Source organism: Ursus maritimus, unplaced genomic scaffold (genome assembly GCF_017311325.1).
Source record: "Ursus maritimus isolate PB19 unplaced genomic scaffold, ASM1731132v1 scaffold_20, whole genome shotgun sequence".
Classification (NCBI taxonomy): Eukaryota; Metazoa; Chordata; class Mammalia; order Carnivora; family Ursidae; genus Ursus; species Ursus maritimus.
In genome coordinates this window covers 1,642,964-1,715,052 of record NW_024424453.1, presented here as the reverse complement: position 1 = coordinate 1,715,052, position 72,089 = coordinate 1,642,964, and the positions used below count along the sequence as shown (strand labels likewise).

At 36.5% G+C, this 72,089-nt stretch overlaps 1 protein-coding gene and 1 pseudogene across 1 annotated transcript; one reads left to right on the top strand and one right to left on the bottom strand.

The window, feature by feature from the left end:
• Positions 1-23,476: 23,476 nt before the first annotated feature.
• SLITRK3 (SLIT and NTRK like family member 3) lies at positions 23,477-26,570 on the bottom strand. Its single transcript, XM_008692303.1, has one exon. It carries the CDS (start codon positions 26,568-26,570, stop codon positions 23,628-23,630), a length of 2,943 nt encoding a protein of 980 aa, XP_008690525.1. The 3' UTR covers positions 23,477-23,627.
• A 14,201-nt stretch (positions 26,571-40,771) lies between these two features.
• LOC103664427 lies at positions 40,772-41,437 on the top strand (annotated as a pseudogene).
• Positions 41,438-72,089: the final 30,652 nt, after the last annotated feature.

Sequence of the window (72,089 nt, the reverse complement as noted above, 5' to 3'; positions counted from 1 at the left end):
AGAACCTTCCAAACCTTAGTCTAGTCTATCCAAATTGGTGGAATCTTACTAACTGAAACAAACATGTCAGTATTCCCAGCTTATTTCAGAATCTACTATTTCCTCAGCCTTTGCCCTCCCTCCTTGCCCAGCATCATTTCTTAGGTCTTTTCCAGTTATTCAGACTCTTCCCAGAATCATTTACTTGGTAAATAGATGGGTCCTAAAATTGAGAGACCTGCAACTATTGGAACAATGGCCACTTAGTACAGTATCAGTATCAACAGAAGCAACAGGTAAAGGCCTTCAGGTTTCTACTACAGAACTCTTGCTTATCCATCAGGGGTCAGGAATGGCTTGAGTAAATTTACAAAACCTATTAGAGACATTAAACTACCCCTGTGAGCATTAACTTCTCACCAGGTGTCGCTAGACTCGTGAAAGTTATACTCAAGAAAGCTACCAACACCAGCCAGGTATTTATATATGATCACATGATTGGTCATGTGTATATCCTTTTAGAGTACTTTTTTAGGGGTCATTACAGCACCAACGTTTCTTCAAAGCTTCTTCATAGCTTTTCTTATGTCTACATCCTCAACATATACCTACAAGGAAACAGAATTTATGATAAAGTTCACATGTGTCCAACCTTTCATGTGACCCTAAAAAACAAACTGATTTTATAATCCTACAGTCTCATATTCTTTGTGGTTGTGAAGGTGCCATACATTTTACAGCCAATGGAGGTAAATTATCCCACCAAAATGTAAATTTCCCAGGAATATTATTCGTCTATAATTTTTTTACTTTATCCCTACCTATGTAAGCTCTGAAAGTTACAAGAATACATTGACAAAAATCAAGAAAGAGACAGACAGACTTCTTTTAAAAAAATTAGGGAAAAATTTGGCCTGTTAAGACTGATACATACAAACTTGAACAGCCTAATAACTTTTTAAAATCTTTCCTGGTCTCTCTTCTCATTACTGAGGTCAGGCTCAAGCAGGAATCATTGAGCTGTTGTTGGATGGAATGATGCACAGTGTGCGTATTCGCTGCCAACCCCCAGCCATTCTTCTCAGTCCGTTTTGTTTGCCATAACAAAATGCTATAGCTTATAAACAAAAGAAATTCCTTTCTTTTTTTCTTTTTTAAAGATTTTGTTTATTTATTTGACAGAGAGAGAGACAGCAGCAAGAGGGGGAACACAAGTAGGGGGAGTGGGAGAGGGAGAAGCAGGCTTCCCGCTGAGCAGGGAGCCAGGTGCCATCCGGGGCTCCATCCCAGGACCCTAGGATCATGACCTGAGCCAAAGGCAGACGCTTAACAACTGAGCCACCCAGGCGCCCCAAGAAATTTATTTCTTACAGTTCTGAAAGCTGGGATGTCCAAGATCAGGGTACCAGCAGATTCGGTGCTTAGTAAGATCCCACTTCCTGCTTCATGGACCACAGTCTTCTCACTGTGTCCTCACATAGTTAAAGGGGTAAAGGAGTTCACTGCGGTCTCTTTTTGAGGGCATTAATCACATTCATGAGGGTTCCGCCTTCATGACCTAATCAATTCCAAAGGCTCCACCTACTAATAGCATCATCACATTGGGCATTAGCATTTAACGTATTGAGTTTCAGAGGGACAGAAACATTCAGTCTGTAGCACATTCATAAAAATACGGCCAGCCCACATAGTTAATGTATTTTCAGGCTTAACATAGCAACCCCATCAGTATGAACCACGCTACACTCTTATAAATAGTGTACAATTTAAATACAAATCCGGGGGCACCTGGGGGGCTCAGTCAGCTAACCCATTAAACATTTGACTTCAGCTCAAGTCCAAGGTCCTGGGATCAAGCCCTGCCTCTGCTCCACCTCAGTCCCACCCCCCAATCCCGCTCCCACTAGTCTGCTTCTCCCTCACTTTCTCCTTCTGCCCCTCCTCCCAGCTCATGATCTCTTTCTCGCTCACATAAACATAAATAAATAAATAAATAAATAAATAAATAAATAAATAAATAAATAAATATCTTTAAAAAAAGTACAAAGCTAGAGTGAATCACTTTTATAAATTTTTGGACTTTTTAGTTATGCTCGATAGTAGTGGTTCATATGTTTTCATTTAGATTTTTCTTAGAAATAAAAATGTGCTGCTTTTTTTGGTTTGTACACAAGTAATCATAGATTTTATTCCTAGCAACCAAAATCACAATTCAAATATCTATCACCAGGTGAATAGATAAAAAATAAAGGTATACAATGAAATATTACTGAGCAATTAAGAACAATGAACCACTGTACCACTGATATATTTAACAATGTGGATGAATCTTAAAATAATTATACCAAGTGAAAAAATTAGAGATAGGAGACTAAATATTTTAAGATTCAGAACAGGCAAAACTAATCTGTAATAACAGAAATCAGAAGCAGGGATTCTCTGGGATGCTGATTTAAAATTTCTTTCTTATACCCAGGCCATTATTAAGCCATTATTTGCTGAGTAAATATTAGGCACTTATGTAAAAATGGATGTTTCCACTTTAAGTGCATGAGTAACATGCTAACATATTTAGTGACAAAATACATTTGAAAAATAGTTTCTCATTAACTTTCTCCCCTTAGGAGACTGATCATATAGTTGAAAAAAGAATGATATCCTTTACCTTATTGCTTTAAAATAATATCTAAAATGTTACCTTATGCAGTTGTTTTGTGATCATCTCATATGTTTCAATCTTAAAATAAGTAAAACACATGTTGTAGAAGAATTCATTATTTCATCTCACCTTTTCTAAACCATAACATAATATTTTATAAATGGCTAGTTTTTTAGGGTGATAAAACATGGCTTAAGAAGCCACATCATTGAAGCTTCTCTCTACTAAGGCTAAGTAATTAATGTAAATTCCTTAAAAACCTTGATTTTAAAAATTTCTATTTGAAAGTTTGGGACATTTCATATCATAAAAAAGATTAATGTAATTAATGTAAAGGGTTAATTGTATAAATAGATTTTATCAGAATTACACTTGTAATTTTTTTCCTCCAGTGGAACATGAGTGAACATACATCTTAAGTAGCATATTTTGCTTCCCATTAAACTCTGAAACCTCATTTTAAATGATAGGAGAATTCTGTGAAGCTGAATACTGAATATGACCTTCTGAACATAGAATTAATTTGTTTTTTTTTTTTTGAGGAAGGCAAGATCATTAGTTGTTGCTGTCTCATTGAAATGGGAAAATGTCCTCAGTGTATTTTGATCTTTGTTTTTGTAGGTACGTGTAGTATCTGTCTCTTCTCCAGTACCTAATTTTGCCATAGATTTTTCTATGAAGAGAGAATTCTTTGTTACTTAGTTTTTGTTTAGGGGTAAATGGATTGCCTTCCATTATTCATTTGAAATAAATGTTTAAAGACAAGCTACATTTAAAAACTAAATAAAACTTTGCAGAGGTTTCAATGCAACTTGGAATATCAAACTAATAAATTAAAATTTTTAAATGTGATGATTCAGTGTAGAAAAAGCTTTTAGAACATAGATGTCTACAGCAAGCTTGGAAGGTATAACCTCAGATGATAAAATGTAGCATAATGATCCTCAAAAATAAAATTTAATAAGCAAAAGAAATGCTTTTGATAGGACAGATGTATTGATGCAAATTTTTAGAAGAACTTATGGCAAAATATTTATGTGGATTCAAAGTTTTTAGTTTTAATTTGGTACCTGTATTCTCTTGTGCATACTCAAGCATCCATCAGTCAAATACAATTTGTTATTAGCATTAACTACTCTTCAGAACTTGGAGACGTCCTTGTGGTCTTAGTGAAGCAGGAGCCAGTTCTAGCTTCAGTTGTGATGAGAGTAGACTGTTCCTAAGAATTTCCTTTCCGAAGGCCTCTGCATATAGGTTCAAGGATTACGCTTTGACCTCATAACATCTTGATCAAAGAACCTTAATAACTGGCAGCATTTAGATATGCTGATACTGGTTTGGCATTTCTTTAATCATTCTTTAATCAGTAAATTTGTCTCTAGGACTTTTTACTTTTGCTGAATTAAAATTCATCTTATTCTGAGCCTTGGTAAATGAGATCCCTCTGTTGTGTTATTTGCAGCAGTTTCAGGAGGTAAGAAATTTTTATCACACTTGCAAGGTCATTTTATGTGATCAACTGAAGTTCTTACATCATTTTTTATATTTGCTATCATTGATTTATTCTCTTAGTTGATTGCTTAGCCTTTTATTTTCTGCCAAAAATATTTACTTTACACACACACACACACACACACACACACACACACACACACCCCTCCAGATCTCCTGGCATACTCTTTTATACTAGTTTCTTCTTTTCAGTCCCATTCTAATTGATTCATCAGTATAGTTTTAACCAAAACTCAAAATCAATGTTTGGCTTAGTTGTGTAACAGCTTCTTACAGTGCTGACTTAAAATTTGTTCCCATGCATTACTGGTAACACTTGTTATTCCAATACGATTTAAACTGCTCAAGATGGCTTCCTGTTACCAAATCACTATTTTGTGCTTTGTTAGTAAAATATTGACTTGATAGCCTTGCTCTTATGATTTACTATTTTAGTAGCTACTGTTTGTGACCAGCTCCCTGCCCTAAGTATGTATGTAAAGTAGTGTGTACTGAACCTTCCTTTATTTCCATCACAATGTTCCTTCTGTTTCTTCTGATGCAGTTTTTGGTTTTGAAATCTTAATTTTCTCTATTACATAAACATCCCATAAATATTACTCAGAATCTTTCAAAGGAGGTGAGCATCATTCAGTTGTTATTGCAGAGTTACACCCAGTAATAAGTCCAAAATCACAAATAACTTATCTGATGTCAGCTTTTGCATGAAGACTTCATTTTCATGTGAAATAATATCTGTGCTTAAACAGGAATGTTACTTTTCATGTCCCTTAATCACTTTGCCAGTTGTCTTCTAGTAAGTGTTATTAATTCCATTTGCCAAAATAAATTTTTAAAAGGTTAAATAAATTACAATGTTCTACCAAATTATTCTCTGTACTTCATCTTTCTTCCTTCTTGTATAACTAAACCTGTCTTCCAAAAGAATGTGTCCTGAGCAAACAGTGACAGGATAGGCTCTTGATTTTTTCAATCAGAAAATCTTCCTTATTAAATCATAAACACCTATATGAAAGGAATTCACCCTCATTTATTTCCAACTTTCACCTCCTTCGCGCCTGTCTTATCTCCTCCTATGAATGCTTATTATAGTGATTTGAACATAGCAGTTTATTATATTTAGGGCATTGTTATTACAGTTACAAAGCATTATTTTGTGCCACAAACTGTGCTAAGCAGCAGTGTATACATAAATTCCCATCTGATTTCCATGAATTGATAGTTGTTACTATTCCCATTTTTCAGTAAGGGAAATTAATGCTTTAAAAAATATAAAAGTGTTTGCCCAGGATCACATAGCTATTAGGGAGAGTTCTGGGATTCAATACCAAAATTCAATTCAATTCTAACTACAGAGCCTATGTCCTCATCAACACATTATAACACCACATTCTCCTGCCTCCCTTGGCCAGTTTCTAACAGGTATTACTCGCTATGATGCTGTATGTGTGTCCAGTGCTTAGTATCTTTGATGGCCATTGTGCTTTAAATGCAGCTGACCAGAAGCCACAATGTACTACTTCTGGTACCTAAGACTATGAACAACAGTGCTTGTGGCAGGCAATTTTTTTAGACCACTCTCCAGTTTTATTCAATCTTCTCTTATTTCCATTGCTTTGGCTATTGAATTCCTAGTTCTGTCCTGCATTTGACATTAGTTTCTGTTCTATGTACTTGCAATCTCTTCTACATACATATTTTTTAATTTTACTAGAATCTAGATTCCTTCCTATATTAGATTGTGCTCATGCCTTTGATTTCAGATCTACTGTAGCCTTGAGTGGGTTGCATTCTTCAAAATCCTGTCTTCTGACTTATCCATTCTTTCCACCAGGGAAAGGTATTTAGATTTTGAGACTGACTCATATTAACTAAAATAACAAGGGATTAATGTATAAACCAGAATGTCATTATTTAAAGTGAAAACTGTTACAGAGATCAGGATAGTTATATCTGTCTCCAGTGGCTTTTCTTTATGAAGGGAAAAAAAAAATTGAAAAGAGAATATTATTTTGTGAGTATAGAATCAAGGCAAGGGTAGAGTAGAGCTGAATAATCTTTTTTTTTTTTTTTTTTCTAAAGATTTTACTTATTTGTTTGACAGAGAGAGAGGCAGCTAGAGAGGGGGAACACAAGCAGGGGGAGTGGGAGAGGGAGAAGCAGGCTTCCCGCTGAGCAGGGAGCCCAATGCGGGGCTCAATCCCAGGACCCTGGGATCATGACCTGAGCCAAAGGCAGACGCTTAATGATTGAGCCACCAAGGTGCCCCAGAGCTGAATAATCTTAGTGGATAATTTATTCTGATGGACAGCAAGACATTTAAACTTAGTATTCTCTCATGAGACACCTACCTCCCTGAAACAGTGTTGGAGAACTTGTGAAAAGTTCCTGATCAATGAATTCCTTTAGTCAGTTCTTGGTTTTAATTTTTTTCCTCCAAGTTGATTGTTTTAGTTTTTATTTATTCACTGATTAATTCACTAAAAAAATATTTATTGAACATAGACCATGTGCTAAGCACTGAGTAAATCAGTGAAAATACCACATTAACAAAGCAGACATGGTTTCCATCCTCAATGAACTTATAATTTAATGATGAAGTCAGTTATTAAAGAGGTAAACACACAAATACCTAATTACAACTGTCTTCATTACTCTGAGAAAAGTTATGAAACTGCAAAACAGAAGACCTAGTTTTCTGTGGGAAGTTAGAGAAGGCTTCCCCGTGGAAGCGATTTTTTAAGTGAGGGCTTAAAGGGTTAATATGATGGACCCAACAAAGTAGAAGAAGAGCAGTGGGGATATGGAATAAAGTCCTCAAGTGGAAAATATTTTGGATATTTTAAGTAATTAATAAAGTGGGTATAGCAGGAGCTTAGTGAAAAGAGTTGGTATTAACAATAAGGATGCAAAGGTGAGGATTTGGGAGGTAGAGATCATGCAGGGTATTCCTGAATATATTACAGATTTTGGACTTAGGGAATTTTTGAAGCGTTTTTAAGCAGAGAAGAAACATTAGAATTGCTTTTAAAATTATTAGTTTTGCTGTTGTCATAAAGGTGTTTAATGGGTTTAGGATTAAAAGTGAATGTGGCTAGAATAATTAGCTATTGCTATAGTTCAGGAATAAATTATGATGGTTTAACGGATAGTTTCTTAGGGATGGAGAGAAATAATTCCAGAAATATTTGGGATATAAAATCAATAGGCTCTCTTGTTCCTGTCATGGATTCCTGAGACTATACTTAAGTCATCCTAACCAAATCTGATTATATAAGAAACTCCTCAACAGAAATAACTGCATAGGATATTCTGCAGATGGCTAATATTTTCCATTATGAACCGATAGTATTATGCTTATGATTTTTACTTTAAAGGCCTCTAAGTTCTTAAGAGCAGAATATTGCTGACTCTTAAAGATTTATTGCAGAGATCAACATTTTTTTATTGAAATTAGTAATGTATAGAGTTGTGAGAGCTGTGATAGCAAGACTGGAAGACTGGAAGACTCTGGAAAAACCTGATGGCCAACTGTACAACCACTGTAATCTCAGCCAATCTCTCATAGCAGTGTAAATAGGTCTTTTCCTACTGCTCATAAAAGGCTGCATGGAAACAGTGATTATTAATCAGTGCAGAGATAAAGATGGCAGTACAACCAAATTCAAGGAGCTGGAGTTTATTTTCATAAAATGTGCTTAAACGAATATTTTAAACCATGATGATATGAGATTCTTTTTCTTGCAAAAGAAGTGCGTAATGATTTCAGATGCAGTTGTTTGAACAAGTCAGCGTTTTTCCAAATCAAGAATGCTTTTTAAAAAATTGCAATAGTTTGAATAATTATAACTATGCCATTAAGGGATTCAGCAGCTAAGGACTTTTAAGTGTAGAATTGTGGTTAATCTTTTCCTTCAAATAATTTCCAGACGTTGCTGTTCTACAAACGTAAGAGTTGATTTACGCTAATACAGACTGAAACTGAAATGAGCTGTGGACAGGGAGCTAAGGCTGTGCTCTCCGGCATTCCAGGAAGTTCTTGCTTGGGGCTGACTTGGGTGTCAAGGACATCAGATTACATACCACATGACTGTCTGTCAAACAGTAATTTAACTTCTTCTTAATTGCTATTGCATGTTCTGTCTATACCAATAGTTTTTAATACCTTAAAATAATCTCACATGTGTAAGTCACGTCTCCCAAAACTACCTTGTCATTTCCTTGAGATCATACAGTTTTATATTTACAGTGGCTTACCTTCAAGCAGTGGATTTCAGTAACTATGCAAAATACAGTACCAAAAATTCTTGTCAATACCTCACCAGCTTTTTGACAAGTAACTTTGCATTATCCTAGAACACACCTAAAAGTTACATTATAAACATCATTTAAGAGGCATCATGTTACATTGTTTTATTCATAAAATTCCTGTCCCTTTGTTGCCTGTGTTATAGCAGGTTTAAAAATTTAAAGTGATAGAATTAAATTCTTCACACAAAAGATAAAAATAGGGGGGGATTACTGGCACAGAAACAGGACTAGTATAACTGGGACAAATCAAGCGGTAGTATTACAGACAGCAATGTTAAAGTCATTCAAAAATAAACCTTAAAAAATATATTTTTTTCTTTAAGGAAGAAGCCTATAGAAGCTTATACAGAGAACTTACAAAGATATTTTTAAATGGCACATACATTATTGAAGGCTCTTCTCCTATTTCAATTCTAACAATATTTAAATTATGAAAACAGTAGATTCTCCACTCAGTACTGTGGTGGCTGTGTCTGCATAGGAAAAGCAAAGCAGAGAATTGAGACCATTACTTCAAATAATACCATAAAGCTTAATAACCCTGTGGATAAGAAGGAAGTGGGAATGTTTTAAAACATCCACTTTCTCATCCTTCACATACCTATGTGAAATCAGTCTCTATTGGCGTTTCATCTATCCCCAAGGGCTGTAGTTAAAGGACAGAATCTACTAATGGGAACCATGGCCTGAATTCTACCATGCTAGTTCTGAGTGAAAACATTATAACATTCCCTTGTTTCTGAATGCTTTAAAGCTTATTTATTATTTTCTACTGCTTAGAATGCACATGCGGCCAGAGAATAAAATATAAGCATATGTAATAAAAGATATACATGAGGCCCCATAGAAGAGAGTAAATATAAGACCATAAACAAGCAAGTGAAGTCAGCTTCAGTATTTTCTGTACCATTCACACTAAGAATCTGAGTCTCAGGACCTATGTCAACACAATAAAATAATTCTAGGTAATGTTTATAATGCCCAATGATGCAAACACTGTAAAAATATAAACAGTCATAAAAGATTGTTCATGATATGAAGAAATCTGCTCATTTATTTTACTTCCTTCTAATAATTGATATATACCCACTCCCATCTAATGAATGATAGAATAACTCTAAATTTTTAATATTTTAATGTATATACAGCTCATTTCCTGTTTTCACATCCATCAGCACATTCAGTCTGCCCTTTTGTCCCTCACTGATGTTCAAAGCACATGTAGAATGAAGATTAAATATACCACCACAAGATTAAATATAAAGTATAAAATTCATCAGAGGGGCTTAAAAATCTGAGGGTCTTATCATTGACATATAGGCTAGACACATGTTGACTCCTGTAAATCAGGTAATTGGCAAAATTTGGGTCATCTGGCTATGCACAACACAAAGAAAGTATCGCATAACACCATGAATAGATACTGCCCTTTCTCATCTTGCAGAGGCCTCACTTTTTTGGCTCAACCAGAATTAACTTATGTTATTTTGCTCTAGATAAAACTTGTGATAGGATCTAGAATATTTTACCATCCTGCATAGGAAGTTAAGGGCAATCACATTTTTAGGATGTTTGTCTCTTTTTCCCTAACTTGAAAGGAATTGTTTGAGATGGATAGAGGTAAGGCACATCATAATTGAAATTTTACAACATCCTTGGACCTTTTCTAGCATAGGAATCTACTAAATATTTCTATCAAACAAAAGCAACTCCTTTTGCTAAATTTGCCAGTCTCTCCCTCAAGATATCCATTCTTACTATGCTGAAGAGAATTGCAGTTAGGAATGGACTGAAAATAGGAAATCATGTTGCTTATAGGATTTTTGACATTGGAATTCATTTTTACACTGTTGCAGTTTTCCCACTGATAAGTATCTTGATATTCAAAATTATATAATCTCCCTTTTACTGAGATACATTTCAAACTCCTTGGTATGCATTTAAGCCCTTCTCGCTATGGCCCTAATTTGCCTTATTAGTATCTTTAACCATTCCCCCCAAGTCACCAAACCTCTTACATTTTAACATTCTCTGCCCTTTTAACCCTGTGTCCTTTGTGCAAGTTGTGTAGTACCCTGTCAACTTGGCATCCTACAGTGGAGACCTTTGCACTATAGAGTCCCTATCTAGTACCCAAGTCAGGATAAAGAAAAGGGAATGTTATCCACACATCCTTCTGTAGCCCCAAACAAGGCCTGGCATTTCCAACTTACACTCCGGTTTGATAGGTCTCTGAAAAAACTCAATGGTGAAAGTGTGGATCCAAACATGAATGCTTCTCTCACTGACATCTTCATAAAAAGTTTCTTTGCAACCTGAAACAATATTGAAATTCCTTCCTGATGATAATGATTGCAGCGATGATAATAATGATGATGATGGTGATGATGATGATGAACGTAATGTAGTGGCCATCATCTACTGAATACTTACTATGCAGCAGTCATTTATCTAAATGTTTTACATACATTATTGCTAATACTTGCATCTTAAAAAGTCTAAAATGAAACTCATAATTTTCCTTTTAAACGTGTTCCTGTCCCACCTTCTAGTCACCCTGTCTCACTAAAAGTCGCCACCATCCACTCAGTTCAAGCCAGAAACCACAAATCATTCTTGATTCTTTCCTCTTCTTTGTGACTCACACCCATTCTGTAATCCCTAGCCCATTGTTCCTAGCTTCAGCATATGTCACATCTATTCCCCTCTGTCTTCACTGCTACTACCTAGTCCAGGTCATCAGTACTTTTAGGATGGAATTTGGAAAACAATAAAAATAAAATAATAAAAGTGGCACTAGTAAATGCAATGTGATACCCTGGAACAGAAAAGGGACATTAGTGGGGAAAAAAAAAAAAAAAAACAAAACTGCTGAAATCTAAATAAAGTCTGTAGTGTAGCTAATAATATCGTACCAATGTCAGTTTCTTAGTTTTGACATCCACCATCACTATGTGAAATGTAAACATTAAGGGAGCCTGATTGAAGGACATACAGGAACTCTCTTTACTATTTATCTATGCAACTCTTCTGTACATTTAAAATTGTCACAAACAAAATTTTTTAAAAAACAATGTTTTCTTAGCTGCCATCCTAGCCCCTTCAGTCCATTTTTCTCAGCTGCTGGAGTGATCTTTTAATAGTATAAATGTGACCATTAAAAGAGTTTAGGTGTCTCGGAAAGATTGAAACAACCTGTCCAAGATTATATAGGTATTAATGGCTGAACAGGGATTCTCACCCAGATCTGACGGGATTCATTGTCTCTTAAGCATTATATTACTGGATTTTCTATGTGATGAATTCAGCACTTAACAAAAAGAAGTTGGTGTCTTCTAGCTTTGCACATATGCCATTCATGGTTTAAGTTTGGTCTGATTGAAAATCCTAAGAAATCCCTGTCAATACCAACTAAACTGATAGGCCAGAAGAGTGAGAAAAAGTCTTTTAGGGTTTTCAACTTCAGTCCATTTTAAAAAGATTTGAGATAATGCAGGGTCTGAGATTTTCTTAAGGTACGAGAAAAGATCTTCCTTTGAGGTTTTTGCAGTAACCACAATTGCCTTCACTGTAATGGCTTACAAGGATACATTCAAAAGGGTACAGCAGCAGAACTGTCACTAACAGAGGTTCCAAATTCTGAATATGGAGCTTCATTCTTCCCTTTCTTATAATGTAATAGGTAGATCATGAAGACATCCTTCTAAGACTTAGCTTCATCCCATATTCTAGAGTGTAGTGGAGAACTGAAACGATTTAAAACCTTCAGTGATTTTCAAGTTGTATTATCATAGCCTACTCATCTTAGTACTGGTACCCAAAAGAAGTTCCAATATCTCAAGTCCTGTTTTCACAGGGGGAAAGACATTCAGCAGTGAGACCTGTTATCTCTGGTTATCTTATCTCTTTTGACTTAGCGTTCTATTAAACCATAGTAGCTTTAGTGGGCAAACTTGAACAAAGGGTGAGATTACAAGCTACTCTAGTCTTTTCTTACCCTGCCGTTACTTCACCTGATAATAGCAGGAGGCAGAAGAAATATAAATCCCTGTAGTACTCATTTAACAAAGATTTGTGGTTATTGGGTTTAGATTTTTATATTTTTCATTTGTTTTTGACACTTAAGTCTTTTAAGATGAGAACATAATCCATAATAAAGTAACATGGACTCAGCAGAATCTGTATACCACAGTGATAGGAGATCCTCAACTATTTAAAACAAATCTGATTATATCACAATTTCAGAACTATAAACAGTCAAAAAAGTACATTTTAATAGCAGTGCAAAAATTTTTTTTATGTTTCTTAGATATCAGCACTTTATAAAGTTTCAATAAAACTTACAGTTTGTGAGCATTTTTAAGGCATGGGAAAGCTTTTCCTGGGGGTTATTAATCATTATGATATTTGCCCTCAGTCCAACATCATGTTTCTACACAGCTGGTTATTCAGAAAAATTCAAGTTGAAATGTTTACTAACTTTTACAGTGGGTCAAGATATGAAACTCAATTCATGTCTCATGATAATAGCTTTTGTTAAGTTGTATATTAACTTTTTAAGTATCATTGTAGCATTTTTACTCATGGATAATAGTAATGAGATATTGATACACATATCTATATATATATGAATATTTTACTTTACAATCCCAATATATTAAATAGTCCTAAAATTAATATTTTTATATCTTAATTTTATGTAAGTCTACTTTGTGTTTGAAGATTTTATTACCTCTACATCCCTGACTCTATTGACTAGCAAGAAATTCGTATGTTACATCTTCTAAGACATACTGGACTCCATGCCATTTATTTGCTTTAAAAAGCAGTTTGAAATTCTACAGTCCTTTTGCACAACTTCTAAAATACTTGAATTAGTTTAAATGCATTAAAAGATGTAAATATACAGTTTAGGATCATTTTTTTCTCCAAGGGAATTAGAGTTCAAATGCAAGTATGTTTCAAGGACAACATAAAATGTCAACAATATACAATTTTAACAAAAAGTTAAACATCCAAGAGAGCTAAGATGTAGCACCACAGTGGCAAGGTTTTGAATACCTAAAAAAGAATGAATATTCATATCAATATCCATAGCTTTAATGAAAATAAATTAAGTAGCTTACAGTTCATAAAAAACGTATGTCTGTATTTGCCTTAAATGTTTCTTACTGGGCTAAATTTACATTCAATTAAACTCTCATTGGTGACTTTATTGTATCCTTCAATAAGATAGAGGAGAGTATGAGTATAGTAGCATTTCAAAATTCAAACTTTAACAATAACACGGATGATTTTTCTTCTCTTGTTAAAGTCTCACATCACCTAAGTGAAAATGTGGTTAGCTATGCATTAAAATTTTGATCTTTCAAGATAGGAATATATTTTGGGTATTCATTCATGTGATCATCCGTACAACTCTTTATTCATCATCTAATTTTACCTCACATTTGTCCACAACAAGATCAAAGTCTAAAATATAGGATTAGAATTAGTCGTGTCCTGTCACTTGAAGTGTGTAATCTTGTGCATTTGGCTGGCATAGAAGAGATAAAAATATTTTCAATTGCTTATCTCTCTAAAGGAAGGTACCTGTAATACTTGTATGTATGCCCTGTTTTATTTAATACTCTTGGCTGGATTAACATTCAAGTAGAATTTTCATTAAAGTGGTAGAATTCTCACTCAGTTAAGCAGTTATAACATAGAGAAAAATCAACCAAGCCTACTAAATTATTGCTCTTATTTGTAAACATTTAAGTAGCTGAGCATAAGCTTCTTTAATACTGCATCTGCACATACTACTGGGTATGCTCGTTTTTCTGCTTTGGCCACTAATGAGGAGGATAAAACAAAGTTTTATATCTCCTCCTTTTCTGTTTCCTTCTTTCCTTCTTTCCTTCCTTCCTCCCTTCTTCCCTCCCTCCCTCCCTCCTCCCTCTCTTCTCCTCTCTCCTTTTTTCTTTTCTTTTCTTTTCTTTTCTTTTCTTTTCTTTTCTTTTCTTGTCTTTTCTTTTCTTTGCTTTGCTTTGCTTTGCTTTGCTTTTTGCTTTTTGCTTTTTGCTTTTTGCTTTTCTTTTCTTATTATTTTTTCCTCAGAGACTTACTCATACTACACTTATTCCTCAATCTTTTTCCTTAAGGTCAGTATGTATGTTATCAATAAAGAAATCCAAGGAAGGTAGAAGAAGTTACTACTTTTCTCATACTGTCACATTTCTTGCCACCTCTTGCATTCCAAACTCCTCCATCTCTTTTCATCATTTCTTTCAACTTTTGCAAGAACTCATAGGCTATACATATTTTAAAACTCCATTCAGTCAACAAATATTTACCTACTATCTAATTACTAAGGCTGTGTGTTAGAAATAATGGGAAGAAATGTAGTAATAATGTCGCTATTCTAGAAACAAGATAGGATCCATGAAACTCAGAAGTTTGATCAGAATGTATTTTCCATAGCTGTGCAAAAATATGGTCCTAGACACTGGCCTTACAAAAGACCTTGAAGACAGTCTGTGTTCTCAAGTGCTTACAATATAATTGAAAAGCCAGGTTCTTGGCACAGGCAGGCAAAGTGACTGAAGGACACTTAGGGTAAAATATTCCAACATACCCAAATCAGTATAGAGTAAACAGTATGCATAAGTATTTGAGACAGTATTCAAAATTTAGTTACTGTGTCAACTGAAGGCCTACTGGATGAAGGAAATTTGGAAACTTAATTTTGATGCTGTGAGAGGTGTGTATTTTCAGCAAATAAAAGAATAACCATAGTAATTTGTACAAACATGGGAATTAGAAACTGCATGTACTACAAGATAAAGTATTTACTTGATTGTAACTAAAGATACTTGCTAAGAACAGTAGTTGGCAAAGTGATGGTTGTTGAATGGGCATATCAGAATTACATCAGGAGCTTTTTCTAACTGACTACACATTGTCTTCCTTCTCTTCATTTTCTGTTTGCAACATTCTCTTTCCATTATTCTGTGATGCCCCTTGTGGTGGAAGTAAGAGCAGAGCTGTGCTTCTTGCAGTTAGGATAGGCAGAGAATAGTTTTTCAGAAAAGTCCCCCAGAATCAGTATCTCTACCCTCCCCTTTTTAAGACACAGTGATTTATAGAAATGCTAACTTATTTTTTTGAAATGGGGTGGGAGTAGTGAATATGGTATCTTAGAACTGGATAGCCATTAACATGAGATGAGAAGTTATGTATTGTCAAATTCAAGCCTGGTTCATTTAACAAATAAAGCATTAGCAGCTAGATTTTATATATTCAATCATTCCACACTACCTCTTACCCCATTTTGAACTTTAAATTTAAATATTTTTAAAATTTAATCTGTGAGGGGAACCTGGGTGGTTCAGTCAGTTGAGTGTTCAACTCTTGATTTCTGCTCAGGTTGTGATCTCAGGGTTGCAGAATCCAGTCCCACCTTGGGCTCTTGCTGGGCGGAGAGTCTGCTGGAGATTCTCTCTCCCTCTGCCTCTGCCCCCCCAACCAGCTTGTGCACACATGCTATCTCTCTCTCTCTCTCTCTTAAATAAATAAGTAAATCTTTAAAATTTAATCTGTGCAGTAATGTATTATGCAAACTGTCACTTATTTGATAAATGTGTTAGTAAATAAGTCCCTAAATATATTCATATATATGTGTGTATATATCTGTAGATATGCATATCTATAGATATATATCCTATCTATACCTATCTATACATCTCCAGAATAACTTAAGCATTGTTCGGCTATCAGTTATGCACATTTATAAAAAGAGAAGGGTACATGATCCAAATAAAGAGCAACTTCATTACCATTTACTCTACTGAACTTCAACAAACACAAATAGAGGAGAAAAATGTTATACTTAATAAAAAAATGTTTTAAACTACATATGTTTGGCTCTGGAATAGTCATAGTTCTGGGATATATGATAAATAATAGTCTGTTTTTAAGAAATAATTAAGGTTTCTTAAATATTAATAATTGGGTTGTATTCCTTAAATGAATTCTGGTATGGGGCTCAGGAGAAAGTTATGTTAATGTGGCCCAAAAAATTACTAGGGGATAGCAAAGACTTCTTATTTATATAGGAAAAACTACTAATACAAAAAGAAAAAGAAAAAGACCTCGTAATTCACTTTACAAAGCTATCCTATGAATTAAGCTAAATGTTTTAATATGCATTGTCACCTCACTTTATCCTTGTGATTTCTTTTGCATTAGAATTACTTTTAATTATAGCTGGTTTAGTTACTTTAACGTTAAGGTTTGATTCCATGTTCGATGGTTATGTTAACAGATGACAACTGAAGTGGCTTAGAATCATGTTGAAAGATTTGGTGAACCTACTATGGATTATAAACACTTCTAAAGATAGAACACCAAAAGTTAATGTGAAAGTCTTGTCTAAATTTCCTCCATCAAGCTTTTATCAGATGGTCTTCAGAAAAGGAGAACATTTTCATTTTTTCCCTTTCTCTTTCATTGTCCTTGTTGAGGAAGGTTTTCTGAAGGCAACGTGGGTGACTCTGGGACTAATTATTCCACAGATTATGTATACCTGTTAACGTTTTCTGTACCCACCTTCCTTCTATTGCCAGCTAGAAAAGTAAAGCATCTGATGAACTGTTCATTAAAATCAGAGGAACAGATTTCACTTTTGAATCCAAATCAGGTGAAGAAGAGCACAAGTACGGAAAAAAATCCCAGTTCAATTTAATACATATAAAATGTCCAATTTAGATAGACTTTAAGGGTTTCTTTCCTTTTTTTCCCCCAATTACAGTATATATCGACAGAATTGTTTTTGTTATAAAGTTAGTTACCACAGAACAACAAGAACAAAAAGACATTTTAAGATAAATTATTTTACCAGAATTCTGTGGGGGGAAAAAAAGCTTTAAAATTTCTGAATAGTCAGAAAATTTCCACTGTAAATAAGGAAAAACCACTGAAAATGTGTGGGTTCCAGTAACAGGAGGTGGTCTTAATACAAATATTTTACATTTGCATCTTAATTTCATTTAAACTAGTATTTTGGAAGCCATGGCAAAGACAGAGTACATTTAAAAGGAGGAAAATCAAGGTTTTGAGATTTTAAAGATAGGTTCCATATTTTTAAAGCATTTGCTGATTCTCTCTTGATTTCTAGAAGTGGTTCTAGTTTTACTGTTATAGGTTCTGACTTTTTCACCAGACTTGTAAATGATTTCACAATGAAGAGAGATATGTTGAATTATTTTCTCAGCCCTAGATACAAAGATAAGTGAATTGGACATTTTGTCATTGGGTGCAAGGACTCTCATCCATCCCTGATCTTGCCTTGGCACCTAATTTGAGCTCAATAAATGTGCCCCTAGTCATGAGAATATTTTGGTACTGAGTCAGAAACAGAAGCAGAAGAAGAGCTGTCAGGAATAGTGAAAGGAATAGGGCCAGGAAGAGGGGAATTTCTTTCTGTCCCTCCACACAATCACATGACATCTTTGTTTCAGCATCTTCTTTCAGGGCTAACTTCTCCTCCCCCAAGTTAGGAAAGTTATGCTCTTGTTTTAAATGCTACCGAAAATCATTATGTGGTCTTCTATCATCCTATAAGCCTACAAGTAGTAAAATGGGTCAATAGCACAAAAGCCCTGTATTCACATAGAATACAGTATTGGTGATGTGATACCTGTCATCATCAAGAGAACAACCTGCTAATTGTTACAATTGAATTAAAATAAATTATTCAGATTTGTTTTTACTGGTGATCATATTTTTTATGAAAATTATTTGATTTTGATACATTTTAATACACTGCAAACTATCAATTCACTGTTATTGATAAACAAATAGATGGACTGAATATACTAAAGAAACAGTTAATTAGGTATGCTGGGCCTTTTTATCACTGGTTGGTAATGAGAAAAGCTTCCTTTTTACTAATGTTCATCTGTGTTTTAATTTTTAAACATATTAAAGAGGTTGGATCAACCATAAATTTATTAGAATGCATCCTTGGTTACATATCTTAATGTTCACCACAAATATTATTTTCCATTAGAATTTTAAAATTATATGAAAAATCATCTGTATCAGTGCAACAGAGAGGAAATGATGCATATTTTAAAAAATATGTATATTATATTCAGGAGCAAATGTTATCAGAATTGAAGATTTTATCCAAACTATTCCCTCTTCACAACCAGTAACTCCTGGTATACACCTGCTTTCCTGATATGAGAAATCATCTCCTTCAATTTAGATTTCATAAAAGTATACTAGAAATGGCTATTTATTTTTATTATTATTACTACATTTATACATTTTCAATGAAGGATGATATTTAAAAGAAATAAATAGGATGATGACTGTCTTAAACAGGACCTTTACTTCTCTTACATTTACTTTTAAGATTTTACTTTTCTGTATATCTAGATAAATTACAAAGGTCTTGTCAAATTAATAAAGCTACTGAAATTATTTTCACCTATAAAACTTATTCTAGAAATAGAAAAATGAAAAAGGAGCACTTGTTTTTCATGTGACTCGTGTTGCATATTTATAAGACATCAGTGTTTTTTATGGTTGAGGACTTAAATCACAATTTGAAATTTATTCCCTCTGACTTAAATAATAAAAGGAAACAAATCGAAAGATAAAAGAACTTTTAAATTCAGAAATATTAATTACAGTGTTACTTTTTACATGTGAATATTCCAAAGTGAAGACTCATGATTTCATCCATCTTCACTTGGACATTAGCTAGACAGAAGCAAGGAAAATAAATGCATAAAACTGAAATTGTTATACATGTGAGAAAAAGTGCATAATTTACATGTAAGTATAATTCAGCATAAACTACATACATGTATATACTGTGTATATACATATATAATAGTTATACACACACACACATACACATGATTGCCCAATTACACATGTCTTATTGCTCCTATTACTTTTAAAAGGCCTATAGATATTAAACTGGACACTTATATGGTGAAATTAGTGATAGTTATTTATAATCTGTTCACCTGAATTTTCAGTTGAGGATTTCGAGCTAAGTATTAGTTATAAATGTCTAAGTTCAAATTAAACTACCTCAACTCACTTAATTTAAGATGGAGTGTTCTTTTATTATCATTTCCTTTCATATTATCTTGACTTGTTATAGTCCTATGTCTCACATTTTGTAAAGCATTTCACTAATGTTTCCTTTGTCATAGCCATTTTACAATATTAATTGGCTCAGACAACATAATCTCAAAAGAATAGACTATGTGAACAATGGATTTATACTAAACGAGTCAAAATAATATGTTGCAATAGTTAAAGAAAATTCCTTATGTTCTGCAATTACATTATCAATTTTTATAGTGCTAGACACAGATATTCTTCTCAGATATCAAGGGTTTAAAACTAACATTCCTAGTTGAGGAAAAAAAAAATTTAAGCTCAGTCATTAAACTTTCCTTGTGATCTTTCTCTGAACTTTTTCATCCTTATATATATATATTATTTTTATATTTTGTAATTGGAGGAAATAATGTAGCTTTTTAAATAAAAACATGAAAGTATCCACATAAATAATACTGTATATGATCAATAATATGTTAAAACTGTTACTGTGTCCAACTAATATTTCACTTTCAACTATATTCCACTCACCATCTTATAGTTAAAGGGACATTACGATACATTTTATTATTTTCAAATATTATTACTATAATTTGTAGCAAAGTAGCAATGAATAATAAAAATATCTGCCAGATCTGGGTCTGCTTAAGTCCAACTGACCATCACTGTGAGGTGAATTAGCAATCTTTTCCTCAAAAATAATTTTTTACTGTAACAAAAACATGGAACAAATCCTAATCATAGAAGCTATATTAATACCCATGGTACTTTCTGAAAACGTATCTGGTATTATAAATTAAAGATAACTAAAGTAATTTTAATGCACAGCTAAAATAAGTAGCCTAGCCAAAGCAGTAGAAAACTCCATGGAAGCAAAAATTTATCTCCTTGAATACAAAATTCCATTGTCATATAAATTTGTTTTCACTAAATAAAATTTATTTCTCATTCAAGAGGAAAATTACTACCTATATTTAAGACAAGACAGTCTTACTTTCTGTATTTAATAAATAAAATATAAACATAATTATCAAGTTATATTGTAATTTGAATGGTTTATGGACACACATTTTTCAAATGTCAAAAGCACCAGGATCATTAGGGATTGCATTTTAACCTGATTTGTATAATGTGCCATATTATGAATGTGTGCATGGTGATTAAGGAAATGATGATTACTGTCAGAAGTATCTAACTTTGCATTTTGAATTTGTATTATGCACATGCTTTCTACTATTAACCAGAGTATTTTATTAAGGAGGAATGGGGACATTATAAATCACTTAGTTTAGAGGGACTCCATAGATCAGGTTTTAAAACACTTAAAGGTGTTTCAAACACTGACTTCTGTGCTTTAAAAAAAAAAAAAAGTCTTCAAGTGAAGGAGGGAAAGATGATTAGAAAGAATAAGGAAAGTGAGGTAACTATGAAAAAGCTAACTTTTATGGGAAAGTAAAAAAGAAGAGAATAAACAAAAAAAGGAGAATGACATCTGTTTAATTGCGGATCTGACCTCTTGCGTAAGAAAAGCTACATTTCAACATTGTACGTAGAGAAATAGTGATTTACGTTTTTCTTCATCTGAAGTAATTCGAATGTACCTCAAATAATGGAAGACAGAAAATTTAGGTACAATGTGTCAAATGCAAGGCGGCCCTGGAAAGTTGCATTTTTGTATTGATATATATGTGTTTTTTATTTTATGCATACTTATGTTGATATCCATTTATAATTAATCAAGAGATATATAAATATGTTCTTCTAGACATTCATGGGGCTTTTTTGAGTACAATGCCTTAATTTTTATATCCAGTAACACAGCTTTAGAAGCTGCAAGTCTTTTTTTATGAAAAAAAAAAGTGATGTAAGGCATTGGTGACTTGTGGTGAATTACATTCTAAACATAACGATAATTTCTAGTAAGGACAGCTTGAGAAAACCAAGAGAACACCGGCCTCACTGCACAATTCTGCAGCTACACGGACTGTGAATCTCTGAAGCTCTGCTGCCCTCTACTGGCTAAATGAGATAAGTGCCTGCCTCAAAGCTCAGGTTTCTTTGTATCCGTTTAGTTTCCTCCACAAGCAAGATACTGGCACCTTAAAAATCCAGTTTTCTTTGGTTTCGCTCACATGTAAGTGTATCATAACTTGGATTATTGTCAGATTAATTTTAAATATTATTTTAATATCATACAGAAAGAAAAACTCATTCAGCATCTTCTGTCTTAGTTCGAGCCTGACTGGGGCCAGTTGCAGTTAGGTGGCTGGAAAAGAATCAGTAGCTAAATGTAACAATGACAGCTTATACAAATAACAGGATTCTGACAGTCAGATTGGCCCCAAGGCCTTAGAGTTTGATTGGAGTGTGTGTGTGTGTGTGTGTGTGTGTGTGTAATTTTACTGCATGTTTTAAAAAAACAATAGCAATTTCACTTTCCTTTTTCCTTATGTCATTTACTATCTTAAGGTGCATGAATCCTTGTTTACCTCCTCTATATAATCCTATACTTCTTAGCAACCTATTTTATTTTCTCCCCATCACAGCCTGCCTAGGAAAAATGGTGCATCACTGGGTTTCTGAGTTTGAAAGTCACAATCCAAGAGAAAAAAGTGAACTACATAAATCAGATTTTTTTAAGTCCCAATTGTATCCTGGTATATGATGGGGTGGTGAGTTATAAGATTTATCAACATCACAGTGCATCAAACTTGTTAATAAACTAGCTTTCTGTATAACAAGTAAAAGAAAGATTTCTTTAAAAAAAAAATGGGAGCACGAAAGGCATGGCATAGCTGGAGTTTAAGGTTCAAGCTTGGTATCCTCTATATATAATGTATTATGTTTTTCAAAAACTTTTTATTAGGAAAGCTATACCAGACGCATAATCACTATACAATGATTAAACATTACCTTTACAATTTATAATCACTGAAATTACAGAATAAATATATGCACATTTCTTTTGAATCTTTGTGTGTGAGAGAGAAAACATTAAAAGTGCTTCCTACAAAGCTGTTAGTGATATATACCCAGTTGCTTTTTTATTTTTTTAATATTATATATATATATATATATAAGAAAGTGCGGATGTTCTCCAAAAAATCTTGGCATCAGGATGAAGTGTCACAAAGAGGTTGCTCATCCCTAGGTATGCCTCCAGCTGTTAAACCACCAGGCTTCCACTTCAGTAGGATCCAACCTAGAATATGACTTTTCCCAGGGTGGTAGGAGAGAACTGTACACCAGGGGTGAAGGGAAGATGAAGCTGTGAAGAGTAGAGGAATGGATTAAACCCGAAATAATTAGATTGGGTTGAAAAGGAGTGGGGTGCATGTGTTTGTGTGCGCGTGCACGCACACATGTGTACATTTGTGTGTGTGTGTACCTGCACCAGGAGGAAGAGGCTGCAGGTTTAGGGACCTGACTGTGTGCAGGGATTTGTGATTTGCGTGTGGGTATAAGTGTGACAGAAAAAAGAGTGGGTGAGAACATTCAAGCAAGACCCGCCCCCTCCCTCCCCGTCTTGCAGTTTCCAGGCATGCAGCAAACTGCATTGTTAATACATGTACAGAATCTGTGCCATGATGGGAAGAGGAAAGAAAGCCACAAATGTCAATTTGTCCCCCCGCCCCGTCAAACAAAACTACAACTAAAAAAAATTACTGAAAATAAAAAGACACATTGAATTTTACTTAATTAGGATCAATACAACGATCCCCAATATACCTTATACATGGCACAGTCAAAGTCTCAAGTTTCAGTATAAAAAAATAATGATAACATTTGCTGGCAAAAGTCTGCGAAGGCACTTCATTGATTAATGATCTGAGTATGGCCCTTCCTCCAAATCACATCTGAGAGGGGAGAGCACACATCTGTATTTTCTAGTTATCATGCGGTTTCAGTTCTGTTCAGGGCAGGGAAGTTTGTGAGAATGGAGTTATTGGGACAAGTGTAAAGGGAGCAAGGGATATATTTCTCTTATTTTCCTTTTTTTTTTTTTGAAAAAAAGCACTAATTTATTTTTCTTTTACTGTTAGAACCTATATGCTGTCTTCTCCAGGACTTCGAGGTAATCCGGCTTGGTTTGAAGTTTGGCCCTTAACTCGAGGTAATCACTTTTTTGGGTTTGGTGGTCTGTGAAGCCCTTTCCAGCTGAGAAGAGAAGGGTTTCTTTGAGCCTGGCGTCCTGCTGTAAGTCTGGGTATTGCATGCCAGGAGGGTGGACGTGCAGTTCCTTTAATTTGGGCACTGTGCCATAGAGACAATCCACGAATCCCACTGTGCAGGGAGCTGGCTGTGGCCTCTCTCGGTCTAGTAGCATACTGCCACCACCACAGCCTCCCCCAGGGGGAAACAGCACCACCCCACCATTCTTCTCATGGTGGCGGAACCCAGCCAAGTCTCCCCCAGTTCCCGCAACTACCCCTGAAACCCCACCAGCTGCTGGGTGGTGAGGGTGAGGGTGATGGTGATTCACCGTCACTATGGTGTTGAGCTGGGAGCTGGACACTGCCAGGGCCCACTCCTTTTCTTTTTCCAGCAAGGTCCGGTAGTTGCTGTGGTTCTCCTTGGGTGTCTCAGCAAACTGCTCACTTCCTAGGAGAACCTCACCTATTCCTGGTGGTTGTGTCCCAGAACCCCCTCGTTCTGCATTCCCTGCCTCCTGGACTGATGAAACCGCCACCTCCTCCTCCTCTCGAGGCTTGTAGATGGGGTTGTTGCACATCTGGGTGACTGGGTGGGGGATGTACTCATATACATGGCCCACAGGAGGAGCCTTCTCTGGGGAGGAAAGAGTTGGTCTGCCTCCACCTCCACTTCCACCTCCACCACCTCCACCATCCTCAAAAAGCCGGTGGCATTGCATCTGGATGCCAGTAAGGTCCACACCTTCTTGCCTCTTGCTTCTAAAGGGCAGCTTCTTCCGGCGCCGTCGGAGCACATAGGCAAAGAGGCCTGCAGCAACAAAGACTGCAGAAAAAAAAAGAACCAGCAGGCTGAGAATCAACACAGAAAGTGGCACAGGGCCCCCAGGGGGTGAGAACTCATAAGGTGATGCACTCGTTGGCCCCCCAGCAAGATGAGAATCTCCAGGCTGGGCTGGGGATGCTCCAGCTGGTGGGATGTGCAGCATCTCTGGGCACAGAACTTCTAGCTCAATCGTGCGCACATCACGGTGGGTGAGGTTCTCAGGGCTCCTGCAAAGCACATCACCCACCACACTGACTGAGCTGATGGTTTCAATCCACTGTTTGAAGGGGACCAGGTCACAGGTACAGTCCCAAGGATTCTCATTGAGGTCTATCTGGACAATAGCATTCAAGTGTTCTAGGACACCAGCCACAGGAAGGTAGAGGAAGTAGTTCTTTCTCAGGTTGAGCCGGGCCAGGGATGTGCCTGCAAAGGCATCTGTTGGCAGGGTTCTTAGCAAGTTATTGTTGAGGAATAGCAGCTTCAAGTTGGGCATGAGACTGAAGGCTGCGGGCTGGATTTCTCGGATGACATTGAACTCAAAGTACAAGTAGTGCAAACTCTGTAGGCCTCGGAACATGCCCGGTGTCAGCTTCTCGATATCATTGCCATTGAGAAAGAGGCTCTTTAGGTTGGGCAGGTTGATGAAGGCTCCATCCTGGACATAGGAAATACGATTGTTCCCCAGGTGCAAGAGATCCAGGGAGGAGAAATTCCAAAAATCAGAACGGTATATTTTCTGAATCAGATTGCTACTCAGGTAAAGTTTCTTGGCATTCAGTGGCCTTGGAAGAAGTTCAGAAATGTTATTAAATCCTCGCTCTTTGCAGTTGACAGTCAAGCCAAGGTCGTTGATGTGCAAATTACAGGTACACCCAGTAGGACATATAATGGGAATGGGTGGTCTGGTCTGGTAAGGAGCAATGGGAGGTTGGTTTGGACCAGGGTATAAAGCTTGAGATGTGGAGGGTGGCCTTGGTGTTCGCGGCTGTTTGGTGGGCTTGGGCTGTTTATTTGAAGACTTATATTCAACAGAAGAAGCAGTAAAATGAACAGAAGACAACATTGAGGAAGGCTTAGTTGGCCATGCATTCTCCTTGCTTGATGACAAGTGGGGAATCCCCAAACTAGCCTCCACCTCAGAGTCAGACAACAGGGGACAGAGTTCTGTCTTCCTGATTTCTCGCAGGTCCTTTCCATGGAAGTGGAAAGGGGTCTCACAGGTAATGTCTCCCACCAGGGCAGTGTAAGGAATACGTTCTAGCCAGCTCTTCAATTGCACTATCTCACATGTACAGTTCCAGGGATTTTCTTCCAGCTGGAGCTCCATCAGGCTTCTGCCAATGTGGTCTAGCATTCCTCGGTAAAAAAGAACCTTTAACCTGTTTCCACGTAGGTCCAAATGGGTTAAGGAGACAGCCTTAAATAAATTGGTTGGAAGCATGGGGATGAGGTTATCATTTAAAATCAGAACCCTCAATTTACTTAGGTTCCGAAATGCCCCACTCTCAATACGTTTAATGACATTGTAATCTGCCTGCAGATATTCCAGACTTTCCAAGCCAAGGAAGGTGTCATTTCTGAAGATGTCTAGTTTGTTCTCATGTAGATATAACCTCTTCAAAATCTTAAGACCATTGAAAGCTCCTGATTGAATGTCCTGCAATGCATTGTTCCCAAGGTTAATAGACACAGCGTTGTTCAAGTGAAGAAAACTGTTGGTGTACAATTTCCTCATTGAATTCCTTTGCAGATACAGTTTAAAAGGTCTTGACCAGAACTCAGTAATCTGACTAATATTTGTAAATCCTTTACTGTCACAATGTATATGAAAGAGGCTTTCTTTAACTTCACAGTAGCATGGATCAAAGCAAGGCTCATCTATTTCCTCTGAGTCCTCTATCAGGGGAATCGGGGTAGTCCATCCTAGAGCAATTGTGCTTAGAAGAATTATCCACAACATCCTCCCTCTGTGAAGCATCTCAGCTATGGATGGTTTCATCATTCGTAGTTGATTACAAAACTGCAACGGAAATAAAGATGCAGATTTTTAGCCTTTACTCATACGCACTATTCGAATTGACTCCTACATTTGGAGCTTTTTAAGAGTGATACAAACTTTAGTGGTTGCTGAATTGACACTCAAAATGATCTGTCAACATGCTTAATATGTTTTGTATTTAAATTTGGGTGACTCTGAAATATTGTGCCATGCAATGACATTTTCCTGAACCAAGCCATACTTGGTAAAGGGCATATCATACTAACACAAGCAGCCTTCATTACATTTTACAGCAATCAAAGGAATGGTATACAGTGATGCCTTTTAGATATGGGCAGATTCAGTTATATTGGCAGTAATTTGGCCATTACACCTGTTTGCCTGCTAAAACTCACATTGATATCAGAGGTGCCCATTACAAATCTGATTGGAATTCTGATGGGAAATAAATATTCTTTAAATTATAGGTTTCTACTCATAAAAAGACGTAGCACACCACAAAGTTATTAGATTAGAGTGTGATAAAAGTATGAGCCCATTGCCCAATATCAGATGTCGAGATGTATAAGATACTTGGTATCTCAGGAAAACTTGAGATTTTGCTTAAGAGATGATCACAGTGTGCTTAATTATAGTGTATGCTCAGTTTCACACTATACCCCCACCCTCTTTTTCCCAAGCGCAGATTTTTAACATCTCCTTTAGTTAAATAATTTCTACATAGGTGTATCATTTGGCTATTTAAACCCTTTAGGAATGATTAGCTCTTCTAAAGAAGAAGCCCACACAGTAGTCAGAGTTAAGATAATGATATTTAAAGATGCTGAGCCTGGGAGTGTCTGTATTAAAACACTTGCAGGCTTAGTTTGGAATGTGTATCTGTGCCTTCAAATCAACTGAGGAACCCTGTAAAAAGCTGGAATGGCAGGTGGCTGGTTAGAAGACAGTTGGGTAGTTAAAGGCAAGACAAGGGCGGAAACCTTGATTCTTACCTGCTGATAAATGATCTGTCACATGAATTACATTTCAAAGACATCATTCTTTTCAATTCAGAAGAAACAAATACTGTGCACTACTCTAATAATACAGAGCCTTCCTCTGTGGCTCTCTTTCCTTGCTTCATATCATCAGTATATGAAAATGCGTACATAACTAAATTATATTAATGCAGTTTCATTAGATTGCCCTTTCTGAGTCACTGAAATATCAGTCAAAATTGAATAATTATTTTTAATCAATAAAAATAAACCAGAATTTTTAGCATATGTTTTCTCTCCACACGTAAGATACATACATTAAGGAAATATTTTGCCAACCCTCTGAAAACACAATGATACAATTTATAAGGAGAGTGAAAAGAATAAATCTTCACATTCAACTTGCATATAATGTACACAGCTGTAAGGAAAAGGAAGACCCATGAGAAAGCAAAGAGAAACCGCCTCAGGCATGCAATACTCAATTTTTAGAAACAATTAAATGAAGAGAGAGAGAGACAGAAGGCAGATGAAGCTACATTGCAGTATCAGTTAGTCTTCCCTCTCTTATAAAATATTAAAATCTACTTAAGTTCTTTCTTCACCATTTTTAAAATGTTTTTCTTGTTTCAGAGGTCCCTGAGATTTAGGTAAGAAAGGCTCCAGATGTCTTTGACTTACCTATTTCGCAGGAGATTTTTTTTTTTTTAAAGTATTGAACATTGGAAGAAAAAAAAAAAAGCTTGAGTTTAAGGATTCTCTTTCCCTCTCCCTCCCTTCCTTTTGCTGAAGCTGAAGCAAAGGGGGATAGAGGGGGTGGGTGGGGGAGACGAAGAGAAAAAATAAAAGCAGCAAGCTTGAGACGTGCTGGGAATGCAATGGGCCTTTCAATGGGCTTCTTTAGGATGCAGAACTGCCGCTTGGCACACTCAATAGAGGAGGGAGGAGAAGGGGCTGCAGCAGGCTTCCAGCTTCGCTGCCGCCGCCGCCGCCGCCGCCGCCGTGGCTGCTCTCTCTGGGTACCGGCAGCACATCATTGGGCACTGGGAGGAAGGGCGGGTGGGAGGCAGGGAGGAAGGCAGTCTCAATCCCAGTGCAGAATCTCGGACTTCTCTTGAGCTGGCTTTTTTTTTTTTTTTCTTTTAAATATGTGCCGTAACCCTGGATCCGGCTTTCCACGTCACGAAAATGAGCTCCAAGAAGGGAACGCGCTTAGCTTGGGGTCGGGAGCGAGCACTAGGAAGCCCTGACCATACAGAGAGAGTGTGTGTGTGTGTGTGTGTGTGTGTGTGTGTGTGTGTGTGTGTGTTTAAGGGACGAGAAAAGAAGTGGAAGGGTACAGTGTGTGTGTGTGTCTGTGTCGGTGTCTGTGTGTGTGTCTGTGTCTGTGTTTAAGGGACGAGAAAAGAAGTGGAGGGGTCCAGATAACAAATTGTCAAAATAAGAAACAGGGAAGCAGAGGCCAACCTAAGGGAAGCATTCCTTTGGTGGGGAAGGTGGAGGGGGAAGGAGTGTAGGCATTTTTTTCTTATTTTTATTACTATTTTTAACTCTCAAGGAAATCATCTCCTGACTGTTTTGCTCCTCTAGCTTCCAAAGCTCCTCTCCCAAGAGTAGACAGGTTGTAAAGTAAGATTATCCTTCGGAATTATCCTTTTCATAGCACGGACACTCCTCTCCAAAGATGGGGATATAGAAAAATTCAGGTCCCCTAAGAAGAAGAGCTGGATCTAGCTGATTCTGCTTAGGTGTCCCGAATAAGAGCTCAGGCAGCCTGAGTGACTTGGACTGAGTTTCTCCTGCATTTTGCTTCGATCTCTTTGCACCAGGAATCCTTTTGTTGTGCTGCAGCTCAAAGCCTTCGATTTCCCCCTGGATTCAACAGCCATGTGTTTGCTTCCACCTTTTTAAAAACAGAGACAGGCCAACGCAGACCACTTGGTAACAATGGCACATTTCACTTTGTTCTACCGGGAAAGACCTCATGGGGATAGGGGGCAGCATTTCAGGGTTTAGATTTTTGGTCTCCCCAACCTCCCCCCACCCTTTTTTTGGTCCAAATATTTCTCCGTGATATTAGTGGGAGAGGAAGATAGGGAGTCCCGACGGTGGGGGTGGTTGAACGAAGTCGTTGCAGTGAAGAGGGGCCACCAGATCGCAGTTCACACGAACCATCTAAGAAGGCTCTGACTAGAACTGACGGTTCTACAGTCCTACCGACTAGGAGGAGAGGCAGCTTAGTGGGGAAACTGGAGAGAGGCAAGTGTCCAGCAAACGTGTGTAGTTAGCAGGAACTGTAGGGCATCGATCCCCCCCCCCCAACGCCAATCCTGTAACCAACTCCTGGGGAAGGGAGGGACTTTCTGGTCGCTAAAGAACTGGACTGAACCTCAACTGCCCAAGGACTCAAAGTTAGCGGGTAGAGATGGCTTTCCCTTAAAGCGCTTTTTACAAAATCAAATTTTAAAGAAAAAAAACTTATAAATTCTTTACCATTCTAAATGTATGTCACTTAATGCAACATAAACGTTCCTTAAAACTCAGTCATAGAAGATTTGCATCATATTTTGCATTTAAAATGACTGCACAAGTGTCCACCGCTCCAGAGTAGCTAAGATTGGAAATAGCGATCACAGACTTAGGAAGCAGGAAGGCAAGCCTAACACTCCACACCCTTAATGTTCCAGACCCACCCTATTTCTCAGGTCGCAACTGAGCCGACTATCACCGACAGCCTGAACTCAGAACCAGAGCAATCCCATCTCCCTCACCAGCTGCCAATCTACCCCCTCCCCCGCCACACACACACCACCTTTGGTACCCAACGTGCAAAGGCGGTGACTGTTTCACGGATCATATCGGAACCCAAGATTCGATGGAATCGATGGGTAACCGGGAGGCTTCCCAGAGCTTCCCGGTGACGGTAAATGACCATCACTGCAATTGTCCTCTGTTCTCTCCTTAACTACATCCCCTCAAGTTCTTGATTTGGTCCATGTCCTAAAGGCTATTTCACCCTTTTCTTTTTCTTTATCTCAGTATAACGTGTCTAAGTGATAGGAAGAGCTCCAAAAGTTAGGGGATGAAGGGCCCTGAAGCCCCGGTTTCGCCGGCTTCCTGCTGGGAGCGCCGGGCATCATTTGTCCACGGGGAGGACAAGAAGCCCTTTCTCCCCACAGTGCCTCCTTCCTCTCTCCCCCTCCCCTTTGCCCGATCTCCGAGCCCACTAATCTCTCCATATCTAAGATTAAATATTCCAATATGGAAGCGAAAAATCACCCCTAGAACAAATAATTAAAATGCTGCATCATTCATTTTCTGAAGAGGTCTGAGCCTTCCACAGAACCTTTTCTAATCTGCTGTCTCCAGGCAAAACGCACAATGGGTATGTTTATAAATGGAAAATGATTAAAACCTCAAGCCGTTTTCCTTTTACAACACGAGCGAGCGACCACTGGGGGAGGGGCCCTTCGCTCCGACACTTGGCCTATTTGTTGGAGTTACTTACAATTTCCTCCCACAGAAAAGGGGTCCGAAGGTATGTTAGTCTCCAGTACCATTTTTTCTACCATTGTCCTCACAACTAAATGATCCAGTTCAAAAATGCAACAAACCCCGAGCACCTGTGAACGCACAGAAGACTGCGCTGCAAACTCTTATCTGCTCTACCATGCAAATCCTACAAGCGAGAAATACTGGTTTCAATTAGGCAAAGTAGGAGAGGATGGCGGCGAGTACCTATCCTTGCAGAGCGCTCTAGATCTCCGAGATTTGCTTCGAGGGGCTGCCCAGCGGGAGGTGCCAACTCTCTGGGAGGCCGAATTGTATCCATCATGCCGTAGCCTTGCAGTTTCTCTTCTTCAGGCCACCAACTTTCAGTAAGGCCACCAGATCACGCTTGTAATCCTTTTAAGTGTTTCCACCTTGGAGACTTGAAGGGAAATGGTCGCCGCATACCAATGGGAGAGCCGGGCGCTCACCTAGCTTGACGTTGCAGGGACAGCTCAGGACCCCAGTTCTATATGCCTTCGATGGTAGGCAGGCAGAGCGAGTGTCCTAGGACTGGGTTCTTTGACTTAAAATCTCGGTGCTCTCGATTCACTGTCGAGCTTCGCGGTTCCCTAGAGTTCTGGCTCGGTCTCTGGGTTTTTGTTTTTTGTTTTTTTGTTTTTTTCCTTTCCTTCTTTCTTTTTCTTTCTCTTCCTTGCTTCCTGAAAGGTTGTCACTCAGTGCGATCCCTGCCCAAGGCCTCCTTCGATCTGAGGAGATGGGACTAGCCCTTACCTTCTCCCGGTGTCTTTGCTCTTGACCCTTTAGGTAGGTGGGAGTGGGGGTGGGTGGTGTGTAGATGAGAGAAGGGGGTGGGGAGGGGCGGAAGGAGGCAGGAAGGGGGCGACTAGATCCCAGATCCCAGCATTGGCCAGACGGTGAAGCGGGGTGGGGGGGGGGGCGGGGGCAGAGAGAAAAAGAGGATACAAATACAACAGTATGGCTGTACACACCAGATTCGACTTGGATTTGGGAGCTCTCAGGCGAAGCACGAAGGTGAAGCGATCCTGTGGGCAGACAGGGAGCCCCCTGACAGCTCACCATTCAAGCACCCTCACTTCTCGAGCGCGAGAGGGTGGGGGCGGGGAAGGGGACCGCGGAGCGTTTCAGGCCAAGGAGACGCTCGCGGCGGCGGCATCTTTTAAGACTGACCTGCTTTAAAAGTGCCACTTTAATGGCCTAGGAAATAACTAAAATCGGATTACACGTTACTTACCTACGCCGGCACCCAAGCTGGGAGCTCCAGATCGGGTGTTAGGAGTCAGTCTACGAGAACGCCGGGCTGGAACCCTAATGCAAATCCATCAGCCGCTGCCCCCAAGTCGCGCACGCAGGCAGCGGCGCTCGGGAGCCCCCAGATCAGCCCATCGCCGGAGTCTCCGCCAGCTTGTGCCCCCTCCCCCCGCACCCCCGGCCCCTCCTCCGCGCCAACTGTGTAAATCAGCCGCCGCAGTCCTCTCGCCGCGCATCGCAGGCAAATCCCTGCTTAGGAAGCAAGTGATCTCTCTCTCTCTCTCTCTCTCTCTCTCCCTCTCTCCCTCTCTCCCCCATTCTCTTTCTCTCCTCTCATTCTCCTCTCCCCTCATTCTCTCTCTCATCTTATTCTCCCCCCCGCCCCCGCCATCGGTCACAATCTGGCAGCTCTACAAAGAGAAGCCCTGTAAAATTGAGTGGCAGGAAGTCAGCATTCTGTATCTGGATTGATTTTAACTTTTATTTGCAAACGAGGGGTGGCTGTTTGGAAAATGACAGGCCAGGCCCGAGGGGTTTGGGCGGGGTCATCAAATTAAGAGCATCTAAGCTGTATTGATGTGCGGTATCGCTAAACGCCTCCTAGAAGCTGTTTCCGAGTGATTTGCAGTGTCCCCCCGCCCCCACCCCGCTTCATGATACATAGGTGACATTTTGGAAGTACACAGATTTCCTCATCTGTTTACACTCACGAAGAGGGAGGAAAATAAAACTAGAGTGAGGGGAGGTGTGAGGGGCATTTGCTGGGGAGATGCTGGATACCATTTCGTGACAAATTAAATGAGGACACTTGAGCAATTATTGCACCTATGTGAAAGTATTATTACAACATTATATACCCACTGGAGGCGACCATTACCCCCACTGCAGTCTTACTAATGCAGTCATTTAATGCTCCATTCAATCTGCAGTGTAAACCAACGCAGTTCTTTTTAATAGATCCCTTTCATCAGCGACTGTGTTGGAGAAAGGACAATCTCCCACTAACTTCCAAACTGAATAAGAAGTAGTCCTAGGAATCATCTTTGTATCTCTTGCCATTCCTAACAGAAGTGAATGGAATAAATTGTCCAAGACAAGCAAAGTTGTGTAGCTAGTATCACGTAGACCTAAACTGACCTCAACCCTATTTGCAAAAGTTCTCAAAGGAGCTAACTCAACCCTTACAAAGAGTACTCCCTTTTAAATGTGAAAATCTTTGAGAAACAGACCTGGAGGTATGATTTTAGCCTTTATTTAATGGATTTTCTGTATACTGTGTTACACCATTGTTACTCTGTGAGATAGATATTATACCACAAGTCTAGTGTCTGTATTACCTTTATTAAAAGAGAGAAGATGGAACTGGTCATAGTGAAAACCAGGGGCCTGTGGAATTCCTTTGGATTTTGTACATAGATTAGGCAGATTCATCATGGCAACTGTGCTGGTTGTGCATAAAGTGACTTTAGATTGCTTTTTAAACATCATGTGTCACTTTGTTCTTCACAGTAGTGTTCTTTAAGATTATTTAGATTAATAGGGTATCTACAGCAGCCTAGAAAGTGGTGAAAGCAACATGATAAAACATACGCTTTTATTTATTTTTAATTTTTTTTAAGATTTTATTTATTTATTTGTCAGAGAGAGAGAATAAGCAGGGGGAGTAGCAGGCTCCCTGCCGAGCAAGGAGCCCAATGCGGACTCCATCCCAGGACCCAGGGATCATGACCTGAGCCGAAGGCAGACGCTTAGCCGACTGAGCCACCCAGTCATCCCTTATTTTTATTTATTTTTAAAGATTTTATTTATCTATTTTTAGAAAGAGATAGAGGAAGTGTGAGTTCGGAGTGGGGGGAGCAGAGGGAGAGGGAGAGAGAGAATCTCAAGCAGAGTCTATGTGGAGTCAGAAGCAGGGCTCCATCTCACGACCCTGAGATCATGACTTCAGCCGAAATCAAAGGTTGGTTGCTTAACAGACTGAGCGCCCCAGGAGCCCCCCCCCCCATACTTTTTAAATATTGTTTTTCAGATCTACTGGCACACATTTCAAACCCTCCTCAATATTTTCTTGGATAGTAAATGCTTCCACGTGAAGCATATGTGAAGACATGGAAAAGAAAAGAAAAGATTTGTCTTGGGTTTTTCACTTACAAGGTCTCCAAATTGAGTTTTAAAAAGGTATATCCAGGAAAGGTTGTGAAAAAGGTCCATCCCTATAACAAATCAGTCTGATTTAGGAGAGACTGAGCTATATCAGTAGGCTGATGAGTCATAGAGATGTTTCTGGCCTTTTCAGGTGGTTGCTCAATTCGAGGAGAATCACTCCTGAGTACACCATATTCTATGTGGGCAAGTGTGAAATCACACACATGCCCCTGAACCTCAAGGCTGGAGGATATCAGAGTAACCCTGAAAGAAATCAGGCAACATCATTCCTAAAATAGCTGAATCTCTTTAACTTTTTGGAGCTTTTTTCATTTTATTTGATTTTCAAGGTTATTTGTTGATAAGAGAACTCTGAATGTGTTAATATATTTACTCTGAGCAGATTTTGTTATGGTCTGATGGTACTGGGGAGCAACAGAAGATTGAATAGCTAGGATGGGTTGTTAGTGTTCAAAGTGAGTACTTCCAACATAAATATTTCAGGTTGGATAAAAATGCTGTGGGTTAAGTGATTGTGATGATCCTTTGAGGGATTCTTTGTTGTGACTTTTTAGTGCATTCTGCAAATGTATTTATTTACATGCCATAGTTTTATTTTAATCAGACAATTTATATTGCAAAAAGGAAGAACTGTCATGAAAAAACTGTGTTCATTATTGATGCATGATGCATAAAAGGAAAACATAGTAATAACATACAGAATATAATTAAATATGTTTATATTGCTGATTGACAAATATATATATATATACTAGCATAGATTTTACTCACTCTGATTTAAATAAAATAAATACATTTTTGAAAGATGTGGTACTAATTAAGGTAATGCTAGAGAGTTTCTTTTATAATGGAGCATTCACCCAAGAAAGCTCTAAACTCTGCAGTAATTTATGATTACATACAGCATACCTAAGTCACCGATATTTTGTATTCATCTGTTTTTGCTCAAGCATTCATGAAGCCTCTCTCTCTTTCTCTCTCTCCTTTTTTTTTTTTTTTTTTTTTTCCGTTCCAAATAATTTTCAGGCTGACAAACTACATGCTGGATAATTATCAAAAAGCTAATTGTATCTTCATTTGAGCAACTTCTGATACCACCTTTGAAACTATTGAAAATATAGTTACACAGTTTTGTAAATGCAAATTTAGTCTGCAAAACATTAAGGAAATAAAAACATGATAAAACAGAAATTAAATATTAACATTTATTGAAAGAATTCAAAGGATTGAACAATTCAGACTGTTTATTTGTGTATATCTTCCTATAACTCCACAGAGAAACATGTTTGAAAGGTTTTATATTTTGTAGAAGTTCCAAAGCCATTGGTAACTTTGTTTTTTCAAAAGCATTTTGTAAAATTTAGTTAATCAACATATTTGTGGGTGATACCTGCATTATCATTACAACTAACAAGCTATACATATAGAGAAGTAGTTACAAGATATTCAATTATACATTGATCTTTCCTATTTTCTTTTACTAAAACATTTAGAAGCACTTTGTAAGCTTCCACCTAATGAAACCTTAGGTTATCTTTGAAGTAAACATGTGTTTTAATCTCAAAGATTAAGTGAACTATTTTAGAACTCCCAGAGTTTATCTAGTATGAACAAAGTTTCCAAATTTTAATTTGTAGTCTGGATTAAGCCTAGAAGTTATTGTTTCCTTTATAAGTGATTTTCTAAAATTATTTGAAATTAATAGATTGTAGATATTAAGGTTAAAACTACTGAGGAAAAAATCTTCAAAGATCAAGATAAGGGGAAATTAATCAAATATATTTGTTGAAATAAATTAGACTGTTGAATAATACATCAGGAAATAATGAATTGGTATTGTAAGTAGTGGAAAGAGGTAAATCACATAAGTTTTAGCAGTGAAGGAAGTTTTTCCTTTTTATTATATGGTGAGAAAAGAGAATGAGAATAATTTTATAACCTCATGGAATCTCAGAATTAAGAGGAACTGGAAAGGTTATCAAGTCTGACCAATTATGTGATATTCAAATCCCTATCTTACTATCCTTTGCCAAACTGTTGTACAGACTATGGCTTAATGTTGCCTGTGATGTGGAGCTTGGTACATTTCAGGGCAGCTGATTTTGTTTGGGGACAAATCTAATTGGTAGAACAAATTTTAAGCAAACTTAAACAAATGTTTTCTTTATTTCCCATTAAGTAGTCTTAGTTACTCCCTTGAGGATATGTTTAAAATTCTAAGGTAATGAACTTTCTACCTATTTGAGTTAAGTTTATATTCATGCAGAGAAACTCACCTGTCAGGTAGAAATGTAGAACTAATCTTCAAGAGATGAGTGAGGGCTAGAGAAGGAATCATTTAAATTGTGAAGATAATTGAAACTATAGACTTTGTGGTAACTACTAAAGTGACGAAATGTTAAAGGGCGTGATAATGCTTGAAAGTTAATTATGAAATACTTAAAATATTTTAACTACTTTTCATGGAAATCCCTTTGGAACCACATTTGGGTTCCTCTTAGTCTGCTAATTTAAAATTAACTACAGCATCGTAGACGAATAGTATTGGCATCAGCTAACAAGGCCAGCAAGCCTAAACAATATCTATAGATATTTATAAGTCAAATCAAATTTCCTCTGGTCCGAATTTTTGAAAGCTATTTGAGAACAGGAATATGAAATAACTATTTTTAAATGAGGCTGATTTCAGTAAAAAGCCTGATAAAAAATTCGTTCCCACCAACTATGGGACGAGATAAAGGCTTAATATGATAGGGTGCTAGAAACCACAGATAATGGAAATATTATGTACAACTTCGCATTTTAAGAATAGAACAAGAGTGTTACGAAACACTGAATGTTAACAATTCTTAAAGTGATTTAAATCCAAAAAAATAAAGTTTCTCTGAATTTGGCTGCCTCCCCTGTATCACTCTGTTGAGTTACTTAAGCATATAGCTTCTTTTAGCTTTTTATGTTCTATCTAAATCTCCTTGCACATTTTTATGTTGTTAATGTTTAGTGATTCCCTTATCTATAACTCTGTCTTTTGCATATTAAAATCGATGTTGTGTGTGTGTGTGTGTGTGTGTGTGTGTGTGCGTGCACGTCCCTGGGCATGTGTTTTCACATTTGGGCATTTAAAGATAAATATATGATTCCACGGGTGCCAATATTTTTCCTTTCACATCCAACAAAATACTCTTCTTTAACAGATGCATAGTCTGAATTTTATTTTCTCTAATGGTAATGTTTTTAAGAATTTTGTGAATGGGAAAATGTTTATTACAAATGTTATTTTTAGCAAATATTTTAAATAAAAAGAATAAAGTAATAAACATGTGGCACAACTAAGATACTATTCACCCACCATTTTTTAATGATGGCAAAATTATAAAATAATGTAGAACCTATAATGCTATTAATTTACCCCATCCAAAAAAGAAAAATTACCTTATAGAAATATGACCAAAAATATAAATAAAAGATAAAGAGTATTTGCTTATTTGGGCATGCATTTTAATGAACCCTAAATATTTTTAAAGGATAGTCTGACCTAAAACTAGTTTGTTTGTTTTTAATTTCTTGTACTAGTTAGATATATTCATTAAAAGTGTAGTGGCAAAATGTCTCATGTTACTAAGATAGTGACAGAGTGTTTGCTAACTTCCCTCCTCTGCCCATTTTGAAACACTTTATGGTTGATTTTGTAATATTTCATTGGAAATGCCATAAAAAAGTAGCCAAAAAGTATTTACACATATAAAAATGATACATATGCATGTGTTTCTCTGTATGTGTGTGAGTTGGTAGGATATGAAATTAAAAATTAATGGATTCTTTATAAAATCTTTGAATTGTTTTGTCTCAAATTGTTTTGTCTCTAAAAGGAGAGGCATACCTACTTTCAAAGACTCATAGAATGACAAAATAGTTATCCTTAGATATAAAAATTGAATTATATTTATTTAATTGATATTGGATGAGAATATTCATTGAGTTAGAAACTCTTGAAACATTTATGTCACAAAGGATCAGATAGATTATCTTTGGGAACTGACCTTTTTGTATGGGTTTAAGCCAGTGCCCTGGAAAAATAATTCTGTTCAACAATTTAACAGTCTGACATCAACTCCCCAATGTGCAAGCACTTTCTATGATTTATAAAAAAGGTAACATGTTTTTAAAATTCTACTACCTTTTAGCTTGTAAGCCAAAATATATAAAAAGCCAAAATACCCAAGTCTTGAATATGTTTAACATTCATTAGAATCTTTGGCAATCTGGTTTAAGAAAAGGGGGGGGGGTGTTAAAATAGGGATTTGCAGTGTTATCTCATGGAAATTCAAGGACTGAAACAAGTACAGCCAGACCTCATGGGAAACATAATCGGAAATTAGGCCACACTTTGTATCACTCAGGGTCCACATGGTCTCCCTGTCACCTCCCTCACTCCCCATCTGTTCTCTACAGCAGCAAGAATGATTTTTAAAAATGTAAGGCTGATATTATCTTTTAGTAACCCTCTGGTGGCTTCCCATCTCTCTGGGTAAAAGCCGGTATTCTGACACAGGTTCACAAGCCCTATGTAATCTTGTTGCTCACTCCATATCTGCCTTCACACCCTACTGCTTACTTTCTTGCTCTCACTGTAGCAGGCATATTCCCCCTCTTGCTTTTCCTTTGACTCACCAAGCACACACCTATTTCAGAGCCTTTGCATCTGCTGGGCACTCTGTGCAGTATACCCTTTCCACAGTTATCACCAGGGCTGGCTGGCATCTTCACTGCATTCAGGTTTCTATTCAAAGGACATAATCAAGTATGCATCCCTGACCATGCTACCCCAAGTAGCAGTTCCCTGATTACTTCTTAACTTCATGGCCTGCTTTATTTTTATTCCCACGGTTTTCTCTCCTAATGAAATATAATTTATATGCTTGTGCATTTTTACTGTCTATCTCCCACTACGGGAATAAGTTTCATGAGAACAGGCAGTTTGTTTTATTCATTGCGGTATTCCTGGCACCTAGAACAGTGGCCCGTACATAATAGGAACTCCATACGAATGTATTAGAGGAATTGAATGAATGAATGTTCTCTCTAATCTCGACTACTTTTTGTGTCTGCACCATTTTTTTTCCCCTTCTGCTAAGCCGCTTTCTCTGCATCGACTAGCACACAGCTCATAATTGCTACATGGCCTTTCAGCTGCAGTATTCTCCACCAATTGGTAACTTCTCTCTTTATCTTTAGTTCAAATTCCTGAAAATTTAATTGTACAGGCTTATTTTTTCCAGTAAGGCCACATAGGCCATAAGTTTCTGGCCAGTGTGTGGATATATTCTTTTTGGTCAGGTATATATTCCTGGTCTAATAAGGCTGGGCCAGTTCACATGTATGATTAGGTTGAGGGGCTGTGGACAGGCAGCCAGGCAACACAAACATGTCTAGTACATAAAGCCACCATCACCAGATTGGCACCTGTGCTCTCCATTATCCCAAGTCCTGCTCAAGTCCTGACATCACTCCTCAGTTCAGTGCATCAAACGTCTGCCTCCCTGATAAAATGACTTCTCTGTTTTTTCTTTGTTATTTCTTTGTTAGATATAACAATGCTTCTATAAAACTTCTATAATAAATATATCTATATCTCTTCCTTGATCCTGAAGGCAACAAAATGCCCTGGCACTCTTATTCGCCCCAGGCTGTTCCCCTTATGCTTTTGAATGGTAAGCAAGAAATCCCATGTGCCTGTATAGAGATCCTGTTATGGACACATCCTAAGGTGACCCCCAATGTGTCACATCCTTGTGTTATCTCATCTTCATAGTTTAGTGTGGATGGAACCCATGACTTCTTTTTATCCAGTAGAAAATGGCAAAGGTTTAGGGATTTTGCAGATGTAGAGTTCCAAATCAGTGATTTTGAGTTAATTGGAAGGGAGATTGTTCTAGGTCAGCTTGACTTAATCAGGTGCATGTCCTTAAAAGAGAGATCAGTTCCCTCCCTAAAATGAAGACATGTTCTCCTGGTGGTCTTGAAGAATCCAAGGAAATGAATTCTTCCAACAACATGGTTACATTTGGAAACACATTCTTCCCCAACCAAGTCTCCAGATAAGAACACATTCCAGTTGCTTTGGGATGGGCATGCCGCTGGCTGGACTGCATCTTCTGGCAGCCACGCAGGCTCAGTTTTTGTCTGGGCCGCTGCCATTTGTCTGCAGCATCGCGACGGCAGGAGCAGGAGGGTTCTGACAACAAAGCAGGGAGTAGACTCCTGATGGGCCTCAGTTTCAGCCGCGCTACCATAGCCATGGTCCCAATCAAGGTGTGAGATGCCATCCCTTCAGTGGTGGTTTTTGAAGGGGAGCCTGGAACCAGGTGAACCTGGCAGAGCTGTTCAAGGGCAAGAAGGGAGTGCCGTTTGGAATCCCTGGGGCCTTTACCCCAGGCTGTTCCAAGACCCACTTGTCAGGGTTTGTGGAGCAGGCTGAGGCTCTGAAGGCCAAGGGTTTCAGGTAGTAGCATGTCTGAGTGCTGATGTTTTTGCGACTGAAGTGTGGGGACCAGCTCACAACTCAGGAGGCAAGGTTAGGCTCTTGGCTGACTCCACTGGGACCTTTGGGAAGGAAACAGATTTGTTACTAGGTGATTCATTGGTGTCTATCTTTGGAAATCGCCAGCTCAAGAGGTTCTCCATAGTGGTAGAGGATGGCATAGTGAAGTCCCTGAATGTGGAGCTGGAGGGTATAGGCTTAGCCTGTAGCCTGGCCCCCAACATCATCTTGCAGCCCTGAGGCCCTGGGCCGAGACATACTGCTTCTACCCTTTTCTGTTTCACCTGCCCAACCCTGGATGGAGGGCCCCAGTCCAACGTCAACAGGGGCCACCCAATGAAAGTCTTGACCAAATTTCTGCAATAAACATTTCTGGTTCACATTTTCTAAAAAAAAAAAAAAGGAGAAAAGAAAAAGGAAGGAGGGAAGGAAGGAAGGAAGGAAGGAAGGAAGGAAGGAAGGAAGGAAAGAAAGAAAGAAAGAAAGAAAGAAAGAAAGAAAGAGAAAGAAAGAGAGAGAGAGAAAGAAAGAAAGAAAAAAAGAAAGAAAGAAAGAAAGAAAGAAAGAAAGAAAGAAAGAAAGAAAAGAAAGAAAAGGGAGAAAGAAAAGAAAGAAAAGAAAAGAAAGAAAAGGGAGAAAGAAAAAAAGGAAAGAAAAGAAAAGAAAAGAAAAAAAGAAAACAGCCCAATTGCTACCTAAATTGTAGCCTTGTGAGACTGAGCAAGCAGGTGACTTACCTAAGCGATGCCTGAACTGCTGACATACAGGAAGATGAGATAATGAAGGTGCTTTGTTCTAATCCGCTAAGGTTGTGGCAATTTGTTAACTAGCAAGAGAATACAAACATAGATCCTTTATCCTGGTTTACAGTAAAAGACAAATGATAGAGTCCCGATGTTATTTTAGTTCCCTAGGCCTCATGTGGGACTTTGACTTGAACTTTTTTGCTTTGAGTTTTACATGATAAATTATGGAAATAGAAAGAATTTACTTTACTTCCTTATTTACTTCCAAGAATACTCTTTTTGGGGGATATACTCTTTTTTAAAAATATTTTCTCTTGTCTCAGTGTCTTAAGACTAGCTTTAGACCTTCTTTTAGGGGACAACACATGGCCATCATGCTTTTCCTCCTGCCCTAGCCACATAATCGTCTCTTTTGCATGTAGGATCAACTCCTATCATTTTCAGCTTTTTTATTCTGGAGGGGCATAGACACAGTGTCTTTGGCTATGAAATTTACATGTCTGCTTCTCCCATTAAAGTCTCACTTTCTTTTCTTGTTTATGCATGCAAATATTTTATTTTTCATTTAAAATCATTCTATAAATTCTGGGAAGTTTTTACTTAAAGAATGATTTTGTAAGGTCAAAACATTTATAAATGGTGGGAAAAATTATCCCCTGATTTATCTGTTTGTTACATCTAAATGTTCATATATCACATTTTACTTTATAAAAATTGGACATATCTGTGTTTGGTCAGTGTTTAATACCTTATTATTTGTAATTTCCCAAACCCTATTTATTCTGCTTGAAATCTTAAACTATATATTTGAATATGTTGCCTTTCTAAGAAGTTCTATACAACCGTAACCACAGTGCAGCATGTGAGTCATATAATTTAGGCGTCAGTTAGTTAGCTAATATGTTTTCATATTCCAGAGTGCTAGGAGTTGAGGGTATAAAGACATAGAAATAAAGAGTTAATACTCTTTTTAATCTCTTCACCACATAAATTTTTAGAGATTTTACAAACTCACAAAAATTATAGTTTGAATATTTGGTACATACTATATTTAAAAGAAAAATCTTACTTTTCTTTAGAAAATAGTTGATACACGTTTGGAAAGTTAAGCTATTTATCAAACACATGGAAATAAACAATTGAGATGAAATATTGATGAAATATTTTTTCTATGTCTATCCTGCCAGAAATTCTCAAACACTGATTTGAAATTGAAGTGATCAAGAATTTTTGTTTCCCAAAAGTGCCCCCACATAGAATATAATGAAGTTCTGGTCCACAATTGCCTGGAAAAATACACAATCACTATAGATGGGTCCTTTATTAAATAGTTTCAAAGTCAAATTTTAATTTTAATGGAGAGGTGAAATTCCAACTTTCTGCATGGTGGAAGTAGGAACGAGGTAGAGTGGGGGATGGGGATAGCAATCACATTCATTTTGATCTGTAGGGAATAACGAAACATTCAATAATCACATTTCTAAATGCATATCACAGTAGATAAGCCTTCAAGTGCTCTATTCAATTAATTAATTAAGCTTATATCTCATTCAGGTATACAAATTATCCTCTTTAAAGGAAAGAAGCTTAGGGGGAGATATTTAGAGGGAAATTAATTCAAGGAGCTTTTGTTGAAATATTTAAGTCCTATGAACACCTTATCAAATGAACTACAACCAAAACTGTTTTTTCTTGTTATCATACTCAAGTCAGTGTAATGCACTGATAAGGAGCACACTAAACATTTCCAGAAGTAGGGTTTGTAATTTTTTAAAGCGGCAGAGCATGTTTAACACACGTGCATTGTGTTAGTTCAGAGGCATATATTTCTCTTTGGAATGCTGCCTTTTTGTTATATATCAAGATCCCAGAAACTTCTGATAGTGTCCAGTGTTAATTATTTTCCTTTGAGATGAGTCAAAAAGAAACAAAAATAATTTGCCATCTCTTGTTATTTGTTATAGAAATGAGATCACAGTTTTTACTTTATTGTTAAGTATGAAAGAAATAGAACATTCATAGGCAACAAAATTAAGCTTTCTAGCATTTTGCCTTTTTAAAAAAAATATGCATAGGCAAGTGTCAATAAAACAGTATGCTTATTTAACAAAGAATTTGCTGACATTCTTGTTCCACCTAGTCGTTCAAAGTTTGCTGCAGCTGCCTCGAGGCGCCTCCAGGTGGCGTCCTGGTGCCCGTTCTCTCCGCCCAGCGGCCGACCAGTTGCCGGCTGGTGGGGAGAATGAGCTCGGAGCGGCGGGGCTTCACCCAGAGCGGCTCAGAGGCGGGTTGCTGAAGGACTCGGGGAGCTGCAACAGGGCATCACTCACTGTCCAAGTATTTCCATTTATGAGCGCAGAAGGAAGAACTTAAGCGGGCGGCAGTTGGAGAGTCAATTGCTTTGTAGTGTTTAAAAGCAGCACGGATCGTGGGCCGCTGAGCTGGTACGTGCGAGAGCAACTACTGAATTGGAACTGTGCTGGGTAGGAGCCCATCTCCTCATTCTTTGTGTACCAAACGTTCTGTGTCCTGAATCTGTGCCTATGTGTGTACTCTCACTTCATTTTCACCTGGGTCATGGGGGTTTGAGGTCGCAATCCTTCATTTTCCAACATGATATAATAAAAGCTTTGCAGAACATTGTCTATTGATAGAAATATGATCTGACTAATGGTGTAAAGAAACACATGATAATGGCACCAAAATACTTTTATGTTTCTTTGTTAGAGAAGAAAAAGAAGAAAGTAAACCTAAACCATATTACCATGTGGTTTTACCAGATATGACTTTTAAAAGACAATGGAAAACAATGTATGTTCAACTCGGTGGACTAGCTATTAAATCACTCTTACCTAACTATAGGTGTAGACATAAACACACCTGTAAAATATGAATGATTTTCAAATCTGTGTGCTAGAAAAAATATTGTGTAGCTCTGAAAATACTGATGATGAAAAATACATATCTTGTGTATGCCATGCGAACATGTGTTGTGTAGACAATAACGTATATGTCACCGACATGCAGAATTATTGCAGTTATAAAAGTGCATGTGTTGCATATGGTTAGATTTTCACAACTTCACACACAATATTTCTATATGGATAACTTAGTGTGAAGATCATCTATTGCTAAAAAAATAAATCTGAATTTAAAGAATGTTTAATTCTTTGAGTTGTTTCAGTGTTACATTTTAAATTTCCCAAGTTTCATTCAGTTGTGCATTTAATTTGTGCTTTTAAATTCTGAGGAAAAGTTTGGTTCTTATATTTTGAACATAAAATATTGGCTGAAGTGATTATATGGAAATCGAGTACATAGATATATAAATCTCCATTCCCTGGACTTGAGGTTACTATAGCTGGAATGCACAAGACCTCTGAAAACATGGAAGTTCTGACAGGGGTTTATATGAGAAAGTAGTCAGCCGAGTAACAGACCCAAAAGTTCAGAACTACATTGGAAATTACAGACGCTGAGGCTTTACCCTTAGTATTATTACTCTAAAACTAGTGTTAGGCTACTTATAAACTTGTATGTATTCCTTTGTAACAGATTTGTACGTGACTCAGATACTGAATTTTATGATCTGCCATTGCACATGGCAAATATAACACAATTCAACATAAGAAATGTGAATTGAGACCTAACTGTTTAAGATAGTAGGCCAAATAAAGCCTGAGATACCAAGAAAGGTTAGAAACAGTCCCTGCCCTCAAAAAGGTGCCACTCAAATGACTAGGATGTGCATTTTTATGAATGTGTATATATAGTAAAATACAAATCAAAATAAGTGCTATTAGAGAGATGCAAGCCCAAGGTGGATAGCATTTAAGTGGAGGGAGAAATCTGACTTAAGGAATTTGTATTATAAGGTACTCCTCTCAAGGGGTGGGTGGAAAGATCAATTTTGGTGAGTAAAGATAATGTCCAGTCAGGAATTTTTAGTTTGTGTTGGGTACTGCTTTCTTCATCGAACTCGGAAGTGAGCAGTAGGAGCTAATATTGTACAGGGTGTGTGGTGGAGTGGAGGGGGCAGTATTAGAGATGGCCTTGAACATCAGGCTCAACATTTTGGGTTTTCATCATAAATTCATCCCCAGTGCCACTAACAACAAAGACATCAAGTACTCTTTTAGAAATATCGAGTGTTGTGCATAATAGCAAGAACCATTATGAGGCTTTACAATAACTTTATGATTTACTTATTGTATATCTACCATATTAAAATATAAGTTCCAAGACATGGAAATCTTTTTCATTATTATATCCACAGAACCTAGAAATTTCTTGGAAAAAAGTATTTATCTACTGTACGAATGAATGAATGGTAAAATGGGGATAAGGCCAGGATTCTGTATTATTTACATTTAGTTTTCCTACTACTCATTAATGATTACCATCCTCAAACTTTACCAGCTCTTTTGAACTATTGTTCCAGCTGATTTCCCCTTATGCCTCAGGTAATGAAAAGCAAGTTCCCTAGAATAGCCACTATTGATGTTTAATCTTACTCTGTTTTTAACCTCTTACATGAATAGTCTTCTCTTCACATTTTTAAAGGGATTACTAGGATAATTATAAACTGTGTAAATATTCAGGCAGAATTCACCAGCTTGTTTTCATATCTCTACAGTAGAAATATAGTGGGTATATAACACATATTAAGCAAATAAATTCAGGGAAACAGTTGAAGAGTTTGAGGAATGTCTTTGCAGCCTGTAGTATGTATATACCTTCTTATGTGAATGCCTCCAGTATCTGGTAGTCTGCAACTTAGTACAGGTCAAACCCTCTACAGCCTCTTTAAATTTCCCGGGGGGTGGGGGGGTGCAGAGTTATCACTTAGGAGATCATTAGCTCTTTGTTTCCATAGTTTTAGGAGGTGCTGAGGTAGCATGCTTGGGGTCCCAGCCCCTACACATGGAGGTAGTCCTTTTTTCTATCCCTGTGTAATGATATCTATAGCTTTTATGGGCAGTGACCGGCACATGTGAAGAAATTAGTGAAGAAATTTTTTTTTTTTGTCATTTGAAAGGATGATACTAATTGAAAATAAATAGACATTTTAGAGAAACTTATAAATGTGGTTCACTCAACTAAATTATAAATGAATGTATAGTGTCATACAAATAAAAAAGCCAAGTAAACAGTGTCCTTGAACCACCAACATTAAAAAATAAACACCTGGAGTTTCCTCTTTTGCCCAAGAGAGCCCTTTCTTCTGTGAGGATGACTTATATACCGTAATTTACTTTTATATGAGTCACTTAAAAATATGAAAGGATAGAATTTCTCAGTTTAAAAATATATGTTCATGGGGTTTATATGGGTTAATTAAACTAAAAATGCAGGATTTGATTCACTTTGAGGTAATGAGCACAGAGTCAGGCTTTTTCTCTTATCCGTGTCAGTATGGGAAATTTTCACACCAGTCTTGGTCTCCATCCTGTTGGATATGCTGTTAACGCTTTATTTTTAGCGTATGTGAGGAGATGGTAATATATAGTAACCCAGGATTTTTACCTTATTCTAAGCCCTAGAGCATGGCTTGGCCTGGAGACTAATGGAGTAAGGGAAGCATATCTTGTTCAAATAAAGCTGGATATTCAGTTTCAGAGAAATATACTGCAGTGTGTACTGCAGGTTTCCCCCCTAGTGGATGACTTAAAGCTGTTGTGTTCCTTATAACAATTGAAATAGATTTTTCTTCATATAGTGGAACTAGTTTGGCAAGATTCTTTGTTTTTTAAAACTTTGTTTCAAGAGAACGTGTAAGTTTCTTTAAATGATCATTTTGAAAGACACAAATACGGTGCCTTGGAAAATATACCAGGGGCTTTTTCTTTATTCTTTTGAAGGCTAGGCTTTCAAAAATACACAAGTACAAAATATAGACAATGATGAAAATATTCTACTACTGGATTCCATATTATACTCCTTTTTCTTCACATAGAGAGAAGTTTTCTTCTTCCTCGGGTGTCCTGATGTCTCTACTTTCTACAGTCAGGGTCACTGAGTTAGTTTAACGTGATGTGTTTGGCCTTTCCAACCCAAATGTAAACTCCTTAAAGGAAAGAAACTGTTTCCATGCTTCTTTTGAATCTTCCTATTAAACTAAACATACTGCCAGCCACAAACAGCACTGAAGTTTGGTTTCTGACAATTAAATAAAGATTAAATTCTTACTTTTTTTCCCTCACAAATTCAAATTAGTAGATTCAGACATATAGCAGTGACTTCTAAGGGGCAAAATGGAAGTCTTTCTAAAAGCTCTGTGTACTGAAAATGACATGCCACAGCAGAAAGGGGAAGTTGCTTCTCTTTAAATCAGGTGTCTGAAATGAGATTTTTAAAAATAATATTTGAAATACAGAGATATCTGTAAAGGCACAAACCTTGCCTTCACTTGGCAAAGCTATTTACATCTGGAAGACATACCTTCTGGCATACCTGTGTCTCTGGGGTGTTGTGTAACTGCAGGTGGATTATTCCAAAGTCAGAACTGCTGAAAGTTAGGGCAAATTGGAAGTGTTCCTAGCAGCAAGAATTAACCTTAAGGAACCTTAGGGCACTGACATGCTTTAAAGTTGTTCCTGGAAAAAAAAATCACGTATTTTTTATAATGAGTACATTTACGAGCATACAACAACCTGCTACCGAGATGAATAAAAATGAGTTAGTAGCAGCAAACTTCTGTTTTAGCAAGTGCTAGAGGAAAATAATAAAGGATCTGTAGCTGTATTGTGAACAGGAGTGAAGAACGTTTCTTGTATCTCTGGACCAAAGGCTAACAGAAGAGCTCTTGGTTACTAAGATGTATTCTTTTCTGGTCTCAGGCTCATTAACGATGGAAGTGGGAGGGAGACGGTATAAAGCGGCAGCTGCAGCTGTGGGCACTCAGATCATTTGTCACCTGGCATGAAGTTAGCGTTGGCAGCTCCAGAGTTCCAGCACAGAACACCAGGGAGCAAATGCCAACTGATTGTTGCTCCTCACCAGCTTATGGGCTAACTCTGACTCATTCTTCAGATCTCTGCTGAAGTGTTGCTTCCTCCAGGTAGCTTTGCCTGACCCCACAAGATACACTTAGCACCTTTTTCTCTGCTATTACAACCTCATATTCTCATCCATGCCACCATACTTACCACTTGGAGACCTGCCTGCTCTCCTCACTAGACTGAAGGCAACAGCTGAGTCCTGTCCAATATTGTTCGGTTTCTGTGTCTGGCTTACAATAGGTTTGTGACCGTATATGAACATTGTCTGTTGCATAATGATTTCACGGATATGTAAGGGCTTTAAGCGTCAGTGAAAGTTGCGTTTGACTCCTGGCACACATAACGTGAGAGGTAACTTAAACCCTCGGTCCCAGTGCCCTCATCAACTGTCTGAGGCAGTTATATACCTGTTCCTTAAACATGGTTGTTAAGGTTAAAAATAATACCTATTATTATTATTACTATTGTATTGTGATTTCTTCTCAGGGGCTTTCCAAATATCAGCTGAGTTAATCTTCAAAATAAAAATGCCTTATCAAATCGGTACCGTTATCATTCTATTCTATATAGAAAATAGAAGCACAGAAAGGTTATTTGCCCAAGGCCACAGAGGGAAGAATAATGAAAATGGAAGATCTAGAACAGTGCCCAGGAGAGAGTAGTCTTGTACTAAATGTTGGGATGGGGGCACTACAGTTTTCTTTGGGAAAGGCTGATGTCTGTGTAAGTGAGAAACTACCCCACACAGTTAAGAACAGTTTGTTCCCTGATTTTAGAGCCTTCTGTTGCAGATATTGTATTTGTAGAATTCTCATGGAAGCCAAATATGGTGAGAGAAACTTATAATGTGTGTAATCTGAGAGGATCTTTATCTTTCTTTGAGCATCTTATAGTGTTGGATATAACAGAAATTAAAGAAACCCTTGTAAGAAATATATTCTCATTACAACCTTAAGGTAAAAAGAAGCAAATGATAGCATTGCCTCATTTTACTCACGTAAAATGTTTTGTTTTATTTTGTTTTGTTTATATATTTCACTTATATGATGTTTACTTTTTCTCATTATAAAAAGTACACTTAGGGGCGCCTGGGTGGCACAGCGGTTAAGCGTCTGCCTTCGGCTCAGGGCGTGATCCCAGTGTTATGGGATCGAGCCCCACATCAGGCTCCTCTGCTATGAGCCTGCCTCTTCCTCTCCCACTCCCCCTGCTTGTGTTCCCTCTCTCGCTGGCTGTCTCTATCTCTGTCAAATAAATAAATAAATAAAAAAATCTTAAAAAAAAAAAAAGTACACTTAATTTTATAGCAAATGTGTAAAATCCAAACTAAGTACAAAGAAGAAAACAAAAGTAATATATAATTACTCAAGCCAAGGAAAACTATTATTAACACTTTGGCATATTTCCTTTCTATCTTTTGACACAGTTGCATGTACATATGTTCATACATATGCCTTTGTACACACGTTCGATCATGGAATTATGTAATAAATATAATTTCATGTCCTATTGTGTGTCTATTACTTTATTATGTTATTAGCAGTTCTTTAAAAAATATAATTTTTAGTGCTTGCATATTATTATACTGTGTGGCTGTATCATAATTTTATTTAATACTTTTGCGTTTAATACTCTCCTAATTTTGGAAATTCTACTATTGTTTCCATTTTAAACAGGTTTGATATGATGCTTTACATTACAGATCAACCTCCTGAATAATCATATTTAGGTAATTGATTAACATCTAATAATAAGGTTGTTAAAAGGTAGGACTGTGTTTCTACTCAGAGGTAAACAGGCCAAAAGGTGCATTTTAAAATAAATTCAGGCTTAAGGAAATAATAAGGAAAAAATAGAATTGCAGATGGAAATGGATTACTATCTCTTGAGTGACAGTGCTATGCTATGACCTACAAAGGTCAGCATTAGAATCACCGGTTTTCTCTGAATAATTCGGGCTCAGAGAGGTTGAATGGCAAGAGCAGGCTGCATTAGTGGCCCTCCGGGATTCAAATATAAGTTTCACTTCTGGGTCCTTTGTCTTTTTCATCCCACCATATAGTCTACACAGCATGCTGGCAGTGCTTATAGCTCTACCTAGTACTTAATTTCTTTGAGCCTCAGTATCCTCTTGTATGAAATAGAAACAGTAATTTTCACTCCTTAGGGGTTTTGTGACATTTGATTTAAATACTATAGGGAGACTGAGATCCTAAGGAATATATCCTAGGACTCAATTTTAGATAGATATGTCGTAAAGTACAATCTCAAGCTGATAAAGCGTGGGAGTCCCTTAGGAGTTTAGGTACTGGCAGAAGGCTTGTTAGTCCAAAGTCCCAGATACAAATCTAGGATATTCAAATTTAGAATCTGAGGAGGGTCACTGTCTTTGTTTTTAACAAGTTCGCTTGGTGATTTTGATGATACACTAAATGGCAACCAAAGAAATAGGCAACTAGAAAAAATAGGCTGAAGGGAAGATGAAAAGTTTCAGATGAGATATAGAAATTTGTCAGTCAGCAGGTATTGGTTGAGCGTAGACTGAGCCCTCTGGGGGGAGAGAGCATGGCTGGAAACTGTCAGAATGTAAAAACACCTTGGGGCATGAAGGCTTCATTTCCCCAGGTCATTTGAAATATAAAATACATTACAGGCACTTGAAATCAAAAGCAAAAATAATACTGAGTTGACTGAACAGAAGTGGCAGACAGTAAAGGTTTACTGACATATGTAGGATATGCTCTGAAGTACGTTGATTATGAAAGTAAATGCACTGGATCCTTGATGCCTGTGTATCATAACCAAAGTACACCATCTAAGCTAAGAAATCTGATTTGAATTTTTGATTTAACTTTTTTTAAGTACACTATCTTAGGATTAGATCCTACCTTCTCTGTATTTCTATTGAATTTTTCCAGCCTTTTATACAGGATAACAGTTGATTAAATTGATTTTGACTACTCTATAAGAGCCTCATTCAAAGAGAATTCTTAAGAAATACTTTTTGAGTTGATTACTTTTCACCTCATGTATTCATTATTTTTAATACTTGACAGAAACATTTTGTAACTTTAAAAAAGTTCTCTATGGAAAACATTTACTACTAACTCTTTAGAATGATACCAAAGGCTTTGGGAAGTGTGGTTTTGTTGTTGTTTTTGTATTGTGGGTATTTGATGTGATTTTCTAAAGAAAATATTTCTAGTATTTCACACCAATGTTCTCTAAAACTGTGTGGTTTTTTTCATCAGGAATTAGTAAACCGCCTGACATTAGTTTCTTTGAAATTATTATTAAAGGTATTTTAAATTATTATTGAAGGTATGGATTTAATACCTTGCCGAGCTTTCAGCTACAGAAAAATTTTCAGTTGTGCCAACTAATTTTATCGATCTGTTACTGAGTAATAAACGTAAAGAAAGCTAGATATTTGACTGATAGGAAACATGGCATTCCTAGTTTATTAATAGGTTTTTTCTGGTTAAATACAATCTGTAAGTTCTCTATAATAGTAATTTACTTGGCCCTTAACATACAATCTAAAAATCTTACAGGGCTAAAAAAGAGCTTGAGAAGTGATATTTTTCAGGATGAGATCAGAATCTTTACGATTTCAAAGCTCTTTCAAAGAAGCTACGTCATACCTTCTCTGGCTTATCTATTGCCATGAGCAGTTACCTGCATTGTGAAATTCTTAGCTAAACCCTTTCCAAAATCTCTCCTGTTATATAAGCCCACATCTTCTTTCTTGATTTTAGTGAAGACGGAACAGCTAGTCACTGTCCCTTTAATACAAGTCATTTAGACATCAGAAGGTTATTATCAAAATCTTCCTCAGCAAATATTGTAGACAAGTCACCTATGTAGGTGTAGCCTGATGATTTCCTTCTGCAGAGGTTCTGGAATAAGGTGTTGCGTGCTTTACATTCAGGTAGATACAAGAAATGCTTTTCCAGACCCTTTAAAAGCTAGAAAATCATTTTCCTTGGTTTTGGTTTTATCTAAATTATTTTTTTGCTGTCATTTCTTGAGCTTCTCCACTTGCCTTCTCACCTTCTACTCTTGACTAGACACACTGAGAAACTAATGGTGGCTGAATCCTAAAAAGAGCGTTTCACAGTATGACTTCACAGATTCATGATTTTGTATGTAAATTTCAGAGACACCTATCATCACTGCTCTTTAGGCATGTGGTATTCATATGCAGAGCTTTGTGCCAAGCATTAAGTGGGTTGATAAATAATGCAAAAGAATAAACCTTGCCCTTGAGGCATGTATGTAGCAGTAACAATAACATTACTACCCACTTGCTGTGTATTGAATCCTGATAACAATCCTGATGGTGGGGGGAAAAAAGGAACAGGATTTTCTGACTAAATGATTGTTGGGCAGAAAAATTTTTCTTCTACCCTTCTAGGTTCTTTGGCTGGTCTAATAATTAAATTGACAAAAGACAGATTGATAGGAGAAAAACAAATTTAATTTTTATTAGGTACAGAAACCCCATAAAAATATGAAACCTGAGGGCAGTCAGGCAATTGAGGCTTATATGCCATCCTGAGCTAAGGAATGGGATAGAGACTTGGGGTTTCAAATGGGAGGAGGGCAATTCATAGGAAGATGAGAAGAGCAGGTGTTTGATAATCAGATGTTTGCCCTGGCGTGCAGGTAAATTTTTCAGATAAAAGAGTGACCTCATGGTAATAGCTCTCTTTCTGGGCCAGACCCCCATCTAAATTATTTAGGTAGTTAAGGGACAGGCAAAAGTTTTGAGTTGACTGGGTCTTGATTGCCTTCGGCTCAAAATAATCCACATGATAAAGTACATTATTTTGGGGTGGCGTATTCTGTTCTCCTTCATGATCACACTGATCATTTCACTTGGTTCCTAAGTAATGACTTTTTTGTCAAAGTAAAGGCCTGTTCTGTCCTTTAGCTTAGAAACTTAACCTGATGTCTTCATTCTTTTAACATGTCATTTTCAGTCATTTCAGCATAGTTTTGTACCACCCAGTTCTTGTTACCAAAATTTCCATGGTTTTTCTCATTCTTCTCATTTTGTAACCTTCTATTTGGGCATGTTTATAGATTTTTCAGTCTGGTAAGTTTGGTAGGTTCTCACTGATTGCTAGTTTTTACACAGAATCTTCTAATGTCCACCTCCCACTGTCAAATGGAGCTTATTATATGGATATCTCACATAAAGGAAATTAGATGCACTACAGACTGACTTTGTCAAATTTGAACCCATTTATTAAAATTGAGTACAATTCATTGCAATGAATTATCCTGACATATGCTTATGATTTCATAAGTCGATTTCAGAGACACTTTTCATATCTACCATTACATTTTTTAGAATACATCTTTTTCAGCTTTGCAGATGTATTTTCAAATGGTTTCACCATGCCAGGTTGAAATGTCACTGAAAAATAAAAGTGGAGAGTCACCCTAGCCTTTGTCACTATTGCAAGACTGGACAAATTACAATGGCCAAGGATGTAATGTGTTGAGTTTGAGAGACATGAAAAACGTTATCAGTAAGAACAGGATGCTGTTTGTCTGATTTGATCCACACAACATTGAGAAGAATATGAGAAATCTGGGTTTGTGTCATTATTAGACTAGACATCAGAAAATGATGCTTTACAAATTACTCTGCTATATTTTTAGCTTTCATTTACTGCTGCTAAGCAAACCACAGAGCTTGAGAAATTATTCTCTTTAATTTTGTCTAAAACTCTACTTAAACAAATCAATTACTGATTTGCATTTTATTATAAAAATTATTGTTGAAGAGGAAATATCCTGTATTGCAGGTGGGGAATGAAGTATTCCAAAATTGTTGTTGTGCAGTGGTTTTTTTAGGATCTGATAACAAACTGTATCAAAACTAATTTATTACAAAGATAAATCTGAAATGAAGGAGACTAATAGAAATAAAAGAATTTCAGCCAATAAAACTCCAGGGAATATGCTTTCTTTCAAAAAACTGCAGTGATGACACAGATATCTTAATTGATATCTGGAGCTTCAATTTGATAGAGTAGTCTATTTACTTACTACTGAAAATGTCAGCAATGTATGCATGAAGGCTCATTTTCAGGTATTAAATTTGAATAGAATACATCAAGTTATGTTGCTAAAAGCAAGAGTAAGTCCTAGGAAGTACAAGGGCCTTTAATTCCCTGCGCCATTTTTATTTTACTTTGTTTTGTTTTTATTTCTACGCTACACCTTTCCCTGTCTTCTCTGCTTTCCTGCTCCATCCCACACCTGGAACATTTTGGAGTGATGAGATTCCTGAAGTAAGAACTCCATTAAGATTAGAACACTGTAAAAATAAGGTGGTGGTGGTGGGATAGGGGATGCAGCTGAAAGGGTTTGCTCGTATTCCAAAATACATGCACCTGCACCTGCAAGAAGACTTTTGCCATCACAGTCAACTCTTTATTATTTAGAGAACTCTCTGCTTTGTGGAGATTTGGCTGTCACCCCAGACTTGCTTCCCTGGAACACCTAAGTTTGTTCTTGGCCGTCAGCAACCTGGTCTCCTCAGGAAGGATTCAAATTCAACATGGAGGAGGAGACTGTTTGAGTATATGTGTTGACAGTATGAATGAGTCCAAATTCCAAAGGCAAATATAAAGGGTTTGGGTATGCCCCCAAACATGCATCTTTTTCTACCTTATTAATAAAGAGATTTTGAGGTGTGTGTACCTTTAGTGTAGTTCAATGTAGCGCATACTCAAATATATTACATGAAGTCTCCCCCTTAGCTTCATATTTAACATTTAAATCTGTAGGTCCAGTCATTTCACCCTGGCCGCATGCATTAGGTAGTCAAATATTTGTTTTCCTTTTAGTGCTACCTCAAAAAACTGTTACATTTTTAGTATTTCATAAAAAGAAAATGTAACATACCTAATGATCCTCTCACTCATACAGGGGGAGAATGTAACATGTACTGGCATTTTGAATTTCTGATCTTTGGAAGTATTTATTCATAAAATCTAAATATTTTAAAAGTATCACAAAGCAAACCATGAATAGCTGCTAATGTCTTTCTTTTGGCTACCAAACATATAAAACAACCATAATTACTATGGTTGGGAAGAGACCATTTTACATTACCTCTTCTTGATATGTTCTCTCTAGGAATTTTGACTCAGATTAAAGCCTAGTCAGAAACAAGATAATAGATATTCATGTAAAGATAACAATATAATGGGATATATTTAATGAGAACATATCTTTCTCATCTCTTTCATCCATAAGCGAAAAAAAAAATAGAGCTATGGAATCTCAATATTTAAAAGGACATTCAAAGTATTAAAAGTATTAAAATCTATCATCCAAGGGGAGGAGGTAATGAATGGGATGAAACTGTTTAGAGATTGTGGGGACAGGTTGTTTAGCACATTTCATATCAATTAAGAGTTTGAATTTTTATTCATTGGACCCTGGAGGCTTACCTGTGGTTTTTGCATGGGGTAATAGGACTATTACTTTTGTGTTTTAGGATGGTAATCCTGGCAACAATGTGAAAGAGGAATTAACAACAACAACAACAACAACAAAATGTTGTGGGAAGAAAATGTGGTGAGACTGAGCTAAGGCAATGGCAGTAGTGGTGGAAAGGAGGGGGAAGATTTTAGAAAGGCATTTTAGAAATAGACTAATAGACAAAGGAAAGTGAGGAGTTAAGGATGACTCCAAGATTTCTAGCTCATGTGATTGGGTAGCTAATGATGCCATTAATCATAATAGGGAATAGCAACTAAGCTTTATTGAGAGGAGACTTTGGATTTTAAGGGGAAAGCAGAATAGTGGAGTGGAGATAATGAATTTGGAGTTGGTCATGCTGTTTGTTACCTGTTGGATGTAAATGTGGACATTTTTGGCCACGTGATTCCTTGTCATGGCAGGGATGCCTAGTTACATAGTAGGATGCTTAGCAATATCCCTGACCTCTACCCACTGGATGCAAATAGCACTCATCCCAGTGTGCTAACCAAAAATATTTCCAGACTCTTCCAAGTGTTTTCTGAGGCAGGGACAAAATCGTCCCCAGTCGAGAACCCTTGATACAGAGACAACAAGGAAGATGGTACAGTTGTGTGTCCAGAATTTAAGACACAGATGAGACTTGAAATCAGTATGTAAAATCATCAGTGGTGGCAGTTTAAGCAATGTGCATAGAAGAGATTGTGCAGAAGAATGTAGATGATTATATACTTACCTCATTTTTCTGTGAACAGCTCCAAAGACTGAAAATTCCTAAATTCATGAGATAGATTGAGGCAATTTATTCTATTTTCGAATACTTTCAAATGTTTTATATTATTGTTGTTATATGTTGTCACATATTGAGCCAAATTCCTTGTATTGAGACAAAATCAATCTTTGTGTAACTATCATTCCTTGGTCCTGTGATATTGTGATGTATAAGATTTCTCATATATACTGGTCTTCATCTACAGTTCCTGGCTCACATTTCCCAAAACCCTTGGAATTTCCTCAGCATAAGAGCAATGAGGCATCTTTTGTTATAATATTTGGTTTCTTGTCCTCGGTTCCTGAGAAACACTTTAGAGCCATAAGGTGAAATGGGTGTCTTGTTCATAACAAGCCCTTTTCACTACAGCCGGGTTTACGTTAATGTGGGTGACTTTTGGAAGGCACCTGAGAATGAGGGCTGGTTGCCAGTGGAACCAAACAGGAGTAAAATGTTGGAACTTTGAATCCCATCCCCTAATTTCCTGGGAGAGGAGAAGCCTAGAGGTTGATTTAATTACCAGTGGCCAATAAGTTAATCAATTATGCCTATGTAATGGAGACACCATAAAAATTCAAAAGGACGGGGTTTGGAGAGCTTCTAGATTGAGGAACCAGAACACTTCTGCATACCGCCATGCCAGTCCCCAAGCTCCACAAAGACAGAATCTTCTTTGTTTGGAACCTCACCCTATGTATCTTGTCATCTGGATGTTGATTCATATCCTTTAATAGTCTTTGTAATAAGTCAGTTATCTAGTGAGCTCTCTGAGCTGTTCCAGTAAATTAATGGAACCCAAGGTGGGAACCTCTCGTTTATAGCCAGTCTGTCAGAAGTACAGGTAACGACCTGAACTTGTGATACAGATCCTGAATTGGAGAGGGTTTTTGAAACCTCCAGTTTGTAGCCGGTGGAGTCAGAAGCACAGGTAACCTGGGCTTGTGCTTGGCATCTGAAGTGGTGGGTAGTCTTGTGGAACTGAGCCCTCAACCTGTGGAATCTGATGCTATCACCAGGTATATAATGTCAGAATTGAGTCGAATCATAGAACATCCAGCTGATGTCTCCAGAACTGCTCATTGGTGTGGGGTGGGGGAGACCCCTCTACACATTGGAATTGATACCAGAGTCTGTTTAGGTCCTAAGTTTGCTTTCATGGGATGCTAAGTCTATTAGGACAAATTATTTTTCTCAAATCCCTCTACATATTTTAATATGGTTATTGTATTAATTTCTAGAATTTACTTTTATTGTCTCCTGACTAAATAGCCGTTAATATTTTCAACTTTATTTTATATGTACTATTTTGAGACTTTTTGCAACATGAGCAGTCTCTATTAAACGGCAACCATTTGAATATTCTCCTTAAGCTGGAGCAGAGGACTGAACAAACTCCATGTTTGACCTGTCCAGGTTAGAAAAAAAACAATATCAGTTTCCTGGTTTTTGTCATATTTTTATTAAAATATCTCAAAATTATATTAGCTCTTTTTTTTGTGAGCTACTTTATACCATTGTGTCTTTTGTTTTTGTTTTGCGTGAACTTTCTGTTATATCACATTTCATGATTTTTTTTGTTTCTAACTCAAGCATGAAAATTTATATACATCCTTTTTAAAATGCACTCTTCTTTCATTTAGCCCATCATTTCAACCTGTCTGATCCTTTTGGATTATGATTTCATCATTCAACATGTTTATCATTTCTCCCAGTTTTATGCCATCTGCACAGTTGATCAACATACCCTACAGACACAGGGATCCGAGTCATTAATAAAAATGTGAGTGGGTTAAGTCCAGAGTTAATGGGATTACATAGTGCTATGGATTTTCTCTTTAGTGCTTTTACAGCTATTTGTTACTTAAAGGTCTTTTTACTTTCATGGAGTACTATAGAAATGAGACTTATATGGATAGACGTTATGTTTAATCTTTCCCAGACAAAACTTCCAAACATAATTTTTCTATAAGAAATGGTAAGGTAGATTATGTTCCATTTATAGATGAAGTGGAATATTGTCATGGGGGAAAATGGTTTTATTAAGTCATCAAACAGTGTTAAGTGATAGAGGCAGGATACAAATTTAAATACAAAATGTGACATCATTATTTATAGATGGATGTGGACATAAATATAGACCCAGTTCTAGGTGTGGATATGGAGAATACTAGAATCTTAATGATAGTTGCCTCTAAAGTGGTAATTATGATTGTCGTTTTATTTTTTATTTTTTTAATTTAATTTTTTTAAAGATTTTATTTATTTATTTGACAGAGATAGAGACAGCCAGCGAGAGAGGGAACACAAGCAGGGGGAGTGGGAGAGGAAGAAGCAGGCTCATAGCAGAGGAGCCTGATGTGGGGCTCGATCCCACAACGCCGGGATCACGCCCTGAGCAGAAGGTAGACGCTTAACCACTGTGCCACCCAGGCGCCCCGTTATTACTATTTTATAGTCTCAAATGTTATGTAATGAATTTGTCACCTTTACATGAAGAAAGTAAATATTAAAATGTACTTACATATTATATAAATTTAAATTAACAAAAGTAAAAACAGAATCTGGAAGAAAATACATATATCTCTGATGACCAGACTTTGAGAAAAAGACCTTATCTTTAGTGATAGGAGAAACCTTTCTTTTTTTTTTTTAAATTTAAATTCAGTTAATTAACATATAATGGATAGGGGTGCATGGGTGGCTCAGTCATTAAGCGTCTGCCTTTGGCTCAGGGCATGATCCTGGCGTTCTGGGATCGAGCCCCGCATCAGGCTCCTCCACTGGGAGCCTGCTTCTTCTTCTCGCACTCCCTCTGCTTGTGTTCCCTCTTTCACTGTCTGTCTCTCTCTCTGTCAAATAAATAAATAAAATCTTTAAAATATATATGTATATATAAAATGTATTATTTGTTTCAGAGGTACAGGTCTGTGATTCATCAGTGTTATATAATACCCAGTGTTCATTACAACAGATACCCTCCCCAGTGTCCATCACCCAGTTACCTCAACCAGGAGAAACCTTTTTAAGGAAGCCACAGGTTTTCAATATTCTGTAAGAGGAATGGGAGCTGGAGTTGCATCAGATTTCCCATCACCAGCACTCTGCCCCTGCTGACACATCCCTTAAGAAATGACAGATGTGGCTGGATAAGTCAGGAGAAGCTGTAAGATGCAGAAACATATCTTTTTGTCTTTCCTAACAGAGTTGTTATAAAGATCAAATGAGATGATATATGAGAAAATTTATACAAAGAAAGGTTAGAAGTCCTATTCAAGGATAAGTTATTGATTAAAAGGAATTTTAGTTTTAGTTACCTTAATTTGAGTGAGTACCATGCATTATGGTGGGAATGTTTGACCACTCTTCAGGATAAGTTCCTTGAAGTCAGGGACCATGTCCTGTTAATCTACGTATCTTCGAACACCTAACACGTTACCTTACACCTTACGCATGGATAGAGAATGGATTGCATGCTGGCAATACTTGTAAAATAGTAATGATTTTTTTTAAATTAAGAGAAATATAATAATAGTGTTATTATAAATTATCAAGTACTAACATTGTTATTCTGCCATCTTGGTGAAGCAGATGATTCATCAGTATTATTGCTGAGTGATACACACCATTTTACTTCCTCCTCTTTGCTCCCTAATTTTAGGCACTCACTGAGATTTTATGCTTGGTCCTATTCTCTCTTTATATCTTTATCATTTTTATTATATCCATTTATGTGGTCTAATATGTCTTCTCTGCACCAGTGACTCTTCAATCAGTCTTGACTTTTTCCAGTTCTGCATTTCTGACTCTTTGCTAACCATCTCTTTTGGTTATCTGCTTACCTACTCAGATTCAGCGTACGAGATCCACAGCCCTGCACTGACCACCCACCTTCCAAAATACACATGAAACATACCCATTCTTTCAAGTGTCTTTTAAGGACACTGATCTTTCCCAGCCACCTATGCTAGAATTCATATTCTCCCTGGTCCCCTTTCTCCATCCTTTATCTCCATCACAGCAAAAAGTTTTCAAATCTTGATGATTTCATTTTTAATGATATCTCTAGAGTCCATCTTCTTTCTTATTTAGTTCTAAGACCAAGTTCAGGCCTTCATAATCAATTATTTGACCATCACCATACCCTTTTCCAGGCATCAAATCAGAATAATTCTTACTTTATTTCTCCTCAGTACAAAATCCTTTGGTGACTATTCTTTACCTACTCATTTTAATTATATCATTAAAGTCCCATGAATATCATTTGAGAGGAATAGGCTGAGGGAAAATATTAACTTAATTCTTTAAGATAGTCTAAGTTTTTAACCTTGTGTAGTATGTTGGATATCATTATTCTGTGGTTCCACCCAAAACTGATGTTTGACTTCCTTTTCCATATAATACCCCTTGAGTATTACACACACTGAAAGAAGGAAACAAGTGTTCACATGCGGGAATTGGATTGAGATTTCAAAGTCTTGGACACAAAATGGAAGACCACCATGAAGAATAAAGAGATAACTTGGCTTCAACACTCAGGTAGTATCAGGGGATCTTTTGAATGGTGTGAAATGGCTGCAAGCCTTGGCTTGTTTGTCTGTGGTTCTGCTCAGGATGGCACTAAGGAAAGCCATTTGAGTCTGCCTTACATTCATTTTACCCTCTTACTGTCCCTTCTTGAATTTCATTAAAAAGAAATTTGGAATAAAGTGGGATGAGATTAGAAACATTTAATGTAATAAGGAAATCTTGAAGATAGACTAGGAAGAGGGAAAGGATGCTCTTTCTTAGAGAAGTGTTGTTGCAAACTTCTATTCAGAGAGAGCAGTATGTTGGGTGGCTTAGTGAGAAGTGGTGAATCAAGGGCAGGTTGAATAGAGAATACTTAAGCTGGTCCAAATGGGATGAAAAAACTTAATGTCAAGTTATAAAGAAGGTTATGATACAGCAGATTAGCAGGAAGTAGTTTTGCACTGGATCCAAAGACACTAATTTCATGTCACATGTCACATTTAAAGAAGAAAAAGCAGTTCATGGATATGAAAACAGTTTTTTCATTATTATGTATGCCCAAAGGAAATGCTGACAAAAGAATGTTTTGTTTCTGTTTTTTGTAATGAAGCTTGCAGAACTTCAGATAAAATTCAGGGCTAAATATTTGAATCCAAATTACTGTCTTTAAAAGCCCAGAGTGCTAATACTATTAAACCATTTATGTATGCATTTCTAATTATTTAAAAGAAAAAGTAGTCTGAATAGCATATTAAATGTAAAAGCATATTTTCTTCCTAAATAATAAATGGAATTACCAATGACATTTTCTTTATAATTTGGGAGATGAGGGAGAAAGATAATGATAACCATTAGATATCTTATTTGTTGCCAATGAAAAGTTATATAATAAATGTTTATACAAAACAGAGATTAGTGTGGTAGATGATTTTAAGCATTCCATTTAAGAGTTGTCTTTGGGATTTTTCTAGACTTTTACCCCACTGAGTGGAAATCTCAGATTCCAGGAATGAGAGATTGGGGCTATACCATATTCTAGTCATCTAGTCTCAGTTTTCTCATTGGGTTCCCATCTTACCAATTCTTTTTTAGATTCTTCCCTTGCTTAAAACACCATTGTCTCTCAGCTAAGCATAGTGTCTATGTGCATCCTCATTTTTAAGCCGTTACCTCTTTTTCCTTCATTTGACTCATTCTTTAGTTTCTTTTCTTATCTTATGCCTCAGTAATTATAGCATCCTTATTTCTGCCAAAATGGGCAAATGCATCATTATGTTTAAAGTGCAAAGCAGTACAGAAACCTAGAAGATCATGGGTTGTTTTTACTTTGGTAAAAATTCTTCTAGATGCATTATGGTTCTGTGGAACAAAGGAAATGACACTGGAGATGCATTAAATCCCACCTTATTTTTAAGTTAACTTTCTTAGGTTGGCAACAAAATTCACAGGTTGTTGATTGGGCTTTCTGAAATGATAAAACAAAGTGAAGAAAATTCTAAAAAGAGTGACTAATAGGGACAATAAAAATTTTTAGTTGATGAAATGAAAAGTAGTAATTAGACTAATTTTAGAAAATTAATAGATAATGAAAGGCATGCATTTTAACCTTTATAAAAATTTGATATCTTCCTTTTGCCTTTAAACATAGATATGTGTCTTCTGTCTTAGATTTTTTAATTTATTTGCTATCACATTCTGCTAAGTCTTTATAGCTCATTGCTTTATGGTCAGGTTGTTTGATGCTTTCTACTTCTACTTTCCATCTTACCTTCTCTTAATTTCATGCATTCTCATTTCCTTCCCACCCCTCTGTAGACCACTGCTCTCATGAAAGTTCAGCGCTTTGCACAGGCAGGACTGATCTTCATATATCACTTGCCTTTAACACAGCACATTGGGTTATAAACAGTGTGAGAAAGGACCACAGAGACCATTTAGTGGAAGCATTTATTTTACAGATGAGGAACCCCAAACCCAGAGAGGCCAAGTGACCTAATCAAGGTCTCTTAACAAGTTAGTGACTGTGGCAAAGTAGAACTCCTGTTCCCTGATTCCTAATTCAATGAAGTCATATGATTAAGAACTAACTTTGTAGTTATAGGGGTAAAAATGAAAGAGGATCTTTTTCCTGTACAGGAGTGAATCTTTGCTAATGTTGCGAATTAGTAACATTTCAGTGGTTATTGTGCACCACATGCTTGCTGAATATTAGTTGTCTTTCATAGTTGCCCCCTTTAATCCTCACAGCAATACTACAAGGTCAGGGGTGTTATTATTCCCATTTTACAGATGGAGAAGTGGGGCAGATAATAAATAACTTGACTAACATCAGATAGAGTCATAGACTTAGAGGAAGTGTATAAACATTAATAAGAAAAAAGTATATCTAGTCCTCTTAGATAAAGGCTGCCTGTCGAAGGCCAAGCCATTGAGTTATTCCTTATCTGCTCAGGGATAGGAAGGAGTAGGAATAGGATAAACAGTACTGGCCTGATTGAATCCCTGTGTGTGCCCCAGTCTGGGCAAAGATCAGATGTGTGTCCTGTAGCCTCAGGATGTTTCTGTTCTCCCATACTGCCTTATTATCTTAACGGCACCTAATTCATGCCTCTTGTACAGTGCATGTAAATTTTCATTTAAAATAAATATTAAGTGTCACTGTATGCTAAAGTCTATTATAGAGTGGTGAACAAAATGCATAATTACCAAAATACTAAGAGTAAGGGGAAAAGTCCAGCCACTACTCTCCCACAAAGAGGACTATATTTTCTCCCCAGTGCCGCCTAAGTGCCCATAATCTAGTACTACCAATTCAACCTCTGTCCCTGTGGTCCTCATCCATTACTTTTCAACATACTTTTATTGAATTATATCCTGACAAATCAGTGCAATATACCAAAACATTGTTTAATCATTTCAAATTTTGTGCCATTCATGTATTGGTCCATTAATTCTAGATTCAATGAATACCTATTATAACTGAGAGACCTACCTGAACAAAGGACATAAAATGAGAAAGGCACAATTCTTGTCTTTAATTCTATTAACAAAAGATCATAAATAAATATATTAATTAAGGCTAATTAAGAAAATAGAAGCCTAAACATTATTTTGATGCTATTATTATGAAACAGTACTACTGTCCACCTATTATATCCTAAGCATTTTATATATAATTATATAATAATGTTTTATATTGTTGTATACTTTATCACATACCAGGGACTGTGCTTTACATATGTTATTTCAGTAAGTCCTGAGAGATAAGAATACTAGTTCCATTTTATATGAGAGGAAGCTGAGGCTTATGTGGTTAAATGATTGCCTGTGGTTGCATAGCAGGTAAGTGGTAGAGAATCAACAAGAGCAATCCAACACCAAAGCCTTTGTTTTTTCTGTTTCATCATGGCACCTCTCTGGTGTTGTTGAAGCAAAGCTCAGATTGTGATTAATTTTGCTTGGGGTATTTGGGGATGATTTCAGTAGAGGTCATATGTAAACGAGGAATTCTGGAAGTAAGAATGTGTATTTCAACCCAACAAAGATATAAAGACTATGGTGTAGAGTTTTATTGGTCAGTAGCTTTAGGAATTTGTTGTGTAGTATATGTTACCCAAGGATTTGAGACTTACTTTGCTGTAGTCAATGGAAATAGATCAATGGACTTGGAATTCACAAACATAATTACCAAAAAAAAAAAAAAATCACCATTCTTTTTTTTTAAAATGAATTTATATTTTAAATTCAAGTATAGTAACATACAGTGTTATATCAATTTCAGATGTACAATATAATGATTCCACAATTCTATAAAAGTGAAATCATGTGGTATTTGCCCTACTCTGATTTATTTCACTTAGCATTATACTCTCTAGACCCATTCATGTTGTGGCAAATGGCAAGATCTCATTCTTTTTTATGGATGAATAATATTTTAATGTATATATACCACATCTTCTTTATACATTCATCTATATATGGGCACTTGAGTTGTTTCCTTAACTTGGTTATTGTGAAGAATGCTGAAGTAAACACAGAGGTACATATATCTTTTCAAATTAATGTTTTTGTTTTCCTTGGGGAAACACCCAGTAGTGGAATTACTGGATCATCTAGTAATTCTATTTTTAATTTTTTGAGGAAGCTCCATGCTGTTTTCCACAGTGGCTGCATAAACTTGCAATCCCACCAACAGTTCATGAGAGTTCCTTTTTCTCCATATCCTTGCACACTTGTTATTTCTTGTTTCTTTGATTTTAGCCATTCTGACAGGTGAGAGGTGATATCTCATTGTGGCTTTGATTTTCATTTTCCTGATGATTAGTGATGTTGAACATCTTTTCATATGTCTGTTGGCCATCTGTATGTCTTCTTTGGAAAAATACCTATTCATGTCCTCTGTCCATTTTTTAATTGGATTATTTGGGTTTGTGGTGTCGAGTTGTCTAAGTTCTGGACATTAACTCCTTATCGAATATATCATTTGTAAATATCTTCTTCCATTTGATGTGTTGTCTTTTTGTTTTGTTGATGGTTTCTTTCACTGTGCAAAAGCTTTTTATTTTGTTGTAGCCCCAATAGTTTAATTTTGCTTAAAATGTTTTTATGGCTGTTGTAAAAGAAATTACTGCCTATGTTTTCTTCTAGAAATTTTATAGTTTCAGGTCTTACATTTAGGTCTTTAAAACATTTTGAGTTTATTTTTTGTGTATGGTGTAAGACAGTGGTTTAGTTTCATTCTTTTGCATGTAGCTGTCCAGTTTTCCCAGTACTATTTGTTGAAGAGATGGTCTTCTTCCCATTGTATATTCTTTCCTCCTTTGTCATATTGGCCATATTGACCATATAATGTCATAATCATATAATCATGAGCTTATTTCTGGGCTCTCTCAATCTATTGCATTGATCTATGTGTCTATTTTTGTGCTAGTACCATACTTTTTGATTACTACAGCTTTGTAGTATTGAAATCTGGAATTGTGATGCCTTCAGTTTTGTTCTTCTTTTTCAAGATTGCTTTGGCCATTTGGGGGCTTTTGTGGTTCCATACAAATGTTAGGATTGTTTGTTCTAGTTCTGTGAAAAATGGTATTGGCATTTTGATAGGGATTGCATTAAATCTGTAGATTGTTTTAGGTAGTACAAATGTTTGTTTTCCCAATCCATGAGCATAGAATGTCTTTCCATTTGTTTGTGTCATCTTCAATTTCTTTCATCAGTGTCTTATACTTTTCAGAGTACAGGTCTTTCACCTTCTCGGTTAAGTTTATTTCTAGGTATTTTATGGCTTTTGGTGCAATTGTAAATGGCATTGCTTTCATAATTTCTCTTTCCATTACTTCATTATTACTGTATAGAAATGCGACAGATTTCTGCACATTGATTTTGTATCCTGTGATTTTACTTAGTTCATTTATTTGTTCTAGTAGTTTTCTGGTGGAGTCTTTAGGATTTTCTATATATAGTATTATGTCATCTACAAATAGTGAAAGTTTTTCTTCTTCCTTTCCTTTTTGGATGCCTCTTATTTCTTTTTCTTGTCTGATTGATGTGGCTAGGACTTCCAGTACTAAGTTGAATACAAGTAGTGAGAGGGGACATTTTTGTCTTGTTTCTGATCTCAGTGGGAAAACTCTTAGTTTTTCACCTTTGAATGTGATGTTAGCTATGGGTTTTTCATATATGGCTTTTACTATGTTGAGGTATGTCCCCTTTGAACCTACTTTGTTGAGAGTTTTTATCATGAGTGGGTATTGTACTTTTTCAAATGCTTTTTCTGCATCTGCTGAAATGATCATATGGTTTTTATCCTTTCTTTTGTTAATATGATGTATGATGTTAATTGATTTGCAAATATTAAACCACACTTGCATCCCTGGAATAAATCCCACTTGATTGTAGTGAATGATTTTTTTAATGTACTATTGGATTTGGTTTGCCAATATTTTGTTGAGGATTTTTGCATCTATGTTCATCAGAAGTTTCGAACTGTAGTTTTCTTTTTTTGTAGTGTCTTTACCTGGTTTTGATATTGGGGTAATGCTGGCCTCATAGAATGAATTTGGAAGCTTTCTTTGCTCTTCTTTTTTTTTTTTTTTTTTTTTTGAAGAGTTTGAGAAGAGTAGATTTTAACTATTTTTTAGATGTTTGGTAGAATTCACCTGTGAAGCCATCTGATCCTGGACTTCTGTTTGTTGGGAGTTGGTTTTGTTGTTGTTTGAATTACTGATTCAGTTTCATTGCTAGTAATTGATCTGTTCAAATTTTCTGTTTCTTCCTGATTTAGTTTTGGGAGGTTATATGTTTCTACGAATTTATCTATTTCTTCTAGGTTGTCCAATTTGTTGACATATAATTTTTCATAATATTCTTTTATAATCCTTTGTATATCTGTGGTGTGGATTGTTATTTCTCCTTTTCATTTCTCTCTCTCTCTTTTTGATGAGTTTGGGTAAATGTTTACCAATTTTGTTGATCTTTTAAAAGAACCAGCTCCTAGTTTCATTGACCTGTTATTTTAATCTCTGTTTCATTCACTTTTACCTTAATCTTTATTATTTCCTTCCTTTTCCTGGCTTTGGCCTTTGTTCTTCTTTTCCTAGCTCCTTTAGGTGTGAGATTGGGTTGCTTATTTAAGATTTTTCTTGCTTTTTGAGGTAGGCCTGTATTTCTATACTCTTTTCTCTTAGAATAGCTTTTGCTGCATCCCAAAGATTTTGGACCATAATATTTTCATTTTCATTTGTCTCCATGTATTTTTTTTATTTCTTTTTTGATTTCTTGGTTGACCCATTCATTGTTCAGTAGCATTGTTTATTTAACTTCCATGTATTTCTGCTCTTTCCAGATTTTTTCTTGTGGTTGATTTCTAGTTTCATGCTACTGGGGTCAGAAAAGATGCTTGATATGATTTTTAATATTCTAGAGAATATTCCATGTGTACTTAAAAAATGCATAATTTGCTGTTTGGGGATGGAATGTTTTGAATATATCTGTTAGATCCGCCTGGTCCCATGTATCATGCAAATCCACTGTTTCCTTATTGATTTTCTGTCTGGACAATCTATCCATTGATGCAGGTAGGGTATTAAAGCCCCCTACTGTTACTCTATTACTATCAATTTCTTTATGTCTATTAATTTTTCCTTTATGTATTTGGGTGCTCCCGTGTTGGTGCTAAATATTTACAATAGTTATATCTTCTTCTTGAAAAAATCACTATTCTGTAATATTTTTGGAAATTATGTGTGCATATATTGTTTAATAATGCAACTGTAAGTTTTTGGAAAGCAAAGCCCATGTTATTTATTTCTCTCATGGATTTTAGTATGATAACCCAATAAAAATATATTAAATAAAGGAATTGATTAGATTATGGGACTGAGAGGTTGTTTGATCTACCTGTCCACCAAATTATAAAAATAATATTACTACTATTACTAATATTATGAAAATGCTAATATGGTTTCTGAGGCTGATGATTTACTTCTTTGAAACATGCTAATGAGGCCAATAGTGGGGATTCAATCCTGTCAGCTTTTTCTTTCCTTCATGGATACAGACATTGACCCAGACCATTTTTACACTTTCAAAAAGGACCCTGTGAAAGAATATGGATCAGTTACTGCAAATCCATCATCATCATTCTTAAAAGAAAATAAAGTACATGCTTTCCTGGTAGTGGGTCAGAAAATGTCATCTTTGCATTGGAAAGTCAGCAATATTTTTATGGTTGACTCACAAATCATGTTACATATAAATTCAACTTGATTTGTAACTTTATCATTCTTTCTTGTCTTACAATATTGGGAAGTAGCGTTTAATATAAATACCAAATCATATACCAAAGAATATTGTTAAGAAGATTTCTTTGTTTTAAATCTTCTTTTCACTAGCAGTAAGGCTTATCTTCTGCTTCTCACCTTGAAACACTAGGCCAAGGAAACTATTAATTTATATACAGTGATTTATTTAAATAGAATATGAGGAAATTTAAATTAGTGTGGTCTTTCAGTTGATTAAAAGCCAAAATAAAAAATCCAAACCTTGTCCAAAAATCCAAAACTTGTCTTGTGTTTTGTATACTGGGAAAAGACCAGAAATATATACTAATAATATGCCACAAAAATTTTGTTGTAGGATTAGAATTGAAGGGCCAGGAGTAATACTAATTTTCAAAATGTCACTCAGTTTAAAATCCAATTTTTAAGAGTATTTTTCCATTTTAATGTGGATATAAAATGTGTGTTAGTAAGTACTTCTATTCCTCATAATGACTTATAATTTTAGAAAGTAGGTATTGAATCATGGGACATGCAGATTAGCTCTTTAAAAGCTATTATTGTGGTGTATAATTATGTAGAAATAAAGTGTATACAAAATATTCTAAAGATGTTATAAAATTTGCTAGGCTTTCTCACAATAAAGAAAATATATAACAAACTTGTTTAGGAAAAATATCTAAACAATATTAAACCATTAGAAAATAATTACTGTTTATATAAAATCAAATACTAAATGGTGTGATAAAAATTACTTGTAGCCAAAATTGAGAAAGGGAGAGATAATGCTTAATAGGAAAAATTGGCTTATTCATAGATAAGGGATGAAATGGGTGATAATGTGTAAATGAGAAGACCTGAATTCTATGTTCATCCTCTACTTATAAGTTATGTGACCTTGAGCAAATTACTTAACTTCCTTAGGCCACTAATGGGGATAACACTTGTTTTGTATACTTTGCATAATTTTGTGAAAAAAGTTATAATAAAGATAATATAAAAAGCTTATTTGCAAATAGAATATAATATTAAAGTGGATGGTAGTACTTTTACCTTTGATACTACATTACACTTAGAATTTGCTTATAATTAAGTATAATTACTACTTCTACTTGAATTTTGGAAAAATCTATAGGTTAATTTGTCACAACACATTGCTCCTATATAGAAAAAGATTTAGAATTCATATTTGTCTTCTTTCCTAGTCTTATAAGAAGTTATTTATAATTTGTCTCAATATGGATGTTATAAATTTAGAAATTTAGGGATACATTCAATTATAAAAAGAAATTCTGAAATATTTTTGGAAAGTAATTATGTTTATTTGTGATATTGAAAAATTATTTAAAATGGTCATTTGAATTAGTACAATTTTTCTTAACTTAGACTAGCTCTTATAGTCTTGTGACATTTTTACTGAATTTGTATTATCCTGGTCTTTTTAAAGCAGGGGAGACATGAGGATTTTAGACCTTATACAAGCAACTGAATGCTCAGTTAAACTCTCCACTCTTTCTTTCTTGCTTCAGTTTATGTTGAGGAATAAAGAAAAAAGCAAACAAACAAAAACAGTGCTGCATTGTTAAGGCCAAACACCTGTGACAGACTCTCTTGAGGAGGACAAAAAAGAGACAAGAGAGTGATAGAAGGAGAGAATTTTGAAGAGGATTCCTCTGGAGAGAATTGTGCTATGAATTCCACCTTCCTATTAAGTTGGAAGGAGAAAAAATTCTGCCCTTAATCTTAAGCCTAATGATAAAGATTTCAGTGAGATTCTTTTGAGAACTTGATGTGTGTCCTTGGTGATTGAGAGGTGGGCTTAGTAGGCTGGTGCTTTAGGCAGGGCCAAGAAAGGGATGAGTGTCAATGGAATAAACCAATTTGTCTTATTTTATTTGTTTGTTTATTTATTTATTTATTTATTTATTTATTTATTTATTTAATGTGGAAAGAACCTATACTTGTTTCGTGAGTCAATGTGTTGTAATGTTGTTGCACATTGCCTACGCAGGAAGCAGACTCTGGAACACAGATTAGCCAGTTTATGAGAAATGTTTTAGTGACTACAGTGGGGATCATCACTGTGGAAGGGAGGGCTAAGTAAGAAGTTGAGCTGCAAAGCTGAGTGGCTCTTCAGATAGAGTTTACCTGAGTTGGTACAAGTAGGCAGGTCCTTTATATCCATGTGTTCACTGGATGCCCATGGAAGGAAGTGTGAGCACCAGTGAGATTCCCAAAGAGGGTTGATAGCTGAGATTAACCCTCCTGCTAAGTGAGGCATTAAGTCCTTCTTTCCTGAAAGGAAATCTGGGCAATGCATCACAGCATCCATTACAAATCCCAAGTTCCATATGAGGAACCCACAGAGTGAATGTCAACCCAGAATCTTCTGCCTTGCAACGTGAAGAGACTCCGGCAGTAAGTGTAATGACTTGTATCATTGGGACACAAGCCAAAGTTGTATTTGAAGTAATCAGCTGAAGGAAGAGCACTGCCTCTGCCAAGGAAATTATATCAGGAGGCCTAAGAGGAGATTTTCTTGAGCAGCACTGCCCATTGGAAATAGAATGTGAAACACATATGCAATTTTATACTTTCTAGTAACCATATTTTAAGAAATGGAAAAGAAAGAAGTGAAATTAACTTCAACATTTAATAATTTAAATTATTTCCTACTTTTCTAATTTAAGATATAACTTAAGATATTTAATACTTTTTTATTCAACATCATAAAGAAAAAG

Bases quoted from the DNA above. Each gene is read 5' to 3' on its own strand.
- SLITRK3 (XM_008692303.1), bottom strand. From the start codon at position 26,570: ATGATGAAACCATCCATAGCTGAGATGCTTCACAGAGGGAGGATGTTG.